General features: G+C 37.6%; 1 protein-coding gene and 1 pseudogene across 1 annotated transcript; both read right to left on the bottom strand.

The window, feature by feature from the left end:
• Positions 1-16,611: 16,611 nt before the first annotated feature.
• LOC149237803 (uncharacterized) lies at positions 16,612-20,076 on the bottom strand. The gene has a single exon (XM_089369395.1). It carries the CDS (start codon positions 20,074-20,076, stop codon positions 16,612-16,614), a length of 3,465 nt encoding a protein of 1,154 aa, XP_089225521.1.
• Positions 20,077-33,453: 13,377 nt separating this feature from the next.
• LOC149237802 (1,4-alpha-glucan-branching enzyme pseudogene) lies at positions 33,454-34,761 on the bottom strand (annotated as a pseudogene).
• Between the last annotated feature and the right edge of the window lie 37,328 nt (positions 34,762-72,089).

The raw sequence follows: 72,089 nt of genomic DNA, 5'->3' as shown, positions 1-72,089 counted from the left end.
AGCGATATTCACTTATTGTGAGCTTAATATATATTAAGAATATTAATAATGTAATTGCCATTGAAAAGACATTAGGGATACAAGAGATTTCTAGGGGAAATCCCCACATTTGTATTGAGAGCTTAATATTTATTAAGAATATTTATAATTAAGAGATTTCCAATGGAAATCCCCACATTGTGGCGACAGCTTAATATATATTAAGAATATTAATAATGTATTTGTTATTGAGAAGACATTAGGGATAGAACAGATTTCTAGATATGTGTGGAAATCACCCTATTTGTTCAAATGGAATGCAAGGAAAAAAACTAAAAAAACAAAAGTTTAATTCATAGGTATAATTGATTTATATAAGTGATGTTAAGGGTTGTTCTTTCATGTAGAAGAAAATGTATTTTCCAAATGAATTAAAAGAAAATTTAAGGGGAAATTATATTTGCAATGACATTAAATGAAAAATGATGTGAAGAAGTTTTAGAAGTTAATATTTCAATTTTAGTAATGTATAGTTAAAGAGTTGATAAAAAATTAAGATAATATTATATTTTAGAGAAAGTTTTATAGGTTAACATTTCAATTTTAGCAATGTATAGTTGATGAGTTAATGAAAAAATGGAAATAATATTATATATTATTAGAGTAAACTGTATTAAATGTGTTGGCAAGATTAAAAAAATTTAAAAAATCCCCACTAGGAATCTTATTTGTGAAAAAAGTGAGATGTTTGAGATCATAAGGAATATTTGAGAAAATTCTTAAAAGCCAAGAAATTGGACAATTTTGTATAATAAGGAAAATATAATCATTGATGTGAACTCTAAAATATGTAGGAAACAGAGTCATTAACATAGAATTTTACTTAGGGCCAATTATTGGTATGGCATTCTACATTATTACAAAATTCAATTTGATACTTTAGAAGTTGGTCATGCGATACGTTAGAAGACCAATTATTGGTATGACATTGTACACTATTACAAAATTCAATTTGATACTTTAGTAGTTGGTCATGTGATATGTTACAGTTTTTTATTTACATGGTAGGGTTACTATTATGGCCTTGCTTGCAATAATTTGATTTTTTTTTAAATATAATTTTATTTAACGAAGAAATGGGGGAATTCTCATATTCAACAAGAGCTACCTGCAATGGTAGTCCATGCCGATAAAGTTTGATAAAGACATGTCAAGGTTTGGCAAACTAAAAACCAGGAAGATGAATTGTGACTATGGAGATGGCGTAAACCTTGGGAAATTTGCCTTTCCCAACCCTTCACAACCTTCATGTCAATATGCTTGTGCTTCTTCCGATATCTGCTCATAGATGAAATCCAAACTCAATAAAGTTCAAAACTAAATTAATGCAACATAAAAAGAAAGACCGGATTTAGGGGAACAAAGAAGAACTAAATGTCTCAAAGTCTCTTAGGATATGAGAAAGTTTGTTGCTCCTGCACATGTTAAACTTCATATAAGTAGTCACTTTGTAAAATCAGACTGCAAAATGGATCAAATGTAGCGAGAAGATATGAATCCAAGTACTTTTGAGCTTGTAATTTGCAAATCAAGATTTTGTTTGTTTTTTACATTACATGTTTTTTACAGTATAAGGACCACTACATAAGCTCGTCTCAACAATGCATAATACCATTACAATACAAAATTATCGAGTATGAATGTAAATTTCCATAGGAATTTTATATAGACTGAAAAGTGTTGATTTCATTGTAAAATAAAAAGGAAGGAAAAAATAATTGAATGCATGATAGAATATAATTTTTTGAAAAAAGTAAAAAACCAAAACCAATCAAAATTCTAAGAATACACAGTAAATAATACCTTGAAGTGATGTTGCTTCTTTAAAACAAGATAAATGAGAAAACGGTTACGGTGCGTTTTTGTCCATTCCAACTGGAATAGGAAACCATAATGGTGGACACTGCTTTGACAATGGTATCAAAATAGGGGGTCATGTGTATGTTGACTAATTTCCAAACTACATTGTAACTTGTAAGTAAAGAGGAGCCTGATACCCTATCCAAATATTGTACCAATATCTACACATCATCTTTGGCAATCAACTACAACCAATGCAGTTATGCTCGATTATGCCACAAACATCAAGATATTATTGAAATAACAATGCTCATTTCACCACTGATTATTCAAACTAGTGATAAGCTTGTTGGGCCTCAAGCCCCAACCAATATTGATTCAGCCATGCTAGGAGGTCAATTAGTAAATTTGCAAGGATGCAAGGGAATACTCAACTGTACAAGTTATCTTGGACTGGTGGAAAATGGAAGGAAGTCGATTCTACTCTTTGAAATTGGTGACAAGGTGGAAATAGACCTTATTGTGGGTATTTTTGGGGTTGGGTCCGCTTCTCTGGTTGATGGGTTCCCCTACATGGGCTTCAGATTAAAGCCTAATAGTTACAGGATGACAGACTGGACTTGGCTCCCAGACAAATTTAGGAGACAATTAAATGGTTGGACTCACAGGTGGCTATCTATAGGGGGGAGATACACTCTCATCCAGTCTGTTCTTCAACAAATTTCTATAGACTTGACACACCTATTTGCACTACCTCCATCTATCATTTTGAAGATTCAATCTATATTATCTTGTTTCCTCTGGTCAGGAATGGGCGAGGCTCATAAATATCATATGATTACGTGGGAAGCGTTAACCATACCGAAGGTGTATGGAGGGTGGGTCTTATTGGATACGAAAGTGTTTAGATGGGATTTATTGATTAAGTCTCTATGGAGGTCTACGCACGGAGAAGGAATCTGGCAGGAAATCTTCAAGAAAAAGTATCTGAAGGGGAAGAACATCACTGAATGGTACAAATATGGAAATATTACTAACATAAGTGGTTCATATATATGGTTGAGTTTCAACAAAGTAATACACTGGTTTTTTACATAAACTAACACGGGATTTTGGCAAAGGAAATCACATATTAATTGGGATTGATCAAGTGATGAGCATTAGTAATAATTTCCGACTATTGGAGCACACATTAGAGGTTCTTCATACCAGGGGTTACTTCTTTATGGAACAAGCTATTTTATCATGGAGCAGAGGATGCCCAATATGGAAAGAGGCCACATAAATGGGTCTAGAAGGTAGTGTGCGAATGATTGGAATGTGTTCATAAGGGAACTTAGATGTGCGAGCCTTTTTTGTACTAAACAAGGGGATCATCTTGCCTCGAACGGAAAACTTCATTAGGGATTTTTGGTGGTTGCGAACATATACAATCATATTATATGCACTAAATTCAATTTGAAAAATACATCTTGGTTTAAAAAGGTATGGAGGTGGAGGGTACCCTTGAAGATTATCCTCTTCCCCTAGTTGGTTTGGTAAGACAAAATATTGACATGGGATAACTTACACAAGAGGGGTCACAATAGTCTTGGATGGTGCCCACTCTGTTGAATGCCATGGAAACAAGCCTACATCTTTTCCTCCAGTGTCTGACTACACGTTTGGTATAAGGTTTTACAGGCACTTAATCTTCTATATTGACCATCTCCTTTAGTTGAGCTTTGTCTTAGAGAGTGGGCTTTGAGGGGGGACAATACAAGTCATTTACTTTATACTTGTTTTGGGAAATATGGAAAGCACAAAACCTCTTCATTTTAGAGGGAATACCTGTGAGTATTTTTATAGTATGTTCCAACACCGAGACCGGGATGAGATCACAAACGGTCAACACAATGTCGAATAAAGACTTTCACATATGACATTTCTCACCACACATTCATTTCTCGACTGGATTTTTTGATGGCGATGCTCAAAATGGATCTTGTGGTTATGGGGCTTGGCTCATTACAAACTCTCATGGAACGATGGACCTGATACCAATTCTAGAGGTTAAACATTGGCACTCTGGGGAATGCTATGGTTTTCACAAGGGAGACTTGTGAACGAAATACACATATATGGGGACTCAAAGTCCCTCATTGAGGGAATTATGGGGCACACAAAATTTCCCCCCCAAACTTAAGTGGATGGCCAGATCACATGAAAATGCTAATGCACTCTTATTCAGGTATCACTCTACAACATATATACTATGAAGAAAATACGATGGTTGACGCTCTCTCTAAAGGTGGACTTAATATTGTTGTCTAGGTCATGAAATACAGGTAGAACGAAGATAATATAACTAGAGACGAGGGTACGATCACCCTCCCATAAATTAGGATGTAGAGTACATATCTAGCATATATACTTGTCTTGGTCTCATTTGAAGTTAGAAGGTTTTTGAATGTACTGTATATGCTAGGAGCTAAACATATGGTCTATTTCATTCTTTAGGTAAAATTTTGGATGAACATATGCATAATTTGAAGTGGTATGTTTTGATCTAATCTCGGATATATGTACTGGATATTATATTTACTAATACAATTCTAGTGATTTTTTCCTTTGAAAAAAAAAGTTATCCTAAAATTTTCTTCATCCAATGGATTGTACTTTAAATTAGTTAATAAATTTTGTTGTTCACTTTACTGTATGTAATTTAGGGATATTATTATAATTTTTTTATGAATGGATTAGGGATACCCCTAACGTCAGCAAGCACCAACTCTTTAGTGAGAGAATTTTTTTCAGTGACAGAGGCATCTTCCATTATCTGTTCATGTCTAACTGTCAAATTGATCCTTCCTTTCCTGTCCCATTTTCAGTAACTCCCAATCAAGAACTACCTTGAATGGGAGTGAGAACTGAGGGACTACACCCTTGAGACTTTGTCAGTAGAAAAGGTTTCCACCGTGTGAAATGGAGTCTCTACTCCAATCCTAAGGATTTGGGAGTATTGGGGATGTTAAGATCCTTTCAGTAGGACCAGGCCTTCTGTGCGAAATGGGTTATTAAACCAAGTAGGTGTAATATTGAATATTTCTGATTTCAATTATTGATATAATATTGAATGATTTCCAATTATTATTTTAAATATTAAATTATATGTTTCAAAACCAAATAAAAAATTCTTATTACTACTCATGGGTTGTGTAAGTAGTGCCATACATTGGTATCAATCCCTTTCAAGATAGTATTCTATTATTTTTACCCCATATATATATATATATATATATATATATATTAAAAGGTTTCTCAATATGATGCCATACATTATGGTTTTGCTTTATTTACAAAATTTTGGAACACTAACTGAGGATCAATTTGAGGTTAGTGTTGTAGCATAGAAATAGAACATATGTAAACATAGAAATTTGGTTGAGTTTACATGTGCTCTATTTCTATGCTACAACACTAACCTCAAATTGATCCTCAGTGAGTGTTCCAAAATTTTGTAAATAAAGCAAAACCAGAATGTATGGTATCATACTGAGAAACCTTTTAATTAATGTGTATATATATATATATATATATATATATATATATATACAAACAACTCACAAATGGATAGATCAATGACTTAAAAAGTAACCTCTTCAAGGGGGAAACCTTCTTTACATTACATAAATGAAAAAATCTTGGATGATACAAATGAAAATACCTCTTTTGTATATATAGGAGTCTAAGGGGTCACAATATAATCAGGCTTACATAACAATAATAATGTAAAGGCACAACAATAACAATAGTGGTATTCTATGGGGCACAACAATAACAATATGGGGGCTACATGGGCACAAAAATAACAATAGGGGGCTACACTAACAATAACAATAAGGGGGATACACTAGTATTATAGGGACCTAACATGCCCCTCTCCTTCAAAAAAGTGTTGTCCTCAACGTTTGAGTAGTTCTGGATGCTTCTGCATGAAATTGTCATGCTCCCACGTGGAACCTTAAGCAGGTAAGTTCTTCCACTTAATAAGATACTCTAAAATTGATCGATTTTGTAGCTATCAGGTTCTTGTTTATGTGACTGATTCAGACTCAAATATGATTTTTCCTTCTTCATAAAGTTTAAGCAACACGGTTTGAACTGGAAGGTTGTCACTAATAACCTTATTTAAGCATGAAACATGGAAAATTGGGTGTACTCGTGAAGATGCAAGTAGCTCCAATTTGTATGACATAATACCAATATTTTGCAACACCTTGTAAGGATCATAGTACTTGGGTGATAATTATCTTTCTTAGCTTGCTTGAGAGACATTTGTTTGTATGGTTGTAGCTGTAAAAATACCCAATCACCTACATCAAAACTTCTTTCACTGCGATGATGATTTTTCTGTTGTTTAATTCGATACTGTGCCATATTGAGGTTATCCTTTAAGAGTTGGAGAACTTGTCGTTGATGCTTGATGTGATCTTCCACTGCTTGAACCTTAGAATTGTCTATTAAATGTGATGTGATGGATGGTGGATGATATCCATAAAGTGCCATAAATGGGTTCATTTTTTTCTGCAATATGGAAGGAAGTGTTATACCACCATTTAGCTAGAGGTAACCACTTCACCCATTGTGAACATTTGTTCACAATGATCTCAGTTTTCCCATCAGATTAAGGACGATAAGATGATCTATGAGCTAATTGAGTACTAAGACAAGAAAATAATTCCGTCCAAAAATTTTCACTCAAAATGGGATCTCTTTCACTTATTATAATCTTTGGGTTTCCATGAAGCTTTTGAATTGTTTCCATAAATGCATTTACAATTGTACTAGCTTTAAAAAGATGAGATAATGCACAAAAGTGTGCATACTTGGTGAGTCTATCAACTACCACCATGATGACACTCTTTCCTTCAAACTTGGGTAAACATGTGATAAAATCCATTGAGACCTCCTCCCAATGCTAACTTGGAATGGCTAATGGTTGTAACAGACCCAAGGTCTTAATTTTCTCAACTTTATTTTCCTGGAAAACCAAACATTCTGCCACAAACTTATGAATATCAGATTTAAGGCCATCCCAAAACGATCCTTCTTGACCCTATGGTAAGTTTTTAAGAATCCTAAGTGCTCAGAGATGTGCAATTCTAAAATAATCTTTTGTTTGGGTTGGGAATTCTTACAAAGATATAGGCGATCTTTGTACCATATTGAATCATTTTTCCAGCTAAATGTATCGAATGTACTGGGATATTGCTAAAAGTTTTGAATGAGTGACCACACCTCTTAATCATTCTTCCATTCATCCATTTCTTTGCTTATCCACTCAGGTTGGATAATAGAAATGACACAAAGCAATGCTTCCACATCCTCATCCTTTCTTGAGAGTCCATCCGCAACAACATTTTGTTTTCCTTTTTTGTAGATGATTTCAAAGTCATAACCCAGCATCTTTGTCACCCATTTTTGTTGCTATTCTGAAGATAATCTTTGTTCCAAAAAATATTTAATACTATCATGATCTATTTTTACCTTGAAGTGTCTTCCCATTAGGTAAGGTCTCCATTGCTTTAGTGCATGTAGTATTTCCAACATTTTCTTCTCATAAATAGGTTTGTGTAGATACTTTCCTTTGATTGGACGACTTTCAAAAGAAATGGGTCTTCATTCTTGCATTAAAACAACACTAGTTCCATTTCCTAAGGCATCACAATCCACAATTTTTTTTTTTTTTTTGTGAAGTATGGTGTAGCTAAGACCGGTTCTTGGCACATTGTGTCTTTAAGATGTTCAAAGGCCTTCGTTGCTTCTGAAGTCTAATAAAATGCATCTTTCTTCAGTAATGATGTTAGAGGTATCAATATTCTCCCATAATTCTTAACAAACTTGCTATAATACCTTGTCAACCCAAGAAATCCTCGAAGATGATTTACGGTTGTGGGGATTTTCCATTCCTTAAAGGCTTTAACTTTGTTAGGGTCTACCTTAACGCCCTCATGAGATACAATATGACCCAAATATTCCACCTCCTATACTCCAAAGAAACATTTGGAGGTTTTTGCATATAATTGTTTCTCCTCCAATAGTTTGAGCACCCTGTTAACATGTTGAACATGATCCTTCCATGAATTGTTGTAGATTAGTATATCATCAAAAAATACTAACACAAATTTTCTAAGGAAGGGTTTGAAAATGGAATTCATCAAACCTTGAAATGTGGAAGGTTCATTAGTAAGGCAAAAATGCATGACCAAAAAATTATAATGACCCTAATGAATTCTAAATGTTGTTTTTAGAATGTCTTCAATATTCATTCTAATTTGATGATATCCTGAATGAAGATCCAACTTGATGAAGTAAATTGCTCCATGTAATTCATCCAACAATTCATCAATGACGGGAATGGGAAATTTATCTTTAATAATGAGCTTGTTGAGCTCCCTATAATCCAGACACATATGCCATGATCCATCCTTCTTGTGCACAAATACTATTGGAGTAGAGAAAGAACTTTAACTAGGTTGAATTATACCAGCCTCTTGCATTTCTGTAACCATATGTTCAATTTCACTCTTTTGGGCATAAGGATATTTGTAAGGCCTGATGTTTGAAGAAATACTTCCTGAAATCAAATGAATAACATGATCATGATCACAAATAGGTGGGATTCATTTGGGAGTCTCAAACACCTTGGAATGATTAGCCAAGACTTTTTGGAGATCTTGAGAAATAGATGATTTCAATGTTTGAACCTTTAGTGAGCATAATATTGTAATTACACCCCATTTTTCTTTCTTCAGAATATTTGTCATGCCATTAGAGCTGATTACCTTTCTTGGTTTCCTTGCGATACCCCTTAATTCAACTTCCTTTCCTTCGCAAATTTCTTTCAAGAAAAGTTCTTGAAAATTGAAAGCTATCATCCCTAAAGATTATAACCATTGGACTCATAGCACAACATCAACACCACCCATTGGAATGGAAAGAATTTGACTATTCAATACATATTCCCCATGGTTAGCTTGATATTATGGCACTTTCCAGAGAAATTTATAGTTCTGCCATTTGCAACCATCACTTGACACTTTGGTGCTGGATATAGGAAGTTATCCAATTCCTTGACTATCTTACAATGAATAAAATTATGGGTTACTACTACCTGAATCAATCAACACTATTACCTTTTTCTTCTTGATATATACTTCTATATTGAGAGTTTGAGGAGTGGTAATTCTTGCCAATGCATTACAAGATATGGTCAGATTCATTTCTTCTTTCTTTGGGGTTGGTTCCTGGTGTATATCCTCCTCTTTTTGTATTTCTTGTTCCTTTTCTTCCTCCTCTTCAAAATCTATGTAGAATAATTTCTTCTTAACCCACTTATGACCATTAGTGTATTTACTATCACAACTGTAACAAATCCATTTTCTCTTTTTTTCTTCCAATTGTTGTGGTGTCAACTTTGTAGGTTGTGGATGACTAGGAGAAACAACACTTCCATCTTTATAGTTGTGAGTGGTAGACTTCCTTGTTGCCATAATTTTTTTTTCAACTTTTCTTGCCACCCTAAATGCCTTCTCCAATGAATCAAGTTCCCAAAGGTGAATCTGATGTTGGATGTTATATTTTAAAGTCCCTATGAAGACATCAATCCTATGCTCCTCTGGAATATCAGTTACCCTTACATTCAATTTTTGAAAGTCTTCAATGTGCTCCACCATTGAACCATTTTGTTTGAGATTTATCAATTGGATAAAGAAGGTGTTTCTCTTTGTATATTCATAATGTGCTATCATTTCCTCTGTAAAAATTGACTAGGTGACAAGTGTTTTACGAGAACAAATCCATCTATACCATACAAAATAATTTGATTCTAAATATAAAGATGCAATACATACCTTTTATGAGGGTTGCACATCTTGTAGATCAAAATATTGCTCCATATGTAGTATACATGTTACCACATCCTTGCCATAAAACTTCCTCATATTTATCTTTGGATTGTTGTGGTTCTTAAACCTCACATTGGAGTCTCTAAAATCATAATTCATATTCATTTTGTCCTCATCATGATTTTCATGGATTACCTTGTCACCACCATAAGTCTTTCTTGCAACAACTTTGTCAACCCTTCCAACTTGACATTCATCGCATCCATGTATACTTTAAAAACCTCCATGTTTCCTTTTACTTCTTCTTTTAAACCATCCATGTCCCCTTTTAGTTCATATTTGGTTGCTCTTTGTGAGAGCATAATTTGTTGCACTTGGTCCCGTAATTTTGATATATCATGTTGCAATTCTTCCTCTTCATGCGTCATAGTAAAGCTTTCTGAGGCTTAATGGGTGTAGATTTTTTTTTTGTTTTGGATGCATTTTAGAACAAAACACTGATATATATGCTTCAATATTCCCTTGGAATCACTTCAAACCGATTATTCAAACAAAAGTTATGCAATGTAAAAGAAAAATACACATATTTTTCTTGCCTTTAGGAGATCGATCTTTAAACAATTGTAACTTTGCAATTTTGGATCTCCAAGGTCTGAAATTTATTCTTGTGGTAGCCCTTTGAGTCTTCTTTCCAATTCCACAAGTCAGACCACAATTGGATTCTTCAAGATAATATTATGTCAAATCTCACACAATGTCTTGATTATGGACTGGTTCAGTAGAGCAAACTTGTATATAATGGCACATGTCACTGCTTCATTCTTTGGCCCTAAAATTGATAAACAAGAAACTAAAATCCATTTTCTTTTTGTCATTGTTTACGAAATTACAGTCCAATTCTTGAAGATAAATTTATGATTATTTTTCCTCAGTCACTTGTTTGAGACTGAATTCTAGAGCATGGAAAAACCCTAAGTTTTTCGGACCATATCTTAGAAAATATAGCAAACCAAGATATGAAATTTCGACAAAAAGTTCACCAATATTTCGGCTCCATGTGGTCACAATTTTAGCTTTTGACGCTTCCTAAAACAAAAATTATAACACAAATTCCATGATGACCTGTTTGAAATAGTGAAACCCTATAATCCAAAGCTCTGATGCCAAATGTTATGAAACCAACTCACAAATAGATAGATCAACGACTTAAAAAGTATCCTCTTCGAGGAGGAAACCTCCTTGACATTACATAAATGAATAATTCTTGGATGATACAAATGACAAGGCCTCCTTTGTATATATAGGATTCTAAGGGGCCACAATATGATCAGAGCCTACATAACAATAATAATGTAAGGGCACAACAATAACAATAAGAGGCTACACTAGTATTATATGGACCTAATATATATATATATATATAATGTCACCACAATTCCTTCGACCATGCGTGGGTATTAAAGATGCTTGGGTATGCATATATGCATACTTTTGAGGTGTGAAATGATTGTGTTGGAGGATCCTTCCCTTCGGTATCATTTAAACATGTTTCTAATGAAATGGGCCTCTACACAGAGACATAGGGTGCAGGTGGAGTGGCCTTTCTTCATCCAAATCATAGTGGTAAGAGTGAAGCACATGTCTGCTTATATAAAATAACACTGGTACAGTTCAATGATTTGCTGCTTCAAGAGAATAATATGAATTGTGGGACAAAGCATCCATTGGTGGACTTATCTTCCATTGATGCAATTAGTAATGGGAATTATATACTTGAGCTTATCAAGTTGGTATGACACTATCATTTACTTTGGCATGGTTGGAGGCACCACAATTTTCACTCTTATATGATTATGCTGATGAGATAAGCATACGAGGAGAAAGAGGCATTGAAGGGATTCTATTTGTGGAGAATGTTGGTCATCATCTCTACAATTTTGATTTGTTGCGTAAGAATGAAGAACATGTGTAGTTGTCGGCTGGGAATTTTTTCAATGCTACAGGTATCTTGGACTGCTTTAGGGTTAATGCCTAGTTGATGTAAGAAGCCATAATGTGAGTAGTCATGAAATGAAATCCATTGCCTTCTTTGGATAGACATTATATTTACATTATTAGAGAACAACCAGGCCATCTATATCATAACTAGGGATAGAAAATATCAACTACCACCAATTTTACAAAATGGGTTAATATTAATGTTATCAGAACCAAAAGGTGACTGAACCAGAAAACCCTCTAAACATGGAATTGGTTGGAACTAGACCGAAATAGGTAAAAAAAATGGACCAAAAAATTGGTTGACCAAAAAGACATAAAATATTCAAATTTTAAAGAAAAACATATATATTCATGTGCATCCATATGAATCCAAATCATTTATGCACAAATAAGAAAAATTTCTCATTTATATGGCATGTGAAGGTGCACATGACCAAAATAACATTGAGTGCAATACGTCTCTAAATTGAAAATACATCAACAAATAGGATCTAGATGGCTTCTAGAATCCCAACAAATTCATGCTACAACAAATGCCTACTAGTCATCAAAATCATTGCCTATATTTGGATTTTCATCATTAATATCGCCCTTTACGCATTAAAATAACATAGAAAATACATAGCATCCTCTGGACACTGATGCATCCTTGCTATTTATTCTTTAGGATTTATTGAATTTTTCACCTATGTCCTGAGGATGAACCACATTAGTTGGTTCAAAATGTTTACCAAATTCTAATGATGTGATTAATCCGAAAGACATTCTCATTGCAATATGGATCACAAAAGTCTAAGATATAACAAAACGTAGCATGTTGAATGAAGATTTTGTTTGAGTGATGGGTACATTGTTCGTAGGGTTGTGATAGAGGAGTTTGAAAACCAATGCCACTAACATGAAGGTACATAGAGGGTTTGGTGCTCTTAATTAAATACTAGTTCCATACCCTCGTACATGACCAAATCTGATGGACACATCACAATCCCCCTAATCGTGAAATCCTAAAAAATTGTTAAGTCTGCTAGATTTTGAGTGAGATTTAAAATTCTACTTTCTCCATATGAAATCCAATGAAGTTAGAACCACTCTCAAATATTTTGAGTAATTTCATGGTAATGTTAAAAATTTAAGTAAAAGGATGAAAATGAAAGATAAAGGAAAATGTCACTTTTACTTTAAGAAGTTAACATTACCATGAATTTCATAGCAATACTAGAGCCACAAGCTTGAATATTAGGTTGCCCCGTTCAAAATTTCCTTTTTTTTTTTTCTAAAAAAAATTGTGTTTCAATAATATTTGATCAACTTATACAGAAAAAAACTGATTTGGTGAAAAAAGGCCAGTTCGGCACCAAACTGGCCATTTCCGGTTCCGAACATCAAACTGGACCGGTTTGGACCCCAAACTGGTCAGAATGGTCGGTTCCACCAGTTCCGGTCTAATTCTGATAACACTCATTAATATGCCTTGCAATTTTCACAACTGGGTACTAGAATTAAAAATCCATCCCAAATTTTTTCTAGGCTATATTTCAAGACTAAATTGTCCCAAATTTTTCTAGGCCATAATTCAAGACTAAATTATTCCATATTTTTCTACGCCTTATTTCGAAACTTCTTAGCAAGGTTGAAAATCATAACTGCTAGAAATTACACCTAGGACTTGTATGTAGGTGAGCTGCTCTACCATTGAACCACTTGTCCCGTACAATAGCTAGCAATCAATCACAAATACCATATTAAGAATTAACTACATTAGGAATCATACCTCCCATTATATTATGTTATATTATATCCAACATGACATCATAGCTAATGCTCACAAAAAACATGAAGTGTTTGTTATTACTATTGAAAGTGAGAATACATTTGAAGCTGCAACATCAATATTTTTAGAAAAAATTGAGAATATGTCTTTGTGTGTTATGGCATCACTCTTTCACCTTACATATTTGCAACTAGAAGCATACCGTTTGTAACTCTGATCCTTCTTTCTATTAAAAACTAGTATATATAACTGGTTTGCTTTCTAGGTTTTTGACAATTTGGATGTTTGAGTAGCCCCTTGAGGAAGTAGCATTACACCAAATTTGCAGGATTTTTTCCTTTGTAGAAAATGACATGCGACTCAATTTTAGAAAAAAGAAACATATATTAGCAATGAAAACTATGTCAAATACCCCACAGTGACTTGAGCCAAGTTAACTAGGTGGCGTTTGTTACGCTGTTGTCTTCAATATAATAGGATATACATACACTAGAGACAACAAGACAAAACATCAGAGCTGTAAAGGAATTAAAGTGACCTAAATACCAGAGTTACAAGCTCATTTCAGTGCCATATAGCTTTCCAAGCATCAATGCATAATGTGAACCAATGTTTGAAAAATTATACATCTCTATAATATATTTTGTGTTTTTATGTTTACTTCTTAGCATTATTTGATACATTCCTAGTCTATAGGACTTCTTCTGTTAAAATTAAAATTGAAAAATGAATTTAGTCAGGGTTTAATCGACTTAATCAAGAGCGTTGGGTTTTAAGATCTTGTTTCTGTGGTTGATTAGCTTGTTTATAAAATTTCCTGTCTCATTTCACTTTTCATATGTTGGAATATGTTGAAGGGGCCAAAATAAAAATATATATAGTTCATACATACCAAGAAGACAATGCCCAAGTAAATAAATGATAAATTGCAATTTTACAGAAAATGACCTTGTACTCATCACCAAAATCTAGTTGGAAAGCAACCTTGATGGCCTCTACTGAAGCACGGTGTCCACCACTTGTGTCACTCATGAGAATTAGAACCTTCTTAGCACTATTTCTACCACTAATCTAGACCTCGTTGGCATCTTCCCCCCTAACAGTAGAATCCCCACCGTGCAACCCATAGGATCTCTGAGAGCCTTGATTTGAAGAAAACCCAATTATGAACCTCTCACAATGCAGGCTTATCACAACTAGTCGAATTCCCTCCAACCACCATGGTTGTTCAGAGAACAAATGATTGCAAGGGACTTAGATATGTTTTTAACATTGTTTTGAGCATTGAATTTGACATCACTAACTGAACTCCTTTGAACTATTCTACAACATAGAGAGAAAACATAGAGAGTTTATGCACTATAGTATACCATGGGCCAAATACTTCACTTCTTTTGTACTTGCATTTATTTTTCATTCAGAGAAAGAGGGTATAACAACCTCATCTTCTAGTTGAATTTTCTCTCGAAGGGTTTCCCATGTTATATCTTGTGTCAATTGTGATTTGTGAGTTTTATTTTGCTGTTCTCTATTTTTTTCATAATTATAATTTGCATGCATATGTAATAAATAGTATTTAAGAAATCTAGCAATCTAAAAAGAAATAAAACCTCGTAGTGTAAAATTCCAAATTTTCTGTTATAATTTAGTAGATTTGTTGGGACAAACTCTCTAGTAGAATATCCATAACAATTTACATCAAATATTGAAAATTTAATGAGTTTTTATTTAATGAAAAAAATAAATAGTTCTTTATTTTATTTATTTTTAACAAAGTCGTCTACTTGTGTATTATAAAACTACAGTTCAGAAATCTATTACAAAAAAGGGAAAGCTCCGAGAGCTGAGGTTCAAAATTGGGTGCGCAGACCCATAGTCCTCAAAGCTTCTCTTGATTACACATAAAACTAAAAACCAACGGCTATATTGCCTGACAAACGATCCTCCTAGCCAACTAAATTTGCAGTGCATAAGTATTATGGAAAGTGCTGTGTGACCGAGTCATCCGGGAGGTGTTCCCTCTTGCTTACTCTAGTTGAGGCTTCTGCTTGCTGGCTTTCGGTGAGGGAGCGGAGATGATCTATTGCAGCTTCCATATGGATGCAGCGATCCTTTAAGTCTTCGATCTCTTTCTTCCTTTTCTCCAGCTTTTTGCGTTTGGAGTTTCTGTCAGCGTGGTAATCCTCAGTCAGCTCCTTCACTTGCTTATTCAGTGCGTTGATCATGACTACATGTGCTTTGCACATATGACACTCCCTGTTGTTAAAAATGTTGCCCATAGGGTTTCGGGGCTGGGGCTGATTGGCAGGCTGGTTGTTCTGCTCAGCCATCTTGTTTGGAACAGTTTCTACCGTGCCTCGTGAAGATACAGGAGTTATGGAAGGCGTGAGCTTGGTGTTGTCGGGCTGCTTGACCGGAGCAATATGAGACTGAAGGCTCTGAAGCTGAGAGCTGAGAACATAAACCCGATTATTAGCACTGATAAAAACACAGAAATGAGGAGAGTTGGTTACCCTGATCAGAAGAATGTCGGCTGAGTCCCAACACGAATAGCGCGTCTTCAGTCGTTGCTTGGTGTTAGAGAGGGCAGTGTGAGCGGAAGGAGTCCGATGATTGCTGCCAACCGAGAGGGGCTCGGAGGGTCCTTTAACTCCGGTACTGGTCTTGCTGCCTTGAAGGGGGCCTTCTGATCGCTTTCCCCGACTCCAAAGAGCTCTTCGCCTCTGTCTCAGGATGCAATGGATTATGGAAGCGCTGAGAGGCTTGCTGTGGTTTATAAGAGCGAATCGGGCTTGCTCACACTTGTGACAAGGGATGGTGAATCTGATCTTGGCTGTCGTGAGGTCCTCTGAGTTGATTTTTACCCGTCCTTGAGATCTGAAGCCGGCATGGGCGTGATCGCGCCATCTGATATTATCTGAGATGTGCAATGATGAGTCCCTGCTTATTCCTGTATTCCTCGATTCCTGAGGCCGATACCTTGTCCTATTTCCCCAGCTTCGGCAGTCGAGAAGGATATGGATTATATAGGATCGAGTTTGCGCAGGCCGACAGTATTGAAGTGGATGCCTGAGGTGACTTGTAGTCTGGTGCATAGGGATAGGAAGTTGACTAAGGGATATCTTTATCATAGAACTCATTGTTTTCCTTAACCTTACCCGTGGGTCTTCTTGTGGCCTTGTTGGCCAGCTCATCCGCTGCCGAATTGAAGCTTCTGAGGACGTGCTTGTAGGTCACTTTGTTGATGCCCCTGGTTTGTTCCATTATTCTTTCTTTTATTCTGTTTAAGGCAATTTGGTTGAAGTTTTTCCCAGTATTCATGGCTGCTATGAGAATTGCAGAGTCCCCTAACACTAGGAGATCATGAATGCCCAGCTTCAGGGCAATGGAGGTCCCCAATAGGAGGCTGTATGCTTCGGCCTTATTGTTCGACATAGTACCCAAACTCCATTCATAGGTGACGATCGTTCTCCCTTGAGGGTCCCTGATTACTCCCCCTGCTCCAGCTCTGCCTGGGTTGTTTTTTGAGGCCCCGTCAAAGTGGAGCGTGAACCTCTTTTGCTTTTGAATCCAACTATTGACTTCCTCCTTTGTCCCTCTGAGTTTCCATTCCTTCTGCCCTGTTCCGTTTATTGGTTTGCTTTTTGTTTTTAACTTGTGGTTGAATTTTCGGACCCATTCCTTAGCCCTCTTATCTGAGTAATCCGGGTCAGCATGTTGGATCCCGTTAGCTTCAATAGTTTCTGTTATGAGCGCAATTGTTTTGGCCAGGATACCTGAAACACTGGGCTTTTTGTCTTTGAATATACTTTCGTTCCTTGCTAACCAAATTTGCCAGCAGAGATTAGAAGGGATGCTGGTCCATAGTCTCTTGGCGAGGATCATGTTCTTGCTTGCATAGGGGAAGAGTTTCCCCCAGCCTTTCTGAAGAAGAGAGACCTGATTGGGTAGATCTCCTGTTTCAAGAGGTCTGATTATGAGTTTCCAGCAGGACGATGCTATTGGACACTCAATGAAGAGATGATTGATGTTTTCTTCCGCCTTCCTGCACATAAAACAAATTGAAGGACCCTGAATACCCTTTTTTCTAAGATTTTCTGCTGTTAGGATTTTGCCATGAAGCAAGGTCCAATTAAAGAGTTTAATCTTCGGAAGGCTTTCAATTTTCCAAGCTGCCTTATAATATTGCCAATTGTTGGGTGCTGCTTGGTTTTGTAGCGCCTTGTATCCTTCCTTGACTGAGTAGTTGCCTCCAGTTGGATCCCATGTGTAACTGTCCTCTTTCACTCTGCTTGAAGGGGCTGCCCCTGCCAGTGATAGCTTAAGGTCTTTCCATAGTTCATCTAAATCATCAGGGAGGTGGATAATTTTCCATCCTTTCCAGCTGTTTTGTTCCCAAAGAGAGATGTCGAAGAGGGTTTTAAGGTTAGCTTCAGACATCCACTGCTGCAGTGGCCTCAGATTGATGGACTTTTCCTTGGCTTCCAAACCCATTATTCTATCCCTCCATATGCTGATATGTTTCCCATTACCTGGGACTTTAGAGATATGAGACTTGAGGAGAGGCAAGGTTTTTTTGATCAATTTCCAAACAGGGGTGCATTGCCGTTCTGTGATTACATCAGAGAGGATGTTGCTATTGCTCCCACTCAGATATTTCTTTTTGAGCACCTCTGCCCACCAGGATCCCTTCTCATTTAAGATTCTCCAGGTTAGTTTAAATCCCATTGCCAAATTTGCCCATCTGGGAACTCTAATTCCTAGACCACCTTTTTCTATGGGGAGGATGACCTTTTCCCATTTTACTAAACTGAATTTTTTCGTATCTTGCTTTCCTCCCTTCCAGAGGAAGCTTCGAAGGATCAGCTCCATATGCTTGTGAATGCTTGATGGGGCGAGGGTAATGGCAAATTGGTAGATAGGGAGAGCTGAAAGGATTGCTTTGATGAGGATTGTTCTCCCCGCCAGATTGAGCCAATGCATCCCCCAACCCTGAAGTTTCCCTCTCAGCTTCTCAATGAGTTTGACCCAAACTTCGCTTTTGATTGTCTCTTTGGCCAGAGGCAGTCCTAAATACATAAAGTGTGACCAGCTTGATTGAGCTGGGATTTCCATAATTATAGAGATCCTTTGGGTTATGTATCTAGGAACGTTCCAGGTATATATCATACATTTGTTGTTGTTTAATTTGCCCCCCGAGGCTTGGAGGAAGAGATCCAGGATGGCCTTGAATCTCCTGGCCATAAGGCTTGAAGCACCGCCTATTAGAAGAGTGTCATCTGCAAATAGGGAATGATTGATCCCTTTGGCTCCTCGGATGATGTCCACTCCTGTTATTTCCTTTAACCTTCGCTTATTTTCCAAGTGCAAACTTAATGTTTCTGCCATGATAATATAGAGGAAGGGGGAAAGAGGACAGCCTTGCCTCAATCCTCTTGTGCTCTTGAAGGCTCTGCATGGTCTACCGTTGATTAAAGGAGCTGTCCAATTTTGGGAAACGCATTCCATAACCCTGTTGATGAAATGCTCTGAAACCCCGAAGTTTGCAAGCACAGTCCTCAGGAATGTGTGGTTTACCCTGTCAAAGGCGTTCGCCATATCCAACTTAATTATCATGCCTCTCTCATTTCTAGCTATACTGCTGTGTATCGCCTCTTGAACCAGAATTACATTATCTGTTATGTGTCTCTTGGGGAGAAATCCTCCTTGGTTGTCCGAGATGATTGAGGGAAGGATTTTTTTCAGCCTATTTGCCAGAATCTTTGAGATGATTTTATATGAGACATTGCATAATGAAATAGGTCTGAACCTGTCAAAGGATTGAGGGTTGGGCTCTTTTGGGATTAAAGCAAGATGCGAAGATTTGATGCTGCTGCCCATTTTACTTTTTGAGTGGAAATTTCTTACCATTCTAAGGAAGTCTTTCTTGATGATATCCCAGTGTGTTTTGTAGAAGCTCACCGTGAAGCCATCCGGCCCGGGTGCTTTGTCAAGAGACATGCTATTGATTGACCACTCAACCTCTTCTATGGAGATTTCTTTGTCCAATTCGCTGTTTTGGGCTTCTGTGACCTTCCTCTCAATGATGTTGGCGAAATCTGTGTTTTCCTGATAATGGGGATCAGCTGTGAGCAGAGATTGAAAGTGGTTTGAGGCAGCCTCCTTGATTTCCTCTTTCTCCGTTATCTCTTTCCCTTCAAACATTATCTTTTCAATGTTGTTTCCCGCTCTCCTTACTTTGAGACAGTTATGGAAGAACGAGGTGTTTTTATCCCCAGAATTGAGCCAGAGGCATCTTGACTTTTGCCTTAGCTCTTCCTCTTCTTTGCGATGCTGGATGTACAGTGCTTTGTACATCTCCCCTTCTTTCCTTTGGTCTTCTTCCGTTTCTTGGACTTCCTCTTTTTCCTTATTCCATTGCTCCAATTTTACTTGCAATTCGTTTTTTGCAATCCTTTCCTCCTTCACGTGGTTCCTCGCCCAATTTTTTATGGCAATCCTTAGTAATTTGATCTTCGTTTCCCAAACGAAGTGCGGGGAGCCTGTTATCTCTGACCTCCAGATTTCTTTTATCATGGCTTTAAAGTCCTCGCTGGCGTCCCAGGCTTTGTTGTATTTGAATGGCAGCGGACCCGAGTCTTCCTCTTTGTGTAGATACAGCGCCACGGGTTTGTGATCAGAAATGAATCCCTGAATGATTGTGCTGCGAATCCTTGGAAAGTTGGCAGCTGCTCACTCCTGAACGAGAATTCTATCAAGTCTTTCTTTGATATTGTTCCTGCCTGTCCTTTTATTTGACCATGTATAACGGCCATTTTGGGGAGGAATGTCTATGAACTTGTGAGTTTGTATGATATCCTCGAGTTTTTCTCTGTATGGGTCCATGTAAAACTTCCCTCCAAGCTTTTCCTCTGCATTCCTTATTAAGTTCAGATCTCCTCCAAGAAAGATCTTCCTCCCTTGGGTATTCTCAATATCTGCTATCAAAGATTCCCAACAAGTAGCTTTGTCTCTGAAGTGAGGTGGTGCATACACATTATAGATTGTGTATTCCTCCTTCAGATCTGTGCTTTGCATGTCAATTCTAATCCACCATCTGTTTTGTTTGTTGTTTGTGAGATTCCAATTACTTTTTTTCCATATTACTCCTATACCTCCTGAGGCTCCTATTGCGCTCATGGCTATTCCTTCATACTTTCTATTTTTTATCATGCTGTTTTGAAATTCTTGGTCACTGATTTTGGTCTCCTGGAGTAGGAGGAAGTCTGGTTGTTCTGCTTTGATAAGGTCTCGGACTGCATTTGCTTTCAGGGAGGAGCCCAACCCCCTACAGTTCCAAGAGACCAAAATCATCATTTACCTGATTTGTTGTGGATCCCGCTTTTCTCCTTCATTTTCTCGCCACTTCCCTTGTTCCTGTCCAGGTATGTGTCTATTGGTTGCTGAGTCCCTGTAGTCATTTCTTTGGCTGCATTCTCATCTCTTATTTCCTTGTTTGATTTTCTTCCTACTTTTCTTGGTGGATCCGTGGCTGCAATGTTCTCCTTTGTTTTATTTCTTGTTAGGATCCTTTCCACTGTTTGAGGAGGGGAGGCCTGGGGGGGGGAAGAGGGGGAGGATCTGAGGCCCTTGGGGGATGGAGGGGGGGATGAGGGTTCCTCTGAAGCTAAGGATTCGAAGGGATTGGAGGATGAGGGGATGGGGTGGCCCGAGCTTGAAGGATGGGTGGAGAGGGTTGGAGTTTCAGAGGGGGGCACAGCTGATTCGGGGGGAGGGTTTGACTTCTTTTTTTTTCTGACTATTTCCCATGCTTCCTCAGGGGATTCATTATTGCTATTATCTTCAGATCTAGATTTAGAGCACCTATTAGCGAAATGACCGTACTCATGACATACCTTACACTTGAAGGGGAGCTGCTCATAATCCACCTGCTGAATGTGCGTCCACTGGTCCACTCTGAGCTTGATTGCCTCTGGTAAGCCTTTGCCCAAATCTACTTCTACACAGATCCTTGCGCATGCGTGCATATTCTCCTTTGGCTCCGATCTATCAACGTATTTCCCTATTGCGTTTCCGATGGCCCGGACGGATTCATCAGCCCAACAGTGAAGCGGAAGATGCGGGAGGCGTACCCAGACAGGGATTGCATTGGGAACGTCCATTTCTGGATCGAAGTCAGGAGTCCAGCGGTTGAGATAAAGGCCTCTGGTGTCCATGAAGTATGGTCCATTCCTGAAGATGAGGTTGCGATCCTCCACAGATTCAAAGAGGAAGGTAAAGAAACCCCTTCCACAAAACCTTATTGCGATTTTTCCCTGGACCATAGCGTTCCAGTTTCTTTCAACCCAGCGCTGAACCGTTCGAGGGGAAGGCCATAACCCCGTGAACTGACCAACCAGGCCGCGTTCAGCCAGGGCCACGGCGGATCTCCTTGGGAGTGCTGGGGGAAGAGGGACTTCCGGGATTTCATCAAGCTTCTTGACAAACTTTGAGGCTGAAGGCCGAATCCTTTCCGAATTATTCTCTGGGATGAGAGTTGCGAAGGCTTTCTCCAGTTCAGCCTGCTCCAGAGAAGGAGGATCCATCAAGCCAGGGGCGCTAATCGACAGGCGAGGAAAAGGAAGGAAGGGCAGGAGGCCCTGAGAAGAGGGGCGTAGCGTTGAGCTGCCAACGGCTGCAGCGCTATCAAGCGCGATCAAAGACAGGGCAGGAGGCCCGAAAGGGAGGAGGCAGGAGGACACAGGAGGAGGGGCCCGCAGCAGGGTGCAGCAGCCTAGCAGCAGAGCTGCCAAGCTCGAGCAGGAGGGTCAGGGCCGCGTCCAGGAGCGGGAGCTCATTTTCGCCCTTGTCATTTCTAATAGTTCTTTATTATTAAGAGAAAACAATGAAAATTCATTAAACCAATTTATTTAATGAAAAAAAAATATAATTCTTTACTATTAAAAGATAGAACAATAGCATTGGAGTAGTCTTTAAGTGCAAATTTTTGGAGTTCTCAACGGGTTTCTTGCCCGGATTTGTGGACAAACCTTGATTTGTGTTGTTTAAACTGGGTTTTTGACTGCATATATGGATTCAACACCCTCAAAAACCCATGTGGCATTTTGATTGTAAAAAATTCACTTGTAAAACTTATGATTTTAATGAATCCTTGCCGACAAATTAAATAAAAAAATAAATCGGAAAACTTTCCAAAAAATCACACTTAAAAACTACTCAAATAAAAATTCATTACACCATAATTTTGTATAATAAAAAAAAAATTGAAAATAATTATTTTATATATTAAAGAGAAAAAAGACAAATTAATTGGTTAAAAAATTTGATATTACTCCGGTCAAATTAATTATCCTCAAGAATGTTGTATGACCAAACATAGCAATGAATAACCTAATCAAGGCTTTTTATTTTACCTACTAAAGAAATCAAGTTCAAAAGAAATGTGATTTCACATCAATTTAATTTACAATGAATTCAAAAGAAATGTGATTTCACATCAATTTAATTTACAATGAGAAAAACTAAGGTTAATTCTTTTTTTCTATGCTATGATAAAAACAAGAAAAGAAAATAAAAAGTTGAAAAAAAAAATTACGTACAACGCCCAAACATAGAATTTTAGATAAATGTTTACATAAAGTATCCTAACATAGTTTTAGATAAATGTTTACACAGTTATTTTATAAATTCAGTTTAGAATTTAACATAAATTTAAATTTCACATTTTATGAAACATAATCATGATTTTTCATTTTTGTGAATTAAGATTACACTATTTAAAATTAAGAATTGGTTGACGTTTGAAATCAATTAATATGGCTCATCCTTAGGATAATGTGAGAAAATCATACAATCTTAAAGAATAAATAGCAAGGATACATCTCCAATGGCTAGTTTTCAACGGCTTGTTTTTCAACCACTGACCTTGGGCTATGATGCATCCCTGCTATGTATTCTTTAAGGTTGTATGATTTTCTCACCTTGTCCCGAGGATGAACAACATTAGTTGGTTCTGTTAGCTCTGCTATAGGTTACTGATGTTCAAGGGTCCTAAGCAAGCTCATTTCCTCAGTTTCTGCTCAGAAAAGGTCTACACCGGTCACCTTCCTTATTCCCCTTCACCCCCGCTTATATTTTCAAACCTGCTACCTCCATTTTACCTCTGAAACTCTGTGTAATTTCGTGGTTCCTCTGACCCCCGAGCGCTAAGTTTTAGCCATCATATGACTAAGTTCACATGACTGCATGCTTTCTCCAGCTTTTCCTATCACATCAGTCAAAAACGTGCGTATTCAAATCCTGCCTTCCGATCGTTTACCGCACGATCCAACAACGATCGCATCCCCCGATCCCACGAACTGCCAGCGCATTAACCCGCGGGGAAAGCGGTTTGCCGCCAGTCCCATCTGCCACGCGTCATCACCTGAATGGAATCGCTGGCCTCTGTACAATTACCACTCACCTCCGAAAGCGGTGCGATATATACCGCTCACCGCCAAAACTGCCCTCCCCGCGCGCTATCTCTTGTGCATCTTTTCTGCTCTATCACCGTCAGATCTGTCCACCCACGATCCGACAGCTCATGTTCATCCATTCCCGTTTCTGCCCAATACCTCCTGTAAACCGATCTCCGCCGTCCATCTGCGAGATCCGACGGCTCATAATCACTCTGCCCCGCTTCCTCCCGATGCCTCCCGCCGAGAGATCCCTGCCGTTCATTCGTTTAATCCAACGGCCGATTTTCTTCCTCCGCCTGTCCCGACTATCCACGTCCATAACCATTATGTGCTCCCGAAGGACGAAGGTGGCCAGCTACTTGTACCCGAGCAGTTACTTCTCAACGAATGTATTTAACAGGAAGAATGGCCGAGAAGAAAAAGGAAAGCCTCGAGGAGATTACAACATTTACCAGTTATGGAACTTCTTCCATACGGCACTCCACCTGCTCAAGAAGGAAAACAGAGTATCTCAAAAGGCTAATTTTGTTCATTAAAGCATGCAGTTTGCAGCAGAGACCCATATTAGATAGTTAAAATGGTTGGTGGTCCATTATGACCCCTCCACACGTAGAATAGCAGAGCACTTTTGTAAACAAACTCTATATATACCCAGAACTCAGATGTAATGAGGGTTGATGGTTGTTGTTTTGATGTAAGGTTCAACTTCTGGAGACTGTAACTACTATGATACTTGCAGCGTCTAGTCTTCATTTTCAGCTAATACAAGCTTCTTTTGCTGTTAATTGCTCACTTTCCATTTCTGCTCTGTTCTAGGTTGTGCCTGTTATGCATTTGTTCATGTGCTCTTGATTTTTAGCATTAGAGGGGCTATCATCCCACCTCTATGTTGAAGTCTAGTGTGTATCATTGAATTTGTTATGCAGGTTTCTATTTACTTAGTGCCAGAGAGTTGTCATCCTGTCTGTGCATTAGGAAATAGATTTGCAGACCTCTTTACTAGTTGCAGCTAGCCATCACATGGTCTTGTGCATCTGCTGGTGTGGTCAGTATTCTCCATGTTCACTTAATCCTCAAACTATGAGTAATTGGTGGTCTAAAGCCTTGTAGTCTGGGGTTGTTCACCCATGTCTGGAGTTAAGCATAGTAGAAGTGGTTATCTGGCTTGAATATGCATCATTCCTTCCATTCATCCATTTCCAACATTTTGTTGAGTTTGTAATGTTCCTGAGCATCTCCGAGATACAACCTAGGAGAGTTTCTTGGGGTGATAACAGGTTTGAAACGTCGACCAAATCCTAATGATGTGATTAATCTGAAAGACATTTATCTACAATATGAATCACAAAAGTCTCAGATTTAACAATATTTAAAATTGTAAAATTACAATAAAGCGAATGGGCATTGAGATACAAACCCTATCTATTTATATGTTAACATTTAATTATCGGTTGCATTTGGGTTCTTTTTCTTCCATGCAGCCGACAAGACACTCGGAGCAATGAGGGGTTCTTCTTCTTCCATGGTAGCTTTAAAATGTGCCAAAACAAGTATTTGCGAGTTTTCTTTTTGTGGGTACAAAATTTTGAGATTAATGAAAGGTTTTAGAGTAAAAGAAAAATTATAAAGAATTTTGTGTAAGCATGAGTACAGGCTAAAGAATAGATTATGTATGTATTTTCTCAATAATATATAATTTTTTCTTTCAAAGAAAAATAGCAAAAGTACAGGGTTTTGTATAATGGTCGTACCTTATAATTAAAATGAAGCTTTTATTGTTATAAATATGAGTAAAATATTATAATTATATATATGTATAGATATTTTGAATTTTTTTTTATTTTATATGTTTTAGTTATTGTTCTAGGGAGGTCAAGTTAGGATCGTTGAAGATGGGAGGGGTTATTTGTTGGTTGTCAACATTTCTGTTAAACCTTGGGGATTTGTTTCTTTTACAACTTTTCACACATATATTTTATCTTATCATGTGGATGAGGGGATTGTGAAGGACCGAACATAAAACTTTACCATTATAGTACTTAAGCACATTACATTGTGATTAGAACATCACAATGCATGATAACGAATCAACAATGAATTTGATACTTTAATTATAATGTTCAACCCATAGGGTCCTTTGCCTATAGTCTCCAAATCTAACTAACTTCCTTGAATTATGAAAGATTTGGTCCACAAGTGAGTGTCAACAGTTCCAATCATTTTCGTGAAGTCTATGTTGTTTCATTAGCTTTTTAGTATTTTGGTAAACACATTCCTCATCAGTTAATCAACTATCTGAGTCGACCTTAATGTTTAGTCAGTTCCTCTAATCACTCGGTTGACATCCCTGCTAGTTTATCGCACGACTGACTCTCAGCTAGTCCATTACTTGTCCAACCAATCAACCACTCAATCAACTACTCCACTAATCATACACTCAATTGATTGTCTCTTGTTAGTCTATCCTTTAATTGACTATCTCCAGAAACTCTAAAGATGTGATGAACCACCATAACCTTAGATTCCAACAACCCCTTGTCCATACAACATTTTGGAGGTTAAGGAGATGAAATTATGTTAGCATTACAACCCCTCACTGTAACTGCAACTTATTGAATCTTGAGCATGTCAAATAGCTTAATAAACTTGGCTGGATTTTTAAAGATATTGAAAATTTGGTCATTTACCCTGCAATAGGCAAGAATAACAACCTTCTCTTGTACCAACTCTTATAAGTAGTGAGCATGAAGCTTGACATGCTTAATCTTACTATGCACAACAAGATATTTAGTAAGTTGAATTTCACTCTAGTTGCCACAATATTTTGTAGTTAAGCCTTTGACAAGAAACCAAACCTCTCATAGGAGTTGAAAAATCCAAATGACCTATGTCCCTCAATTAATGGCTCCATGGTATTTGAATTCTATATTCAAGAGAGAAACTACACATTGTTTATTACACAACCAAATCAAGGGTCCAACACTAAAGAAAAACACATAGCCATAAGTGGATATTCTGTCATCATTGTTTCCTATACAACCGGAGTCAGTGAATCCAACCATCGAATCTGAACTTCGAAAGTATTTGATAACAAAATAAGAAGTACCCTTAACATAATGAAAAATTCACTTTGCATCCTTCTAGTGTCTTTCTTGTGGATTGTTCATAAACTGACATACCAAACTAAGAAAAAAGGAAATATCAAGCCAATGTGAGTTAAATAAATAAGGTTACCGACTAGTTGTTGATAAAGGGTAGCATCGACTTTTGAAGATAAATACTCTTTAGTCAATTTGATCCTCAATTGAAAGGGTGTAGCACATGGCTTTCAATATCCCATCTTAAAACATTTCAATAACTCTAATAAATATTTACATTAAGAGAGGAAAAGACAATAAGGATAATAATAATTATGCCTAACCACCCAGGATAACCCCAATTGACTCTAATTTATCATATATGTAATTTATATGATTTTTATTTTTTTCAAAATATTTGATTGTCACAAGAAAGAGAGGGCTAGCGCCTTCTCAATCTAGGACTAATGGAGTCCTAGAATAGATAAAATTAGAGAAATTGAGAGGAGATACACGACTAAAAAAGGCTAGGATAAGTTAACCTACGTATCCTATGGATTTGAATCAAGGCTCTCAATTTCAAAAGATGAATTAAGGGAAGGATCTAACATGCTACTTCCTCAAATACTTTGAAGAAGGGTTTGTTTAAGAAAAATAATGAAACAAATACTATGCTAACATGCTTAATACTTGATCATATTCATATAATAAAACACTAACCAAGATAAAAGAAGTTAACTTACTAGATTTATTATGCATTCATCTAGGCTTCAACATAACCGTCCATGAAAAGAGATTAAGTCTACATCAACAAAGTCCCTAAAAAAGTTGTTCAACTACTGCTACACAGTGAACAAAAGAACATATTAATAATACAAGAGATTAATGGCTCTGAAGTTATGCAATGATAAAAATGAACTAAGCGATTCCCTTTATATACCAGGGACACCAGGTGCTTTAGTTCGAATTGGGATAAAATCCATGTAACAAGGTGTATAGGTGATAAAGCCAACCCCCAAAATTGCCTCAAATAATAAAGATATAGTGATAAATCATGAAAAATTCCCTCAAAAAGGCCACACATGTGAGTTTAGTGGCCTTAAAAGGTGATGTCATACTCAAAGTACATGTCTCTCCATTAAATGGTGTAATCAATAGTCCAAGGGGAATTTCTCCTCATCAAAAGTCATGTTTCATCATCAAAAGGTGACCTCTCAAGAACAACATCATCCTCTTCAAGCACCATGTCATATAATAGGATATCACATCATCATGTAGGATCAAAGTTCTAGCTCTAATGGTCAATGCCCAAGATACTAGGGCTAGAGGAGTGTCTCTAGATGTATGTCAAGCCATAATAAAGTTCATTACTCATAATCAAATGTGCAATGTCCTTCATGAAGTTGAAGGACCTCAAAATGGTGTGAAATCATCATCCATGAAGCGTAGGAAAAACATCATTAATGTACTCCAAATGACATTGAATATGTTTAAATCATCATCAATTTCAAGCTAACGGAATTAAGTCAAATAGCATGGATACAGGAGTCATTGAAGCATCAAAATTGGACCATATTCAATGTTCAAGTCATGCAAATATATTACACAAAGTATCTTCTTCATCTTCACACTAGCTTAAGATGTTATACAAGATGCTAGATTTAGGTATGAGTGGATCATCAAATTTCCCTATCAGGTGCTATCAACCTTGGGGGAGAAACAATTCCTAGGTTGACCCTTGAATCAATATGTGTGAGTGATAATTGATATGGTCTAAGTTGTACTTCATACAAGGTGTCATAATCTTATACATGGGTTATGCAAGATCACCATCCATGAATTCCTTTGTGGAGGAACAACTTGCATTATTTGAGTTTCCTTTTCCTTGGCATTACTTCTTCCACCCTTTACTTATCCTTTTTATTTTCTTTGATTTGATTGCTTAGTAAGATTTCATTGATTTCATTTAATTCACATTTCAAGATGTCCAATTCATTGCTCATAGGGGTTTGTATGGTTTATTTAAGTCCATTTTACTTTGATAGGCATGATATGAATAGGCCCGGAGTGATGGCCTCACATGAAGGGCTACATCTCAAGTTATTCTTGGTTTTTTATTTTGTATTCATCCCTTATCACTTTTTTTTTTTCATTTTAACAATCGATACACACTTCTTTTTTTCTCTTTGTAGCTACGTCAACCTCTGGGCATCTCCAATCCCATCTTTTTATAAGAGGAGGCAAATAAGTAACTGGTACAAGTGATTGGAAACAACCTAACAAAATAAATATGGATAAGGGATAGATGGAAAGTGTTAAATTTTGGAAGGATGTGGACATGCTACCTCTATCAAGGCTTCTATTCATGCTCCTCCTGGATGGTGAAAGAAAACCCCCAAGATGCTTGCACATTAATAGAAATAAGAGATGACCACCAAGGTGAAGTAAGAAAATAAGTATAAATTCCAAAAATCACAATCCATTATTTAATTTCAACCCATGATGCTTATGTAAATTCCCTAAAAATTAATTGTAAACATTGCATATGGAAAATGGATAATGTATCTGATGGTTTCTAACCTGCCTTCGTCAAAATATAATTCCAATAACGTGGATGAGTGGATCAATGTGTGTGTGAGAATCATCTAATAATTTGCTATCTAAGAATCATGTGAGGTTACTAGTTGGAAATCTACATCATGGGAGAAAAATTATCTCCTATGATTACTCGTGTAAATATATGGTTGATAGTGTAATGCCCTACTTAATCTTATCATGCAAATTTTATTAGTGTTTAAATTACTTGAAAATATTGACTGATAATTATCAAGAAATATTGGTACATACCCACATTTGTGAAATTGTAAATTTATTTACTGATATAAATTTTATAATTGTTATTATTCAATTCCCAACTTGTCTTCTCAAATTTAATTTTGGATGGGAAATGGTCTCCTTCCATTATTCCAATTTAAATATCTTATCCCCAAAATGTCCTCTCAAATCTACTTGGGAGAAGATATGGTCTTCCCCAATTAATTTCCAAATTAAATATCCATATCTTATCCCCAAAATGTCCTCTCAAAGTTACTTGGGAGAAGATATGGTCTTCCTCCAATTAATTTCCAAATTAAATATCCATATCTTATCCCCAAAATGTCCCCTCAAATTTACTTGGGAGAAGATATGATATTCTCCAATTAATTTCCAAATTAAATATCCATATCTTATCCCCAAAATGTCCTTTCAAATCTACTTGGGAGAAGATATGGTTTTCCCCAATTAATTTCCAAATTAAATATCCATATCTTATCCCCAAAATGTCCTCTCAAATTTACATGGGAGAAGATATGATAAGAAAAGTCAAATGAAAGGATGAGGGGGTAGTTATGACGTTAATGATAAGTGGTTGAGGTGGAGGGGAGGAAGAGGTATAAAAAGGCAAGGATGATGAGAGGAGAGGGGGATCCTTAGTCTTGGTTTTGGTTTCGGTTGTGGTTTTGGAGGATTTTGTTTTGGGAGGAATGTGGAGAAAAATAGAAAACAAGAGAAGGAGAGTGTTTGTTTAACTTGGACACACTACATCTGGTTTGACTTAGGCTCAGAGGGCTAGGGAACCTATGGAGGTTCTCTGGGCTAGGAAATACTTCCTAGTTGGCTAGGAGGCAAATCCAATTGGATAGTCAAGAGGAGCATCTCAACAGAGACAGGAGTTCAACGACATCTCAACTAAGCTATTGGAACAGGCATTCCTCCGTTTATTGATTACTTATGTAAATGGTTGCAATGAAATTCTTACTTATTTAAATTTTGTTGTAAATAAATTTTAATGGTATATTATCATCAAATAAATGTTTATATATAAATAAGTTATTTCCTATCTTATTATGTTTAAAATTAGAGAAATTTAGTTTTTAGTTAGAGGAACTTAGGAGGGAGCCTCACACATGGTATCAGAGCCAAGGTTCAAAATCTGAGGCCTAAATCCCACCAACCCAACAAAGCCCTAGATCAAATTATGAATCCTAAGGCAACTAAGAACAACTCCCACAAAAAAAAAGAGTCAATTTTTTTCATGCAACTCATCTTACGAGATTCTAGAAATATTTTCTCATGGTTAACTCCATATTTTCAACTCTTCCATGTTTCTTGAAATGCTCAATGGTCTTGATGACAGAGTCTATGGGGATAGAAAAGCTAACTCCATCAGCGGTAAGAGCCTTCATTGTGTTAATACCTATTACTTCTCCATCAAGATTGACTAACGGTCCACCAGAGCTTCCCTCATTGATTACACAATCTGTTTGTAAATAGTAATATTCTCTGCGCATTCCGGCAAGACCCAAATCACTGCTCTTGTGATCTACATAGCTCACAATTCCAGCAATGACTGTATTTTGGAGAGATTGAGGGCATCCCAAAGCTATTACCCAATCCCCTAGTTGAAGTTTGCTAGAAGAACCCAATTTTTCTACTGGCAATGGAACCTTGCGTAAATTCTAACAACAACAATATCAGTATGAAAATCAGCATTGATAACTTCTCCATCAAAAGTCTTTCCATCTTGCAACGTAACAACAACCAGCTCCCAAACCGCCTTCTTCTTGTTAATACTTATGCCAAAAATCGGCGGAAATAGGACCGTCAAGGTATGTCCAAAACAAATTAGTCTCATATCTCTGTCCAAAAAAAAAATCAGTCTCATATCTCTGTCCAAAAGAAGGTATGGCTGCCCACCAAACCTGCCAAAAGGCAGTCCAAAAAAAAAAATCAGTCTCATATCTCTGTCCAAAAGAAGGTATGGCTGCCCACCAAACCTACCAAAAGGCAGTCCAAAGATGTCTGCAAATTTCCTTTAGCAAACAGTCCCCAAAGCGTGATCTTTGCTGCCTTCTAGTCAGCCCAAGGGATAGTCCAAAAGATGGTACCAACTGTCCTCTAAGTCTGTTCAAGAAAACTTTCCTTTGTAAAGCACTCCTGCACTTCTAAACTCTGCTACTACATGCACATTTGTTAAAATTGTGCCATTTGAATCACAATAGATGTAGATGTAGATGCAACGAGTATTAGATTTGCATCTGGCACATTGAGTCCTTTCTGCTGTGAATTGTTGTGGATTTCTAATCTTTTATTGGAACTGTCTGAAACAAGAAGATCTCAGACTTGTTCATTGTATATTTCAATCATTTGAACAACAACCTCATATATAATGTATCCTTTCTCTGTTCTGATATCTGGAATAAGTCATTCAAGACTTGATAGTTCACACCCCAACTCTCTTCTGTAATCACCTTAGGACCAGTCATTATGTATGTCTTTCTAGAACATGTTTGCCCATATGCAAAAATGCAAACATTGTAACCATCCAGAACAGATCTGATCAATGGCATGGTATCCAAAAACACTTCCTCTTGAGTAGAAGATGCTCCAAACACCTTGTTGAATGTGATTGAATTACATATATCCTTTCCTTGCTTTGCAAGATTTGCAATCATAATTTGATTTATTTCCCTTTGAAAATTAATTGCCAATTATCTGTGGATTCTGCATGATTGGTTAATTTTCTTCAATTCGCTGAGGTCGAATTCATGATGGCCACAGTAAAATATTTGTTCTCCTTGGTCAGATTTGGTTCACTTGCAACATAAAAAATTCAATCAAAATCTAAATATTGTGGTTGTAAATGAATTTTATGTGTTTTAATACCATAAAAATTCAGAAATTTAACATTTTCGAGAGAATTCTAGTGATATTTTTCATGAAGGCCGATTTTTAGATTCGTATATGGTCTGTCTTCGGTGATTTAAGACTGAAAGTGAGGATCTTCGTAAGATCAAATTTGCTATGATAATTGAAAAATATTGTTATTATCCTTAATCTTTGGCTGCTCTGGCAAATATTGTTATTCTCCTTGATCTTTGGCAACGCTCTGGCATATATCCATGGTGAACTTGTGATTATGTCTTTGTGAGGATATGGTTCATTGAACTGTTTATGGATTGGAGGTGTGGAACTGTGGCTGGCGTGGATGCTAGGGATATGAGTGAGAAAAGACATGCCAATAAATGAAATAATCTGCGATGATGAAGGTCTCCAAATCCCACGTTTGTTTCGCAACTAGATATGATGAGGTTGTTATAAATGCCAAGCTTATTCTGTATTAAAAATTAAACTCTTTTTCCAGATATATTTGACTCAAATTCTGCTCTAACTATCTGGGCATGGAGCTGTTTAGCCTATTCCAGGCCCAAAAATCTCCCAATTGCCCTTAATATACTGGAGAAGCTGAATTTGTCAGGCTTTATTCCTTCCCTATACATATGGAAAAACAATTTCAACGCTGCCTCACCATTTCCACTCTGTGCATATCCTGCGAGCATGACAGTCCAGGAGACCACATTTCGTTCAGACATTTTGTCAAACATGTGGCGTGCATCCTCCAAACTCCCACACTTGGCATACATGTGGACAAATCTGTTTTGAAGGAAAACATCGAGCTCCCTTCCAGTACTCACCAAGTGGGCATGGACCAGCTTGCCTTCTGTTAGCACTCTCGAATCAGTGTAGAACTGCAAGAAATGAATATGGGTATTACACTCCACCCAAATTCCTTGTGCTAAAATATCCTTCAGCCGCTTTTGTGTATCAAATAAACTTAGATCTATGCCCATTGTAACAGAAACCATCAAACTGGAATTCTTCTAGCCACCACCGTAAATTAGAAATTAGAAAACATTGAACTTCCCAGTTTCCATTGTTAAATAGCCGACTATCCCACAACTTGTGGCATCCCCTCTCTCCAGAGTGGAAGTATGATTCTTCTATCCTCTGACCAATATCATAACCATTGAGACCATCTGTGACATTGCTGCTAGCATGACTGTGAACCATGTCCATTAACAACTGTAAACCTAAACTGTGAGCTTTATCAATCAAGAATTTCAGGTCCTCTGGTGTGCCCGACCGACTATTGGGAGCAAAAAGGTTTGTGACATGATGTCCAAATGATCCGTAATAAGAATGCTCTGTCACAGCCATCAATTGAACCGTGTTGTAGTTGTTCACTTTTATGTGAGCAAGAACATTTTCCGCAAACTCCATATATGATGTTACACATGGTTCTATGCCACCCATTCCTACATGAGCTTCATAAATTCGTGGCCTCAGGGTTTGGTGGCTGAGGATATTTGAATTATTACCTTTTAGTGTGGGGAGGGGGGGGGGGGTGTCCCAATAAACACCATCGAAAGCTGCACCGAATTTTCTAAGGTCCACAACGGCATACCTAATCCAGGCTGGTATACTATCAATCCATGTTCCATTAGAAACCTTCATTCGAATTTTAACATTTGAACCATGTGGGATAGTAGGATTACCATCTTTAGTATCCGGTATGTAGACTGTCCAAACACCAAACTGATATCTTTCCATTTGGTGACCCAATCCATTCCAAGCATTGAAATCCCTAATAAGCTGTGCCTCTTTTGCAGTAGGTGCCCACTCCCGCTATACAATTTTATTTCCTTCTTGATTGAAACCAAACTTAAAATAACCTTGTGAAAAGTCCTCAAGACTCCCTTCATACTTCTCTCTTGCTTTCTTTTGTAGTAAATACTTTGTATATCTATACTGGAAATGAGCTTTATGTGAAGCCAAGGATGGATCCACAGTCAAGACAACCAAAATTTCCAGTTCATCCTCAATAGTTCTATCCATCGTTGACTTGTTATTTTCATAGTAGAATGCACTATGAAAACTGTCCTCCTAGCAGGAAACTTGGAGATCACTCTTCCATTCAACAGTGTGTGCAAATTCCAAGGTAGATCCTTTCTAAGCAAACATTTGGAACTATTAGATTGCCATGTTGAATCTTGTTTGAAGAAATCTTGTTTTAAATACATTTTGAAATTATGATCTATGTGTTTGGTCTAATGTAAGTATATAAATGATATTAATTTTCATTCGCCATTCTATTAATATCACAAAAATGGCATTCTTTCATCCCACAATATTTTAGACTTTGTCGATGAAGCTCATAAGAATTCACATTTATTTTAGCAATGTTATTTTTCTTCTTTAATCTAATTATTGCAAATATATATATATATATATATATATATATATATATATATATATGCATTCAGGAATAATTGCTTAGAAACCTTGCTTCAAGGACACTACCTCTTCAAGAGGTGAGACCAATTATTTATATGTCCTATAGGAGATCCCAAGATTCATAAAATGGACATAAATGATTTTAAAACATAATATAAAGGATGGGAAGGAAAAACGAATGGCCATAGAAGGAAGACATGATTAAAAAGGGTATTATTCACATTATTATTTAACTTAATTATTTGAATATATTAAACCAAGTTATTAATTAGCTTAATATTAAATTATAAATATGGTACTAAAGAAAACAATTTTGTGATAAAGCATGACTTACAAGTACATTGCACCAGTACCCTAGTAAGTATCAAGAGAAAACTTGTAAGTTATAGAACTCACACATGAGAAGATTTGGTAGATCCTTGGGAATCTTCTCAGCACTAATAATGCTTGTTTACGAGCATAGTAAAGGAAAAGCTTATGACTATCGTTATACACATGTATGTGAGTCAACTAAGAGGGGCAAGTCCTAAGATGGATTAATGAGTCTTGCGTATCATACAAATATTTGAACAATACAAAATGGTGAGGACACGAAGAAATCAATGACAATGAGGGTCATCACAAGGACCTCCTACAAATAACCCATTACCTTCACCAGAGTTGACTCTCATCTTACGTTCCCTAGAAGCAATTATTGAGACTTTAAAAGGGCGCCAAAAAATTGAAGTGGAAGTAGAGCACCCTCCATCAGGGTTAGGAAATCTCGAGGGATCAAGGGAATCTAATAGAGGACCTCCAATCAAGGACATTACTACTGATCTTCAAAATATTAAGCTCCTAGAGTTTGCTAGAGGTCATGCCAGTGAACATGCAGAAGCCTGGTTAGAGGGAATGAGAAGGTGATTCGCACTAAGAGATTATACATCCAATTCAAAAGCTAAAATAGCGATATTCCAACTCAGAGATAGTGCTCTGAATTGGTGGGGTAACCTAGAGCATCAAATACACCTCACTCTGGACATAGTTACTTGGGAGTTATTTGAGGAGAGATTTAGGAAAAAGTACCTACCATCATATTATGAAGAACAACGGGTAGGAGCCTTCCATGCCTTGGTATAGCAAAATCGTACGGTAGAAGAATATGAGATTAGATTCAAGGAATTGGTCAACTATGTCTCCTACATGGATACTGACCAGCACCAAGCGGATTGTTTCATTTATGGATTGAAACCTAAGATTAGGGCAATGGTGTAGATGTGGAAACCATCCTTAGTTGCAGAAGTTGTGGAACATGCTCGTTATGTTGAAGAACACTTAGAATTAAAGGGTGGAAACAGAACCATTTTTCCACAACAACCAAAGTTTATGAGGAAGGCCCCTCATACCTTCCCCAGGGGAGGAATTTTGAGGCCACCTCCATATGGAAATATGGCTGTACGCAGAGCACCGACAGTGGGGATTTCAATGGTTACTAGTGCATCTTCAAGGGCACGTGCAAATCAAGGTCATACGCGAGGAGCAACAACTAGGGGCAGGGGTCCCAAGGGAAGGAAATATTTCCAAAGAACTCCACAACATTTTGTTCAAAGTATACCATGCATCACTTGTTGGGGATGCAGGGGACCTCATTACAAGCGTGACTGTCCTGATTTACAAACTGGTAACAATCGTAGAGAAGGGAAAGCACCAATGGGGGGAGAAAATATCCACCATCAAATCTATGCAGTAGTTGATAACCAACAAGTTGAACACCAGTCTGCCATAGTAGAAACCTCAGATATGATAAACAAAGTAAAAGTTAGAATTTTGTTTGATTCAGGTGCTATAGATAGTTTCATTTCACTAGTTGCATTAGAAAAATGTGGGTTGGCAGCCTATGAGCACGATGCCTTTAAGCAAGTTGAGATGGCTTCTTGGATAAAACAAGAAGTAGGACCTAGTGTTGACCAATGTCAAGTAAACCTCGAGGTGTGTATAACTAAGTTGAAGGCATACATCACAACATTGGGGACGTATGATGTAATTATTGGAATGGATTGGCTAGAAGCTCATCGAGCTTTGGTAGACTGTTTCAAGAACAAGGTGATTTTTTTAGATGATGAAGGTAGGCCAATTGAGATTTTTGGGATCAAGAGAGGAGTGTCGCTATGATTCATATCCATGATGAAGGTAAAACATTGTCTCTGACAAGGTTGCAAGCTATATGTGGTCGAGGCTATAAGTGACCAGAAAGGACCCTCCCTAGATCAACACCCAATTTTGTCAGAATTAAAGGATGTTTTTCCTAAGGAATTTCCTGGATTACGTCTTGTAAGGGAGATTGATTTCACAATTGACCTAAAATCGGGTGTAAAACCAATATCTAAGACACCCTGTAGGATGACAACTCCATAACTTTGTGAGTTGCAGATGCAGTTAAAAGAGATCTTATATTTGGGATTTATCAGACCTAGTATTTCACCTTGGGGTGCACCAGTGATTTTTTTCAAGAAGAAGGATGGTTCCTTAAGGCTATGCATAGATTATAGGGACTTGAATAGAGCCACAATAAATAATAGGTACCCGATACCTAGAATAGATGACCTATTTGATCAAATGAAGGGAGCATCGGTTTTCTCAAAGATCGATCTATGATCTGGATACCACCAATTGAGGATTAAGGAAGGTGACATCTCAAAAACTGCATTTCAAACTCGGTTTGGGCACTACGAATTCGTAGTTGTTCCATTTGGTTTGACCAATGCACCAGCGGTATTCGTGAGCCTCATGATGAGCCTCATAAATGGGTAATTATATGGGCTCATTTCACCTCCTAACCTAGTCAAATCAACCATTCTCTTAGCTTATTGTATGATTTTCTGATTATATTTATGCTTATAGAGTGAGGTGAGTTAGTTATGATGCCATGCGGTCTAACATGTGTTTAATGCAGATTATTGATGATTTTGGAGATAAAAGTCAAGGATCCAGTGGAAAAATGGAAGCAATAAATCGAAGTGGACAAAGGAGAGGAATTATAGGAGGGAATCCCCTCATTTATTACTCCTCACTTTGAATTCCCCTTCATTCAACTCGGAGTACAAGAAGCCAAGTCATGCACTAGAAGGCAACCGAGCAAGTGAAGGATGACTGATGATTATCTCGAGTTTTGGGAGCCAAGCCTCCCTAATTTTTAGGAAGTTGTTGGTAGCTTCAATTGTATAAGTAGAGAGGTCTATGGCCTCACTAGGGTCGGATTTTTTGTCGGATTTTTGGTTGTACTTTGCTTATGTAAACTTTGCTCAACTTTGAGCTTATTATTTTTGTGACAGTTTCATGTAATCTTGTTATTGTTTTGAAATAAAGATGGAATCCTTTTTGAGTTAGCACTGAGTTACCTTATAGGGTTGAAGCTCTTGGGTTAGGGCCCAATCCAAGCAGCCAAGATCCTCTTTACATGTATTTGTATGTTTTATTTCAGTTTGTAGATTAGGTTGCTGTTAGATGTATTTCTTTTATGGTTAAGAATAGGTTGCTTTTGATAATTCAGTAGTTTGCTTTCATTTGTGCTTTCTATAGCAGGTTAAGCAATGATAAAGAAAAGATTCAAAAGGCTAGCAATAGTGCCTTGGCCTCTCTTCCTCCCTTTGGGACCATGATTTGAGGCAAAGACCCTCTTGCTGCCCCAAAAACATAGATTTTCCTCATTCATAGGACTTCTAGTGTTTGCAGCTTTTTAGTTGGTTAATAGTCTAGTTTTCTTTGCTTCAAAAATTCTTCATCATGCTCACTTCTTTATTTATAATAGTCTTCTTTCATGCTTTCCTTTCTTGCAGCATTTCTCAGCATTTCCTTTCATAGATCATAGTTTAGACTAGTTTGATGCAAAACTCTGTTTTCCTAGATGCACTTATTTCATTGCTTGCTTGATCTTATTGGTTGACTGTCAGTTGTTTATGCAGCAAATCTCTTCTAGCAGTAGTCCAGCCTAGCAGCCATTCCATCCTCCATCTGATCCAAGCCCTACAGGTCGCCCAAGTCTCCCCTCAATTCTGCCTTAGTTTCTTGCATTTTCCATAGAATTTCTTCCTCTCTCTTTGAGCAAATACAATCATATTTCTCTCTACTGATGATTCTTGGTAGACCCTAGGCACCCTAACACCTCATTCCAACCCTCATACACCTTTTCCACTCACTCTTACACCCTCAAAATAGCCAAAATTTCTCTCAGCCTCCTCCTGTAGGCCTCCTGTAGAACGTTGTTTTTCCTCCTGTAGATTTCTTGTGTCCTCTAGTAGATTTTCTTGTAGGCTTTCTTTTGAAGGCCAAGTGTGGAAAAAGCCTCCATAAGGCCACCTGAGACATCCTAGGACCCAACCACACCATCCTACATCCTCTCAAGTCCCAAATCCACCCTCCAACGCCACCTATTCGCTGTCACATTCACAAACAATAAATTACATGCATGTCAAATTCACATAAAAATCCAAAAAGATGTTTTTTGCTCATTTACTTCCAGGAATAACTTAGTTATATGTTGTTTACTTCCTTGAGTAGGTAATAACATTCTTTTCATGGTTTTCATAATGCTTTCTGCAGAAGTAGGATTAGTTGGTTAATTAGGATTTACTTGGTTCGCTTTACATTTCAGTCTTTCTCCTTTCTGCAATTAGAGTAGCATCTGTAGAGTAATCTTTCTTTTCTTTCATCACATATAGAGCTTCTTCTAGAATCCATAGGAGTTGGCTTGAGCTCCTAGTGATCTTGCGCCAGCTGACCAAGTGACAACCTATAGTAAGAACTAGTACTTGTGCATACAGCACTGATGCTTCCAAGTTTGTTACGAACTACTGGGTTGATAATAGTAAAGTAGGCAGCCCAGGAGTTGCACCATTATCGCTGTAATACTGGTGCTCACCACTTTTTGGTGCCGTTGTCGGGGAAGCATCAGAGTATTATGTGATTACTGCTTTCTTCTATTTTCTATTGCAACATTCTGCTAATAGTTTATTTAAGCAAAAGTAGACTAGTCCTTTCTTTTCCTTCAATTCTGCATTTCCTTGCTTTCCTTTTCAATTATGCAAATTTCATTTTAATAAAAGTAGACTAGTCATTCCTTTCCCTTCAGTTCTACATTTCCTTGCTTTCCTCTTCAATTCTGCAAATTTCATTTCAACAATTTCATTTTAGTTAGTTGCAATTTTTTTTATTCAATCAATTTCAGTTTTGCAGGTACTATCAGTGTGGGGAAAAAAGAAACAAAAACCAACCAAAAATATTTCCTTTCATGCCTCGTAGGAATAGAGATAACTCAGGAAAAATTTTTCCCAATGCCCCCACTACTTCACACAGCCAACCTTCTCTCTTCTTCGGTGGATGTGATCAAGAAGAACCCTTAGGTGAACAACAAGACATATTTGAAGAACCTATAGGGGAAGAAGAAGAAGAAAACATTCCTCTGGAGCCAATGGATGAAAACAGAAATGCTAGGGGCAGTGCCTCTTCTTCCAATTCATCCATTAAAGGTAAAATTGGAAACATGCTGGAAGACTTCAAGAGTGAGATGCTGCAGATTCTTTCTATGCAAATGGATACCTTACATATCAAAAGAAAACAAGAGGAAGCAGAGAGGGCTTTGGCCATTTTTTTCCCTAGATGCACGGGGAGGCATCCTATGAATGAATGCCCATTGAACCCTATAGGGGTTTGTTCAGTCTGCGAAGAAGATCATTCTACAGATAAGTGCCCTTCCTTGCCCAAACTTAAAGCTGTATACCAAGGGGCTGAAGGAGTCACTGAACAGATCTATTACATAAACCAAAGGAGGCTGAACTTAAAGCTGTATACCAAGGGGCTGAAGGAGTCACTGAACAGATAAGTGCCCTTCCTTGCCCAAACTTAAAGCTGTATACCCAGGGGCTGAAGGAGTCACTGAACATATCTATTACATAAACCAAAGGAGGTCTAATGGACGTAGACCATACCAACAGGGGATGCAAGGGACATCTCAGGCATACTACAACACCAACCAAGTCACCTCTATACCTTCTTGGGGCCCCTCTGCTCATCCTTCCTGGTCCACGCCTCCTCCTTAGCCCTTCACATCTCAATATCATGCCCAACCAGCCACCCATTCATTTCAATCATATGCTCAGTCGTAACCTCAGTTGAATGCATTGCATCAGGGGTGGAGGCCCCAATAAAATTCTCTTCCTGATCTTCTACCTCCACCACCTACCCAACCACAACCCCATCCACATCCATCTCAAATATATACTCCCACTCAACTACCTATACCACCATTTCCAAACCCACACATTGAAGTAGCTCAACCCATTTACAATGCTGAGGTACAACACTTCGAAACAACTCCTCTTGAGCTCAATGGTATTCACCATAGCTCAGAAAGAGTATTGTAAAAAAGAGATTATATTGATGCCATTGAAGTACCACATACAAAAGAAGAAGATTCAAAAGAGAAGATCAATGTACCATGGGCTGCACTTGATGAAGAGAAGACATCAAAATCAGAGATCGAGAGAGCTTCCTCATGGTTACCATCAAATCCTCCATGTATTCAAGAGAAAAATCAGCAAAAAGAGGAAGATGTGAAGGTCATGGTAGAAGAAGACATGAAGAATGATCCAGATCAACAAAAGGACCAAGGACATCACAACTATATTGAAACATGGTTCCAGACAGTCACTAAGTTGCAGCATCACTCTCTTCCTCAACTATGCTTGATCCTTTCAAATTCAAATCATTTGGTCTTTGAAATCTAAGTACATGTCAAATCATACATTTCAAGCCTCCACATCATTTTGTTTATCATCTTGATGTGCCCGTGGCTCCATTGTAAGTATTCTTATACTTGACAATGATTTTGTTTTTCAAGTAGGGTAAGGTAGGAAAAAAAATGAAAAATAAGAGAAAAAATAAAAATCTAAGGTGAAAACCTCCTTGAAGGTGCCTCAAATTGGCTCATTGATTGAAAACCTCCATGAGGCGGTCAATGGGTTGGAAAGAAGGAAAAAAAAAGAGAAAAAAAAAATATCCTAGGTGAAAACCTCCTTTGAGGCACCTAGGCAGACCTATTAGTTGAAAACCTCATTGAGGCAGCTAATAGGCCTAAAAAAAAAACGAAAAAATAAAAATCCTTACTCCATGCATGCATGTACTCTCCAACATCTGCACACAACAAGAAAAAGTTGGTACCAAAAGGAAAATTGGTCAAGCCTAGTCAAAAGAAGTCAAATTTTGACCTTCTCCTACTTCGCTCAAATGCTCCAACAAGGCCAAGGCCATGCCAATCCATCACCGCCATCTATTTTCACCATCCACCCATCATTCTCGAACTTCTACCACTCATTTTCCTTGATGTCCTAAAAAAAAAACTACAGGATGCTCTATTTTCCTATAGGATACAAAAATACATAGAGTAGAAATTTGTTTTTTTCCCTAACTTGAAAACCGTGCATCCATTTAAAAAACTATTTCATGGGGAGTTGCATATGGATGATGGTAACATGCTCAAGCAATTTCAGCAAATTTTAGTGCACGGTTTCCAGGAAATCGACCTCCATCACCTTCAGCCATTTTTGGTTTTTATCAAAATTCGTGCATCCATTGACCAAAATTTTTCTATGGGAAGGTTCATAATGATGATGGAAACATGCTCAGAAATTTTTAGGTCAATCCAGTCTACTGTTTGGGAGATATGGACAAAACAAGTCACTATCCTGCAAACCCACAGCAGCTGATTCCATAGAAGTCCAGCACCAGCAGCAAGGGACAACACATCTGAAGGATGAAAAGGCACATGCAGCTCAACTCCAACAAAAGAAGAACCTGCAAAAACACACAACAACACAACATGCATAAAGGGAAATGAAGGCATGCAACAGAGAAAGCCACAGCACCTCACAACAAATACACTCGGATCATAGGTAAGTAACTAAGTCACTCCTCTGTTTGCATTGGTGTAATTAGAAGTCATGCAAAAGCAACGAGATGGTTGAGGTTGAACGAGGGAAAGGTGGCTAGTTAACTTGGCCACCTTTAGTTAGTTGACTCCACTTAACCGAGATGTCACCCACACATGCACACAGTCAACTCCAGCAAAGGATGCCAAGGACAAGTAGTGGGAGGAAGAGTTAACTCCGATGCAATAATGAGGGATGATTATGAGGAGGGACCATGATGACCAAGCAGGTAGGGACCAACGGTCCTAATATAGGCAATGTACACCTTGCCAGCTCAGCACTCATAATCGAAAATAGCCATAAATGGTAATAAGTACTCCTCCCCGAGCATTCTCACCAGCTTTTCCTTCATTCTCTCCTCATAACTTAGCTACAACAGTCTCCTTGTGCCCCCACAGCCTCATAACCACCGTCTTCCATTGATCTCTCCCATATTCTTGCTCTCGGCGTTTTCTACAGGAGCACCTATAGGAAATCTACAGGAGGGATAGCAGGCTTCTACAAGAGGGGCAGTGAGTCGTTTTGAACGGAGAAAACTCGATTTTTTGCACGATTTTCAGTCTGAAGAGGTAGGTTTCATGCATGCCCCCTATTGAATATCAACATATGCAAGAAGTGGTTTCAATTTGAGGAGGAAATAAAGTCTTTAGGAGAGGAGAAAATACAAAAAAAATTCCGTTTAAAAAAAAACACAGTCTCCTCTGTTTCTCTGTTTTTCTCAAAATTTGTTATCTCCATCTCCACATTTGGTTTTCAAAAAAAAAGTATAAACAAAATGACAGAAGGGTTTATGAGAAAGGAGCCCACTAACTCCACAAGGCTCCATGCACATCCCCAAGTAGTGGACATATTCACAAGAGCAAATTGGATGAACTTTTTTGAGAAATTCTGAGGTTTCGATGAGGAGATTGCCCAAGAATTTGCCCACTCTTTGGTCCCTCACACAAGAACTCATGCCACTATCATTGAGGATGTTGGCCATATGGAAAACAAACTCAGGGAAATGGGCAGAGAGTTGAGTGCTCTCAGGGACAGGGAAGCCATTACAAGAAGCCACCTTGAAATTGAAAATGAATCGCTAAGGAGGCAGCTGCAAGAGAAAGAGACTCAATTGGCATGCATGGCCAGCTTATCCATGGAGGCATTGCAATGTAGAACACCAGCAAAATCCTATGGCCTGTATCTCAAGGACCAATGGTTGCAATTTCAGATAAATACTTTGCCACAAAGAGGCACAATGCCTTTCTAAGATTACAGGCAGTTTATGGACCTATGTGACCAAAGAACATCAGAAGATAAGGCAAAGATGGCAGAATTCTACCTACATAACATGGCCCTCACAGACATGAATGTGTGGGACCCCAATTCCAGGCTAGGGGACCTGCAACTAATGGCCATGGCCTCATGGATGAAACATGAAGAGTTAAGGGCAACTGAAATAAGAAGATTGATGATAAAAGAGCGGAATGAGCCATTAATGATCACAGCAGAGCCATCAGATCCCATGGAAATCATCAGCACACATAACCTGCTTGCCAATAATCCTCAAATTTCCCCTAGATATATAAGTGATTAGGCACAAGCCATTGCACACTTTGAGGATATGGAAAGGCTACTTGGGGATGATTGTGTGCATGCATGTATGAGGATATGGAACACCTTACCACACAGTGTGCAGATCAAGGAATATCATTTCCCCATGAGGATGAAAGAGGCATTAAGGAGAGTGCCAATGTACAAGATCTACATGCAGAGGCTGAAGGTCAACTGGATTGGCCTCAAACTAAGTCCCCCACTATTGCTAGGCATGCTGGAAGGAAGAGGAGAAGAAGAAGAGTAGGAGCAGTGGGAAGAAATAGACAAGAAGGCATGATTCTATGACAAGGAAGAGGAGACCACATCAGAAGCATGGAATGCTAGGGCGGTCACCAAGGCCATAAAAGATGAAGAGATGGACTAAGTTTCTTAGAGGATGAGCAACACTTTCAGTAGGGGGTGATGATGAGCCTCATAAATGGGTAATTATATGGGTTCATTTTACCTCCTAACCTAGTCAAATCAATCATTCTCTTAGCTTATTGTATGATTTTTTGATTATATTTATGCTTATAGAGTGAGTTGAGTTAGTTATGATGCCATGCGGTCTAACATGTGTTTAATGCAGATTATTGATGATTTTTGAGGTCAAAGTCAAAGATCCAGTGGACAAATGGAAAAAACAACTCGAAGTGGACAAAGGAGAGGACTTATAGGAGGGAATCCCCCTCATTTATTACTCCTCACTTCGAATTCCCCTTCATTCAGCTCAGAGTACAAGCAACCAAGTCATGCACTAGAAGGCAAACGAGCAAGTGGAGGATGACTGATGATTATCTCGAGTTTTGGGAGCCAAGCCTCCCTGATTTTTATGAAGCTGTTGGTAGCTTCAATTGTATAAGTAGAGAGGCCTAGGGCCTCACTAGGGTCAGATTTTTTGTTGGATTTTTGGTTTTATTTTTGCTTATGTAAACTCTTCTCAACTTCGAGCTTATTATTTTTGTGATAGTTTCATGTAATCTTGTTATTGTTTTGAAATAAATGTGGAATCCTTTTTGAGTTAGCACTGAGTTACCTCAGAGGGCTGAAGCTCTTGGGTTAGGGCCCAATCCAAGCAGCCAAGCTCCTCTTTACTTATATTTGTATGTTTTATTTCAGTTTGTAGATTAGGTTGCTGTTAGATGTATTTCTTTTATGGTTAAGAATAGGTTGCTTTTGATGATTCAGTAGTTTGCTTCCATTTGTGCTTTCTATAGCAGGTTAAGCAGTGATAAAGAAAAGATTCAAAAGGCTAGAAACAGTGCCTTGGCCTCTCTTCCTCCCTTTGGGACCATGATTTGAGGCAAAGACCCTCTTGTTGCCCCAAAAACACAGATTTTCCTCATTCATAGGACTTCTAGTGTTTGCAGCTTTTTAGTTGGTTAATAGTCTAGTTTGCTTTGCTTCAGAACTTATTCATCATGCTCACTTCTTTATTTACAATAGTATTCTTTCATGCTTTCCTTTCTTGCAACATTTCTCAGCATTTCCTTTCATAGATCATAGTTTAGACTAGTTTGATGCAAAACTCTGTTTTCCTAGATGCACTTATTTCATTGCTTGCTTGATCTTATTGGTTGACTGTCAGTTGTTTATGCAGTAGATCTATTCTAGCAGTAGGCTAGCCTAGCAGCCATTCCATCCTCCATCTGATCCATGCCCTACAGGTCGCCCAAGTCTCCCCTCAATTCTACCTTAGTTTCCTGCATTTTCCATAGAATTTCTTCCTCTCTCCTTGAGCAAATCCAATCATCTTTCTCTCTCCTAATGATTCTTGGTAGACCCTATGCACCCTAACACCTCATTCCAACCCTCATCCACCTTTTCCACCCACTCTCACACCCTCAAAACTGCTCTCGGCCTCCTCCTGTAGGCCTCCTGTAGAACCTTGTTTTTTCTCTTGTAGATTTCCTGTGTCCTCCTATAGATTTTCCTATAGGATTTATTTTGAAGGCCGAGTGTGGGAAAAGCCTCCAGAGGGCCACCTGAGACCTCCTAGCACCTAACCACACCATCCTACATCCTATCAAGTCCCAAATCCACCCTCCAATGCCACCTATTCGCTATCACATTCACAAACAACAAATTATATGCATGTCAAATTCACATAAAAATACATAAAAATCCAAAAAGATGTTTTTTTCTCATTTAATTCCAGAAATAGCTTAGTTAGATGTTGTTTACTTCCTTGAGTAGGTAATAACATTCTTTTCATGGTTTTCATAGTGATTTCTGCAAAAGTAGGATTAGTTGGTTAATTAGGATTTACTTGGTTTGCTTTACATTTCAGTCTTTCTCCTTTCTGCAATTAGAGTAGCATCTGTAGAGTAATTTTTCTTTTCTTTCATCACATATAGAGCTTCTTCTGGAATCCATAGAATTTGACTTGAGCTCCTAGTGATCTTGCGCCGGCTGACCAAGTGACAACCTGTAGTAAGAACTAGTACTTGTGCATACAGCATTGATGCTTCCAAGTTTGTTACGAACTACCAGGTTGATAATAGTAAAGTAGGCAACCCAGGAGTTGCAGCATTATTGCTACAATACTGGTGCTCACCACCTCATGAATGGTGTGTTCAGGAAGTATTTGGACCAATTCGTGCAAGTCTTTTTGGACGACATTCTTCTATATTCCAAGAATGAAAAGGAGCATGAAAATCACCTAAGGGTTGTATTGACTTGCTTAAAGGAAAATAAATTGTATGGAAAATTGTCAAAATGTTCCTTCTTTTAGAAGAAAGTTCATTACCTTGGGCACATCATTTTAGGAGAAGAGATTTCAATTGACCCGGAAAGGTAAAGGCCATAATGGATTGGCCAGTACCGAAAAATTCTCATGAGGTGCGTAGTTTTATGGGGCTAGCAGAGTATTATCACAGGTTTGTGGAAGGGTTTTCAAGGATTGCAAAACCCATCACCACATTACAGCGAAAGCGGGTTAGGTATGAATGGACATATGAATGTGACACTGCATTCACAGAAATAAAGAGGTTACTAACTAGTGCATCGATCCTTCGAGTACCGGACATGGAAAAAGACTTCATTGTCTACACTGATGCTTCGAAGCAAGGATTGGGAGCAGTATTGATGCAAGAAGGCAGAGTAATAGCTTACGCATCTAGAAAATTGAAGAAACATGAAGAGTTGTATGCTACCCATGACTTAGAGTTAGCAACAGTGATGTTAGCGTTGAAACTGTGGAGACACTACCTCATTGGGAGAAGATTTGAGTTAAGAACATGTCATCAAAGGCTGAAGCACCTCTTCACTCAAAGAGATTTGAATGCTAGACAAAGGCAGTGGAGCGAATTCATGAGTGAGTATGATTTTGAGATCTCATACATTAAGGGAAAGGATAATGTGGTGGCCGATGCACTAAGTAGGAGGCCACGAACCTTCTCCCTAGTAGCCTTAAAGGTAAATTTGAGGGAATGTGTGTTGGAGAAATTCTTTGAAGATAGTTGGTATCTAAAGGTTATCTCAACACTCTAGAGTGGGAAGCAGATAGAACCAAAGTTTGAGGGATATATCCTTGAACCAGATGGACTATTGAGATTTCAAGGGAGAATATACATACCTAAAGAAGGGGGTATAAGAAGATCTATCCTTGAAGAGTCACATAGAGCACTTTATTGTGCACATCCTAGAGTGAAGAAGATGTATGCGGACATGAAGAAACTCTTCTTTTGGGAAGGCATGAAGCACGACATAGTCCAGTTTGTCACCAAATGTCTCGAATGTCAACAAGTGAAGGCCGATCATCACCATCTAGTAGGACTCCTACAACCACGTGACATCCCTATGTCTAAATGGGAGGTAATTTCTATGGATTTTTTTATGGGTTTTACACTCACGTCACAGAGGCACAATGATATATTGGTTGTAGTTGATAAATTGACCAAAAGTGCCCATTTCATCCCAGTAAGAGACACTTACGATGTTACTGATGTGGCGCAAGTATTTATAAGTGAAGTTATTCAACTACATGGGTTACCCACAAAGATCATTTTTGATAGAGACTCTCGATTTACATCTAGGTTTTGGACAAGTTTGCAGTTAGCACTAGGGACTCAGTTGAACCTGAGCACTACATATCATCCAAAAATAGATGGGAAGATTGAAAGAGTAAATCAGGTTATGGAAGACATGCTTAGAATGTACGTCATGGATAATCAGACTCAGTGGGAAAGGTACTTACCATTGGTAGAGTTTGCCTATAATAACAGTTACCACAGTTCAATTGGGATGCCTCCTTATCAAGCTCTATATGGGAGGCCATGTAGGACGCCATTGAGTTGGGAAAAGTTGGAGGACCAAGTAATAGTTGGGCCAGAATTAGTTCAAGAAATGGAGGAATGAGTAAGACAGATTCGACAAAGGTTAAAGGAAGCACAAGATAGATAGAAGAGTTATGCTAATTCACATAGGATTGATCGTAGTTATGAAGTAGGGGACCAAGTTTTTATTCGTATCTGACCCAACAAAAGCACCATTCGGTTTGGGAAAGGGACGAAGTTGTCACCTCGGTTTGTAGGACCTTTTAGGATCAAGGAGAAAATTGGACCAGTTGCCTATCGTCTTGTACTACGACCCCATCTTCATAAAACTCATGATGTTTTTCATGTATCTAGTTTATGACATTATGTTTTTGATGAATCTCACAAACTAGATTGGAGGGAATTGCAGGTCTCGGACATGGGAACCATATTGGTCGAACCATTACGCATATTGGATCGTAGGGTTTGACAGCTCAAACATTGCATGGTGGACCAAGTTAAGGTCCAGTCGAACAAGTATAGCCCAGGATCTGCTACCTGGGAGGATGCAGAGACTATATGTCATGACTACCCCTCACTTTTTGAGCATCTGTGATTCCAATTTTGACTTAGATAGCTACCTATGCTAAGGCTCTATTTTGCAGTTTCATGTTATTTATTTATGAACGCTATGTAATATTGATGCAATTATTTGCACATGTGAAACTACTTATATAAATCATTAGATGGATTAGGTATTGATGATGGAAATGTTTGATGTATGACCTAATGTATGACTTACTTGGTGATGATTTATCTAGTGCATGAATTATCAGAGTTATTGTCATTTCATGTATGGCTTAAGTGGATATGATTTATCTAATGAATGACTTAGTGAAATTATGATGAACTACAAAATTGACACGTGGATACTAGACTTAATAACATGATGTTTAAGATCACTTATCTATATATATCTTGTTGTTATATATATGCATGAATGAGAACTAACCTGCAGATTGGAAAGAACTATATGATAGCCAAGATCTACTCTTCCATTGGGGAAGGTCGAGACATCTAATGAGGAAAGGTATGATATACATTATTCTATTACATTTTGTATCTACTGGATATTCACTCTTATGACATGGGTAAAATGTAAATGGCAGGTGACAAGACTACCTGACTAGATTATTTGATGACAAGTATCCAACCAGCACTGTAGTGTGGTCCATAGTAGGGTGTTGACCCTAGTTTTAAAGAGGGGTTGAGGTATTTCCCACCATGTAACCTCCAACCTAGAATCGTGGGAGGGCAGTGATGGACACGCTCCCCTAGACATGTGATGACGATTGCCAGTTGCCTACTGGGGAAGTTAGGTCGATATACTCGATGCTTACGCCATGTTGGTTTTATCAGTGGTTAGATTGGTATAAACAATGCCATAGTATATAGCAGCAGAGGATGGATAGGGTGGGAACGTAAGTAGGTTAGGAAGGATAGGAAGATATAGATTAGTTAGAGACTCTCGATGGGAAGTGGTGTCATTGTCTGACTTATCAAATTTTACTACTATAACTCTCTCTCTAATTTGTTATGCCTTATTGTCAAATTGCTTTCGAAATCCTTGTATCTTTTGCACTCTAACTTCATGACGAAGTTTTCTAAAGGAGGGGTGTATGTAATGCCCTACTTAATCTTATCATGCAAATTTTATTAGTGTTTAAATTACCTAAAAATATTGACTAATAATTATCAAGAAATATTGGTACATACCTACATTTGTGAAACTGTAAATTTATTTACTGATATAAATTTTATAATTGTTATTATTCAATTCTTAGCTTGTCTTCTCAAATTTAATTTTGGATGGGAAATGGTCTCCTTCCGTTATTCCAATTTAAATATCTTATCCCCAAAACGTCCTCTCAAATTTACTTGGGAGAAGATATGGTCTTCCCCAATTAATTTCCAAATTAAATATCCATATCTTATCCTCAAAATGTCCTCTCAAATTTACTTGGGAGAAGATATGGTCTTCCCCCAATTAATTTCCAAATTAAATATCCATATCTTATCCCCAAAATGTCCTCTCAAATTTACTTGGGAGAAGATATGGTCTTCCCCAATTAATTTCCAAATTCAATATCCATATCTTATCCCCAAAATGTCCTCTCAAATCTACTTGGGAGAAGATATGGTCTTCCCCAATTAATTTCCAAATTAAATATCCATATCTTATCCCCAAAATGTCCTCTCAAATTTACGTGGGAGAAGATATGGTAAGAAAAGTCAAATGAAAGGATGACAGGGTAGTTATGACATTAATGATAGGTGGTTGAGGTGGAGGGGAGGAAGAGGCATAAAAGGGGAAGGATGATGAGAGGAGAGGGGGATCCTTGTTCTTGGTTTTGGTTGTGGTTTTAGGGTTGGGAGGAATGTGGAGAAAAAGAGAAAACAAGAGAAGGAGAGTGTTTTTTTAACTTGGACACACTACATTTGGTTGGACTTGGGCTCCGAGGGCTAGGGAACTTGTGGAGGTTCCCTGGGCTAGGAAATACTTCTTACTTGGCTGTGAGGCAAATCCAGTTGGGTAGTCAAGAGGAGCATCCCAACAGAGTCAGGAGCTCAAGAGCATCTCAACTAAGCTATTGGAACATATATTCCTCCGTTTATTGATTACTTATGTAAATGGTTGCAATGAAATTCTTACTTATTTAATTTGCGGAAAATAAATTTTAATGGTAGATTATCATCAAATAAATGTTTAGATATAAATAAGTTATTTCCTATCTTATTGTGTTTGAAATTAGAGAAATTTATTTTTTAGTTAGAGGAACTTAGGAGGGAGCCTCACAGATAGGGCTTGGATTCAAATTAGTCAAAACTTATTGAAATATTGTTTTAATCATAATACAATAATAAACACATCATCCATATAAATGACCATAATAAATATGTATGCAAAACCTCCAAACATATCAATTAGATTAGCAATTAAAAACCGATACAACAAGATCCATAGCTATAATAGAATAATGGTTACAAGCTTACAACATGTATACTTTCACCAAGATAAATTATCCACATCATCAACACAAGTAGAACAAAACAACAATAAAACTTAACATAATGGAAAAGAACATAACAACACTAAACAAAATACTCATAAAAGGACAAATTTACATATATATATAATTCATATGGTAGTAGACAAAGGTTCTACAAGAAAAAAAAACAAATAGTTGTAATCCACTAAAGACACAAGTACTTGGTCGCATGCCTTTTTATTTCATAGGTATTTAGTTAAGGGTCTAGGATCAATGCCTTTGTGAGTGAGTCTCACACATACCTTGAATTCCACATTTCAAATTATGTATATAACTACACATTTAGGCTTATGTAAGTCATCTCATGTTTGAGGTCCTAGATAAGGCTACTTTGGTCCATCTCCATGAACACTTTAAAAAGATCACAAAATCTCTTCCCCTCTTTTCTATGCTATAGGGATTTATGCTACCTCTTTCATCCTCGTTTTAGCTAGCCCCTTTTGTGGTTTCTCAATTTATTCATAATGTTCTATTGATCCCTCTTAAGGCTTTGTTATCTCTTTTTGAAACTTTGTCTATGGGACTACCAATTTAGCCTGGGATTCTTCCAACTATGTCTCTGCCAATTCTAACTTAGCCAATTCTGTCTTAGCCAACTCTTTCAGTGGCTCTGCTAATTCATCTTAGGCCTATAAGAAGGTTTTTCTATCCATGTCAACAATTTTTCCCAAGGGGTATGGTACTGAATATGTTCCAATGCATCCATGACTATTAATCTGATTATACCGTGATGGGCGATGTAATTTTTTTTCCATCCATTACCTTTGTGCTCATCTCTTTCAGAGATTGGAGGAGAAAACGTGGGATACTAAGCCTCTCATGAATATGTGGGTTAGATTGGAATATTAATTGATAAATGAGACTAGATTGATAAGCATATACTATGCTTAATCTTCCTTCACAAGAAATGCATTTGAGGATATGATATGCTATTTCATCTCAATGGTGTGGTAGGCCTTCCCTTATTATCCCATTTTTGTCTTCATTTGGCTGATCATCAGGGAGGAAAAATCCTCCTTTTTCATTGATGGATTCATGTATCTCCTCTTTACTCCATTGAATCCCCTTTCGAAGGGCAATGACTTTGTTGATTATGTCTTCATCAATGTATATGATCAACCCTTTAACTATAACTACTACTTCATGGCCCTCAAGATGTTGTAGGTTTAAAGAAAAATCTAGAACAATTTCATCATCATATCCTATCAGTTTCTCAAATAACCCTAGCTAATGATAATAAACTAAGATATCATTAAACTTAAGATTCTGATGAATCCAAGTGGTATCCGTGGGTTCTGTCCTATTGAATTCCCCTCCCATTGTATGACACAACTCTCGTAGTTATGGTAAAAAAATTGTTTTTGCAAGGAAATGTCGGTTTTGTGCTACTACAAGAATTATGTTTTTTCTATGGCTACAGGGGATCCTATAGCTATGATAAATGCACCATCTTCAAACCATATTTTTAAAAGAAACTTATCACTCCATTCTCTAAATCATTATGCCATTTTGAACTTTGAATGTGAAAACTATCTAATTTCCCCTCTATTTAATTTAGACTATTTAACATAAAAAACCTATTAGCTGATAAATTTAAGCAATTGAGCATCAAACCTTATGCCCTGTTGGTCTTGTCACCGAAAATAAAAACTTGAGACTCCATTGGAAACTGTTGGGGTCAATTTTTCGGGGTGATGTTTCCTTGGTGGACTGACACCATCCTTCCTAATATTTTTCCACTAGTCCATGCTTGCGTGCGCTAGACAACAACTAGAACCATGTGCCACATCATCCCAACAATATTTTCCCCAAAGAAAACCACTTGCGCATCCTTTGGATACCACCAGGATCAATCTGTCAGGGTGATATATCCCTGGTGGAACTGCATTATCCCTCATGAGATTTTTCCATTGATCTATTTTTCTAGCTCATATGGGTCCATTTTCTAGCTCATCCTGGTAGTCCTATCCCCAGAACTTAATGCTTGTACCACCTTTGGAAAATGTCAAGAAAATATTCGTTGAGGTTACGTGTCCCGAGAAAGACTTGCACGTTATACTTCTTGAGCTTATGATTTGTCCACCCTGTACCAATGTGGTTGTACTTGCCACTTGTATGCTGACAATGCTGCGGCCCATGGCCAAGTCACCAAGTTTGATTTTTGGTCTGCTAGCTATGACAGGCGATATCTTTCAATCTAGGAAGTATTTTTCAGACTTCAGCATAGCGTTGGAAATCTCTATCTAATCATTATCAAATTATTTCATTTCTAGGAGAATCCAAGCTAATCTTCTCAGAAAAAATTCCTTCAAAGCATTGGCCACCTAACCACCATAACTATAAGATTTATAGCTTCTTTACTTAAATTTCTACTATGATGCTTCTCTACCAAAAACTATAGCTACCAGAGCACTGATCATCTCCCTTGGCACAATCATATTTCAATGCACATCAATGCCAACCTAGTTGACATCACTGCCAACACACTTGATGCCATCCGCCATCCTATCAATGGAAATTGCCCAAAAGACAAATTTATCCAACAAAATTTTACATATTTTGTTAGAAGTGAAAATAAAGGAGAAGACATCTTGCTAAAATCTTTGGTAAATCTTCGATAATATCTAACAAAGCTTAGAAAACTTATAATATACTTCTATTTTTTAGGAACAATAACCTTTTCAATGATGACTATTTTGTTAGGATCCATCTGGATTCCTTTTTCAGAGAGAAAGTATCCTAAGAAAATCCCCTCATTCATAAAAAATAGGCATTTCTCATGGCTTACAGAGAGGTTCAATTCTTTACATGTTCTAAAACCAGCTCACAAAACAGAAGAAGAGATAGATAAACGACTTCAGAATCAACCTCTTCGAGGGGGCAACCTCCTTTACATTACACAAATGAACAATTCTTGGATGATATAAATGACAGGACCTCCTTTCTATATATAGGATTCTAAGGCGTTACAATATAATTAGAGACGACATAAAAATAATATTGTAAGGGTGCAATAATAACAATAGTGGGCTTCTATGGGGCACAATAGTAACAATATGGGGACTACATGGGCACAACAATACAATAAGGGGGTTTCCCTAATAACAATAAGGGGCTACACTAGTAGTATAGTGACCTAACATGTCCGTCTCCTCCAAAAAAGTGTTGTCCTCAATGCTTGAGTAGTTCTGGATGCTTCTGTATAAAATTATCATCCTCCCATGTAGAATCTTCAGCAGGTAAGTTCTTCCATTTGATGAGATACTCTGAAATTGATTGATTTCATAGTTGTCGGGTTCTCATTTCCGTGACTACTTTAGGTTCCAATATGATTTTTCCTTCCTCATCAAGTTCTGGCAATATTGTTTGAATTGGGAGCTTGTCACCTATAACCTTCTTTAAGCATGAAACATGGAGAACTGGGTGCACTCAGGAAGATGCAGGAAGCTCCAATTTGTATGCCATAGTAACAATATTTTGCAAAAGCTTCTAAGGACCATAGTACTTTGGTGATAATTTGTTATCCTTCTTAGCTTGCTTTAGGGACATTTCTTTATATGGTTATAGTCGTAAAAATACCAGTCACCTACATCAAAACTTCTTTCCCTGCAATGTTGATATGCCTGTTGTTTCATTTGATTTTGCACCAAAGTGAGGTGATCCTTTAAGAGTTGGAGAAATTGATGTCGATGCTTGATGTAATCTTCCACTGCTTGAACCTTAGAATGACTGTCCAAGACTTTTTGGAGATCTGTAGAAATAGATGATTTCACTGTTTGAACCTCTAGTGAACATAATTGTGCAATTACTTTAGAAGATTTTTCATGCCATTAGAGCTGATTATCTTTCCTGGTTTCCCTATGATACCCCTTAATTCAACTTCCTTTCCTTCCCAAAAATATTTCAAGAAAATTTCTTGAAAATTAAAAGCTGATGTGCCCAAGATTATAACCATTGGACTCCTAGTACAACATCAACACTACCCATTGGGATGGAAATAATTGGACTATTCAATACATATTATCCCATGGATATCTTGATATTATGGAACTTTCCAGAGCAATTTATGATTCCTCCATTTGCAACCATCACTTGACACTCTTGTGTTGGATATAGGAAGAAATTTCATTCCTTGGCTATCTTACAATGAATAAAATTATGGGTACTACCTGAATCATGTTGAAAATGCAACAAGATGATGGAGCTTAGTGGAAAGGATTCGCCTTCACTAAGTGGGCCCGCAGGCTATTTTTGGCGCAAAGTCTATTTTTAGAATATGTCTATTTTTAGACATATGGATCATGGTCTATGAGTTGCAGGATGCTATTTGTGGATGATTGGTCATGTTGGTAAAAGTAGATGGACTTCTATTTTTAGACATATGGGCAGAGTCTATTTTTAGACTGCCAGGCTAAAAATAGAACAGTCAAATATTATTAGCTCTTAATAATATTTGGACTATAAACATTATCTTATCCTCTTGGAGCACTTCAGTTCAAGCTACGGATGTGGCACATGCAACTGTCAGAAGGAAATACGCTTTTCTTATGGGTCAGTTGAGCTATTGCATGATGGACTTCAGTTAGAACTCAAGTGATTGAGTTTGGTGGAGTTGATGGAGTTGCGTTCAGTTTGACTTAGTTGAACTAGTTGTATTTAGTCTAACTGCATAATACACTAGTGATGAGTGATGTGAATTAATTATTAATTAATTCACTAATTATTAAATCATAAATTAACTCAAGAATACATCAGTTAACTCAGTGCATGGACAGTTCAGTGGAGACAAGTGTTAGAGGTGAGTGAAAGGGCAAGAGAGCTGTCAGTTGTGACTATAGTTGTGCATGAGATTTGCACAATCAATGGATTGAGTATTGCCAATGAGGATTGTGTGGTTCAGCCAAGGGAAATACGATTTTGGATCAGCCATTCTCATCTATTCTCATGCAGGATTGTGCAGTGGAGGTAGGCAAGCAGTGGAGGAGATTTGAATCTGTGATTGATTCAGATCTGAGCTAGTTTTGTGTGTAACAGGTGGAGATAGTACTGAGTACTTGTGAGGAGTATTGTATTATTTATTGTTACATGTTCTCAATCATTATAATATATAGATAGTGTGGGGTTTTCAGCTGTATGCTTTCCCCGGATTACATATTGTGTTAATGTGCACATGCGATTGATGTTTCATTGTTTTTAATTCTGCAAAATTGATGATCAACGTAGAGGAGGTTATGTATTATGCATGCATTCCACAATAGTGTATAATCGGGATAATCTCTATGAATAAGTGTTATATTATTAAAAATTTCTACATGGTATCAGAGCAGAGTTGATCATCAGATCTATTATTCAGAAAGTGTTTACATTTTATTTCTTCAGGCAGAGTCTGTAATTAGGCCAGGTAGCCTCTGGATTCATCCTTCCTTTGGAAGGTGAGATATCCGGTAAAAGCCCATATAGTCAATCTCTATACAAGAAGTACTTTGTTCTCACGAATTTTAGATCGGAAGCGGTTGAGTTTTGAGTTGGTGGAATTCGAATTTGCAACAGTGTTTTCTTGGTGTCAAAGTTGAAATGTCTTTCAACGGATTGCGATTGGAGTATGCCCTTGAAGGCAGCTCGAATTATATTGCATGGAAAGATAGGATGGAGGCGGTGTTAGATGACAATGGGTTGAAGGATTTCATAGAGGCTAAGGTCCCAAAGCCTACTAATGCTGCTCACGTTGAGGTTTGGCAAAAGAAGACAGCAAAGTGTCGAAGGATTCTGTTGGAGGGCGTGAAGGATCACATTGTATCCAGCCTGCATGGAAAGGCTTCTCCATACTTGATGTGGAAAGCGTTGACAGATCTATTCCAAAGCAAGAGTGACCAGAGGAAGTTGGCGCTCAAGGATAAACTCAGAAACATTAAGTGTGAGAATGGAGACAGTATGCCCAGGTATCTCACGAAGTTCACCCAATGCCGGGATGAGCTAGGAAGTGTGGGGGTGACTGTCGATGATGAGGACTTGGTGAGCTTGGCTCTCCATGGTCTTCCGAAGAGTTGGCATTCTTATCAGGACTCTGTCAATGGTCAGGCGAAATTGCCAGGATGGGAGAGACTTTGGTCAGATCTTATGCAAGAGGAGATCAAGCGGAATACCAGGGACAGATCTCATCAAAGGCATCTGATGAAGAAAATTGCGCTTTGGCTGCCAAAGCAAAGAAGGGGAAGGAGAAGGGTTCTCTTTCCAAATCCAGTTCTTCCAATGATGGGAAGAAGGTTGACAAATCGAAAGTGCGATGCTTTCGTTGTCATGAGGTGGGCCATTATGCTATAAATTGTCCACGGAGGAAATCCAAGAAGGGATCCAGGGAAGGATCTGAAGGTGAGGCACTTGCTTCACAGTTTGAGTTGGATTTCACACTTTTTGCATGCATGGTTTCATCCATGGTGGGAAGTGGTTTGTTTCTTGACAGTGGAGCTTCTTTCCACATGACCGGTGACAAGAGTTTGTTCAATACTTTGGAGGAGAAAGATCTCCAGATACTCATAGCGATGGGTAATGATGAGAAGTATAGTGTCTCAGGTGTAGGCACGGTTATTTTTTAGAGGGAGCATGGAGCTCGCCTTACCTTGACCGATGTCAAGTATGTACCAGGACTGAAGAGAAACTTGGTGTCGATCGCGATGCTGGAAGATGGAGGCTATGATGTAGTCTTCAGTAAGGGAAAGGTTTTCCTTAGACACATCATCACTAGACAGGTGAAGCAGATTCGTTCACGGGTCAAGAACCTATATGCTCTTGAGGTTCAAGATGCATGCAAAGCCTTGAGCAGCGAGGCAACTGATGGAGACTTGGTGGTTGAGAGCGAGAGTATATTACCTCTCAACATGCAGAGCCAAAAGAAGTCTCAGATGATTGTGGAGGAGCCACGATTGGTGCAGCAGCTTCAGGAGGTTGTGGAGCAGCCACAACAAGGGAAGTTGAGAGGAGATCGAGTAGAGACATCTACTCATGCAGAGACCTCCAGTAGGGGGAAACTTCGAGCCACGTGGGTTGAAGGATCACATGCAGCCATACCTCCAGGTAGGAGGTGGGGCGATATAGAGTGATCGTCCCAAGGAGGAGGGGCAAGATCCTTGAGGTACCCAACCTCTTGGATGAGACCTTGCTACGGGAGCCCTGATGTGGAGTAGCAGGAACTGACTGATTGGGTAGAGACAGATGCGGATGGAGCGGTAGAGAGAGCGACAGTGTAGGGAATCCCAGGACAATGCATAGCTAGCAGGCTGCAGAAATGCGAGAGGCACAAGTGTTTTGCACAGTGCTAGGTGGCACAGAGAAGTGTGCAATGGTGCGAGATGCATGGAGATGTTGCAGTAGCGCAGATGTCAGAGAGGGAGCACTTGTCAGCAGCAGGTAGAGCTTCAGCATCAGAGTATGTTCCTAGCCCAACAGAGTGGTCAGTTGGGAGTGTTTTTGTTTCAAGTGTTGTTGGAGCAAGTGGACCGGGCAAATGTGTTGCATGCAGAACATTCCAGAGTTGCAGGATAGGGGTTGCAGATAATCCATATCTTGTTGAGAGGGAGTGTTGAAAATTCAACAAGATGATGGAGCTTAGTGGAAAGGAGTCGCCTTCACTAAGTGGGCCCGCAGGCTATTTTTGGCACAAAGTCTATTTTTAGACTATGTCTATTTTTAGACATATGGATCATGGTCTATGAGTTGCAGGATGCTATTTGTGGATGATTGGTCATGTTGGTAAAAATAGATGGACTTCTATTTTTAGACATATGGGCGGAGTCTATTTTTAGACTACCACGCTAAAAATAGAACAGTCGAATATTATTAGCTCTTAATAATATTTGGACTATAAACATTATCTTATCCTCTTGGAGCACTTCAGTTCGAGCTACGGATGTGTCACATGCAACTGTCAGAAGGAAATACGCTTTTATTATGGGTCAGTTGAGCTATTTCATGATGCACTTCAGTTAGAACTCAAGTGATTGAGTTTGGTGGAGTTGATTGAGGAGTTGATGGAGTTGTGTTCAGTTTGACTTAGTTGAACTAGTTATATTTAGTCTAACTGCAGAATACACTAGTGATGAGTGATGTGAATTAATTATTAATTAATTCACTAATTATTAACTCATAAATTAACTCAAGAATACATCAGTTAACTCAGTGCATGGACAGTTCAGTGGAGACAAGTGTTAGAGGTGAGTGAAAGGGCAAGACAGCTGTCAGTTGTGACTATAGTTGTGCATGAGATTTGCACAATCAATGGATTGAGTATTGCCAATGAGGATTGTGTGGTTCAGCCAAGGGAAATATGAGTTTGGATCATCCATTCTCATCTATTCTCATGCAGGATTGCGCAGTGGAGGCAGGCAAGCAGTGGAGGAGATTTGAACCTGTGATTGATTCAGATCTGAGCTAGTTTTGTGTGTAACAGGTGGAGATAGTACTGAGTACTTGTGAGGAGTATTGTACTATGTATTGTTACATGTTCTCAATCATTATAATATACAGATAGTGTGGGGTTTTCAGCTGTATGCTTTCCCCGGATTACATACTGTGTTAATGTGCGCATGCGATTGATGTTTCATTGTTTTTAATTCTGCAAAATTGATGATCAACATAGAGGAGGTTATGTATTATTCATGCATTCCGCAATAGTGTATAATTGGGATAATCTCTGTGAATAAGTGTTATATTATTCAAAATTTTTACAAATCAATCAACACTATTAACTTTTTCTTCTTGATATGCCCTTTTATATTGAGAGTTTGAGGAGTGGTAATTCTTGTCAATGCATTACAAGATATGGTCAACTTCATTTCTTCTTTCTCTGGGGTTGGTTCCTCGTGTATATCCTCTTCTTTTGACGTTTCTTGTTCCTTTTCTTCCTCCTCTTCACAATCTATGTAAAATAATTTCTTCTCAACACACTTATGACCTTTAGTGTATTTTCTATCACAACTGTAACAAATCCCTTTTTATATTTTTTCATCTAGCTGTTGTGATGTCAATCTTGTAGTTTGTGGAAGGCTAGGAGCAACAACACTTTCGTCTTTAGAGTTGTGAGTGGTAAACTTCCTTGTTTCCATGATTTTGCTTTCCACTTTTCTGGCCACCCTGAATTCCTTCTCCAACGAATCAGGTTCCCAAAGGTGAACTTCATGTTGGATGTTATCCTTTAAAGTCCCTACAAATACATCAATCCTATGCTCCTCTAGAATATCATTTACCCTTATATTCAATTTTTGGAAGTCCTCAATGTGCTTTGCCATTGAACCCTTTTTTTTGAGATTTATCAATTGGCTAAAGAAGGTGTTTCTCTTTGTATCCTCATAATGTGCTATCATTTCCTCCATAAAAATGGACCAAGTGACAATTTTTTTACGAGAGCAAAGCCATCAATACCATACAAATTGATTGGGTTCTAAATATAAAGTGGAAATACATACCTTTTGTGTGTTTTGCACATTATGGAGATCAAAATATTGCTCCATCTATAGTATCAATGTTACAGGATCCTTTCCATCAAACTTCTTCGTATCGGTCTTTGGAATATGGTGGGTCTTCAATCCAACGTTAGGTTCTATGAAATCATGATTAACATTTCTTTTGTTCTCATCATGAGTTTCCTTTACTACCTTTTTGCCATTAGGAAGCCTTTCTTGTAGCGACTTTGTCCCACCTTCCTTCAAACCTTCCATGTATTTATTCAAATCTTCCATGTTTCCATTCAATTTTTATTCTATACCATTTATCTTATTGATCATATCTTCGATCACATTCTTCAAATCATCCCTCCAATTTTTCTTACTAGGTGTTTCTATTTTCTTGATTCGAGTCATTCTTTTTCTTTCTTTTAGGAGCTCGAACTTGAATATGTTATATCTCTATAATTTTGAATCTCCAAGTTCTGCAATTTCATCCTGTGGTAGCTCTCTGAGTCCTCTTTCCAACCCCAAAAGTCTGATCGAGGTTGTATTCGCCAAGAAAGAGCTACGCCCAATCTCCTGCGAACTTGTACGACATGCCACGTGGTCCTAAAAATGATATCCAACAAAATACCTTTTGTCCTATTTCAGTCACTTTTTATGAAATTTGAATCCGATGTTCAGAGAGAAAGTTATGACGATTTTCCCAAGGTCACCTATTTGAGATCGAATTCGGGAGCCTACAAAAACCCTAACTTCCTCAATTCATATCTCAAAAACTATAGCGACACAAGATCTGAAATTTAGTCATGGGGTTCATCACGAGTTGAGCTCAAATGGGTTTTAATTTCAACTTTTGAAGCTTCGTAGAAAAAAATTTATAGTGAAAATTCCACGATGACCTGTTTGAAGCAACGAAAACCCTAGAATCCAAAGCTCTGACACCAAATGTTATGAAACCAACTCACAAAATAGAAGAAGAGATAGATCAACGACTTCAGAATCAACCTCTTCGAGGGGGCAACCTCCTTTACATTACAAAATGAACAATTCTTGGATGATACAAATGACAAGACCTCCTTTCTATATATAGGAGTATAAGGGGTCACAATATAATCAGAGCCGACATAACAATAATATTGTAAGGGCACAACAATAACAATAGTGGGCTTCTATAGGGCACAATAATAAAAATATGGGGACTACATGGGCACAAAAATACAATAAGGGGGTTTCACTAATAGCAATAAGGGGCTACACTAGTAGTATAGGGACCTAACATTACACCTCTATAAAGATTTGCATAGGTTGGAGAGAGTGTCTTGGAAATCATCCCCATAGGGTGTAAAATCACCGATGTAGATTTCCATTTAATCATGCACAAGGTAAAAACATATACTCAACATAACCCTTTGGAAGGTGGCAGGGGCATTGCATAGACAAAATGAAAGAAATATGTAAGCAAAGGTTCCTCATGGACATGTGAAGGTGGTTTTATCTTGATCTTCAGGGTTGACCTGGATTTTACTGTACCCATTGAACACATCCATAAAGGAGAATATTTTTTTCCTTGCAAGGACATCAAGAAATTGATCAATAAAGGGAAAGGGAAATGATCCTTTCTAGTGGATTTGTTGATTTCTATGCAATCAACATAGATTCTCCAGTTTCCATTCTTTTTAGTGACAATGACTAGGGGAGACACCCATTCACTATTCAAGATTGGATGGATGAATCCCACATCCAAATGATTTTGCAATTCATCTTTGACAATGTCTTTTAATGCAAGGTTCATTTGCCTTTGCAGTTGGCGAATAGGTTTATGACCTTCCTTGATATATAAATGAAGAGTGCATATAGAAGGTGTATCAACCCTGGGTTAAAATCCATGTAATAAAGTTAATAAAGGAAAAATATAACCAAGGTCACGAGACACTTATTCCAAGCTAAATGATGGGAAAAACATCCTAGTGGGTGTTAATTTGGTTTAATATGGTAAGGGAAATTGGCAAAGGCAATGACAAATACATTGAAAAGGAAAAGTGGCATTAATTAGATTTTATTTATGAAAATAAAGGAATTAGGAGAAAAGGAAGGTGAAAGGTCACAAGTTGCACGTGAGGAGGAAAATGGAGGAAAAATAATGGAAATTGATGAAAATAGAGGCCTCATTAATAAAAAGGCTTCTGAGGATCAGTTCACAACCTTTTTTCAGTTTGGTTTTGGAGCTCTCTCTCTATTCTCTCTACTCTCTCATACACTTAGAGTATTCTTGGAGCACTTTAGAATTAGAGGAAGGAAGACAAAGGAAGGACAAGAAAGCAAAGGGAAGAAAATATCAAGGAAGGAAGAGTGGGATCAAGCAGCTATAGCTGGATTACTTGTAGGTATCAACTTGCATGTATGATTTCCTTGCTAGTTTTGGCATGCATCATACATGCATGTGTGTATTTGGGATCTCTTGATGTCGTTGGCATGGGTTTTTCCAAGTGTGAAAGTGGTTTGCAACCTTTCCTTGCCATTTCCAGATAGCCATGGTGTGATGGGGTTTCTCTTATTTGGTTGAGATGGATTGTCGAATGCTTTTGAAACTGAGTGGGGTGGTCTTAGGGGAGAAACACGAGGCCTAGGAACCCCTAGACCGGTGAAGGTGGTATTGCAGTAAAGCATGATTGTGTATACCCTTGGTGGGCCTAGGAATCCTCGACTAGTGAATGGCGGGATATACGGTAAATCCTATAGAGTGGAGACAGACAAATTCCTCATGTTTTAGTGGATAAATCCAAAGACATCCATGCTTGTATAAGCCTAGTGATCCCTAGACCAGTATATGGTGGGATTGTGGTAAATCCTGGTAGTATATGTTTCTTGTTTTGGCCTAGGAATCCCTTGGCGAGATTGCACTAAATCCTGGTTGTATAAATGAGGGCTTGTGCCTAGGAATCCCTTGGTTGATTGTGGTAAAGCCTTAGGAAGCCCTAGTTTTTTTGTTGTAAGTCCCACATTCATGCTTGGAATATGGCACGATGGTGATTGGCTTAAAGAAAGATTTGGTTCAACCCAATCTATGGTCGGGTGGTATGTGGAAGTCCCCGGCCTCGTTGGATTTTTCATATGTTAATAAAAGATCTTTTCCTCTTGTGTTTTATGTGCAAATGCACTTGCTATTATGTGGTTTTAATGGTTGTTCTGTCATTGTTATTTTGTTGGTAATATGATGGTTATAAGCATGTTTTATGACAAACTTTTGTCATGTCTACCATCATGTCTTGATTAGTAAATGAATGAATAGTGAATGTATTACCTAATAGATGATAATGCATCTATTGTGAGAGGGAATTAGTCCTTCTTGATGAATCTTAGATAAGTATGAAGTCCCTATGCTCATATGTGTTTATATGACCTGTAGATTACATGTTCATGATGTGTTTGATGTAATGTCTGTCATGGCTAGGCCTTGTCACGTCAAGTACTTGTTCAAGTCGTGCATCAAAGACCTTGTCATCATGTTATTTATCATTTTTGGAAGTTTCATGAAGTTCTAGGAAGAGGCCTGGGTGCTAGCCCTTAAAAATTGGCTCAAAAATTGGGGTTGTTGGCACATAACTACCTGAAAAAGGCCACAGTCGCGTGGAGGCATTGTTATGGGAGATACTGGAGTGTCTCAGTCGCATGGAAAGATTTTCATGGGAGCAACTGGGGGTCTAGTTCAAAAAAGCATCAAGTTCTCTCAGGGGTTGGACACCTAGAGGGTTTTGTTGGCTCCTAAAGGTTTTGTAGCTCTTGAGGAAGGTAAATTTGGTTTTGTTTTGTTGATTCCACTTCCTTGATTGTACTTGGGGAGTTGAATGATATCATATTACCTCTTCATCACATGTTTACCTCGGTGGACTGGTTATCTTGGGTAAATGTGGGAGGAGGGTGTTACAAAATGATTAACTCCCTTCATTCCCTTATAATCCCATGCAAATGCATCAACATGCCATTTCAAGATAGAGAGCAGTTGGTCCTCTTGATCGGTTGAAAGAAGGGGGATGATTTCTATCATTTTCACATTATTTTTCTCAGGACTAGATGTTATTAGGTCTTCCCATGAATTGTCTTAGGAACAACTAGGCTCTCCTATAGATTCATCTTTTAAGCCATCAATATTCATGGTAGCATGGTATTATTTTGCAGAAATTTGTCAATCGAATTATCTTCATCCATTTATCCACTCCCAATGGTGATTTCTAATGAACATATATGATAGGGTGATGATAGAAAAAGGGTCTTCTTCTTCTTATTTTTCTTCTACCCAGTTGGGAAATTCATGCTCAATGACAGGTTGAGCAAGTGGATATAATAAAAGCTATTTTTTAGATCTCCCTTTGGTGATAGTCATATTTCCAACCCTATAGTTGATGTAGGCATCAACAATGGCCAAATAAGGTCTTCCTAAGATAAGAGGGTATCCATTAAACTTGGATTGAAGGACAAGGAAATTTGTGGGATACTGCCAAGAATCAATGGAGATAATAACATCTTCAATGATTCCTTTAGGTGCTACTATGGATCTATCAACAAGTTGTAGCACTGTGGTAGTCTTCCTTAGGGATCCTTAGAGGTTGAGTTTGAGCATATTATCCTTAGTCATGAATTTTTTTGTAGCTCTAAAGTCAATGAGAGTGTTAGGAACTACAATATCGTTGATGTAGACATCTATTACCAAGCTCCCATGATCTAAGTACTTTGGGATGATGAATTTTCCAAGCATGAGATTAGGCAGCAGCCCTATGACATTGATAGTAGGGGCATCTCTTTTCCTCTTCCCATGCCTTATAATACATTCCTCTTTTATTAACTTATTATAGATAGGAACATCCTTGATGGCTTGAAGGAGAGGGACCTTAACACACATTTTTCAATTCTCCCAGAAATTTAGCTTCTTTTTGGGTGTGTGCTTTGTGAGTGGCCAACCTTCAGGATAGGGAGGCTCAGCTTGGGTGACTTGAGGTGTGGAATATTCCTTCTTTTCTTCCATATTTTTTGTTTGATAAAGTGGGTGAGCATTCAGAAGGACCCTCACAGACCTAAGGTTGATCTCTTGAACCTCTAAAACATAAGTTGGATATAAGATTTCTCCATTGTGGGTTTGGTTGGGTAGGCATATGTGGTTGTTTTGGAGGATTATTTTTGGGTACTTGTGGTTGAGGGGGAGCAAGAGGCATCAAGGAAAGTGGTTGGCCTACCTGAGGCCTCCATACTGAAGATGGATTACCCCATTAAGGAGGTTGGCGTGGACATGGTTGGAAAAGAGGAATGGAATTTCAGGGGTGATAAGTCCATGGAGTGGGCTAGACCAGGGTGAAGTGTTATGAGGGAAACAAGGTTGAAAATGTGCATTATATTTTGTATTGAAAGGAGAGGAGTAGATCATACCTTGTTGAAACTACCTAGGGGCTCATGTGCTCTTTTGATTGACAAAGTAGAGCTGCTCCATGCTCCCTTTTACTCCTTGGTATACAACTTTCAAACCCAAAAAAGATAAAAAAAAATATTCAATGGAGTGTTTTTCTTCACATACATAACATATTCCTATGACATCTAAGGACACTCATTTTTAGCATGCCATTTAGTGCATTTAGGCAAAGATATAGCTAATTCCCTTTCTGCTTCTTCTTGTTTTCTCTTGATCTATAATGTATCCATATCCATAGAAAAGGTGTGTAATATCTCTAATTTTAGGTCCTGTAGCATACATCCTATATTATTAGTAGTAATTGTGGAGGAGGAAGAGGGAGTTACCAAACTTTTGTTTTCTCTACCTCTTTTTCTAACAACTTTGGAATGATTTTTGTATACATTTTTTATATCATCATAGTTTAGATGATATATGTCTCCATTGGTCAACAAGGTTAAGTGTTTACATCAATTTTTATTTGAATCCTTGTAATAAGACTAAATTCAAGGAATATGGGTCTAAAATGAAGTTGTGTGTTGTTTTGTAACTCAACTGAAATATTTCCTCAAAATATTCCAAATATTTGTATACTTCTTCAGTCATTCTGAATATCTCATCTTTGGTGTCTTTTTCTCTGCAATAATCATGGTACTTTGTATTGAAAGATTGCTGCACATGCTCCCATAAATTGATTACATCCCTTTATAGGTTCATGAAAAAATGAAGGGTTGCATCCTTAAGAGTGGAAGGGAACAATTTGAGCTTCTTCTCATCTACTGTGCAGTCATAAGGCTTGCAAACTACAACAAACTCATACATAAAAGTGTCAGGATCTTCAGTAGCCAATCCATAGAAGCGTGGATGGAGAGATGGATTGATGTTCTTCATTTTGACTTCTCCATATTTTTCTCTAATACGAAATGTGAACACTTCAGGTTTCCTATTTTTAGCCATGGTATTGGTGGGTTGTGTAGGGCTTTCTAGTTCTGCAAACTCCTCAGATATCCTCACTTGCTCACCTAAAAGGGCCTCAATATTCCTTGTGGATAGGGTAGGAGGCTCACATTCAGTAAAAATAGGTTGGTTGCTTGTAGAATTGGGGATTTTTGGTGAGAAATTTTCTATGTTATCCCTAATTTTTCAAGGCATAAATAAAGAAATATATTTTTATGTTTTTGCAAAATTTTTGAAATGAAAATGTTCATGCAATGCAATTTGTATGTTTTTGAAATGAAGCATACCTAAAATAATTTTTTTTGTTTTTGTAGGAAGTGAAATGAGAGAAAGAGTAAATCAAATAGGGAAGAAGACATTGCATGCTTTGACACCTCCCTAGAAATGGCACCAAAAAGTGATGGCCCTCATTATTGCAACAATAATGTTTCAACTCCCAAGGGTCTTAACTTTATTTGTCAATTGAGGTTCATACGCAATTATGTGTGCATAATGTACTTACCCTTTTCCTTTGATGACTTTTATATGGGTGAAAACACTAATATGGGATCTAGTTGCTCATAGACCATTTTAACTATTCTATGCTACAACAAAATTCAAAATTATAGGAAATGAAAGGGAATAATTAAACCTATGCTAACTACAATGAAAGGAGGAAAACCATATTAACTATGATGAAATGAAAGAATATATATTATATTGTGCAAAGAAAGAAAACTCACAACTGGAATAAAGTATGTAAATAACAAACCCTAATTATGCAAGAAAAATACAATTTCTACAACAAACTAGGTCAAAGAATCTACTTGGTATATTTGCTTCTAAATTCCATATTTAGGGTTCAATGGACATTTTCACACATCAAAGAACATTAATCATGAGTTGGATGCAAGTTTGGATGACTTTTGGAAGCAAAATGCAAACCATTGGGGCTTCACTAGGGGAGAAATACCATACCACGTGCGTTCATATTGGGGGATATATATTGTGGAAAAAATGACATAATATATTGAGCATATAATAGGGGGTAAAGGGGTTTTATATTGGCAGGTATAAAAAATGGAGCTCAAAGTTAATGAAAAAATATAAAGGGGTATAAAAAATGTTAATGAAAAAATGGATACCTATAATATCTAGTGAAAGTAGGGGTCTTTTTTAAGTGGGAAGGTGTATTTGGTTCATATTAGTAGGGGGTTAAAGAATGTGATTTTTAGAGGTATTTTTCAATATGTAGTCAAATTAAGGGTATTGTTTAGTATGCGATGAACACGTGTGATATATCATAGGTTCATTGAGTAAATCCCCCGTGATGAAAACTGCTACAAGAGTCCTTATTTTTCTATAGTAGATAGTCCAACGAGAAATAAAATGTGACAAGGACACAATTTGAAAGCATAAAGAGCTAAGGGGAGGATAAGATATGACATATTATTCATGTTCACGTCATCATATTAGTGGTAGAAGTATTTTTTTTCAGGAAGTGGGTGGTTGTAGAGTCCCTTGCAGTAATTAAATTGACCTCAGATGCATGAAAAGAGATTCTAAATAAAAAATATGATTGTTGCTAAAACTACCATCTAGTGCTCAGATATTGTGCAAGAAAATATTGTTAAGAAACAAACCAGTTAACCCTCCATAAAAACAATTCTTAGAAATAACTTGCAAAAATGATAAGTGCATAAATAATAATGATATGGAAGGGGTCTTGATAACCTAGAGTGGACCCTAACCCAAGGACGCTCAGATACATGAAAGAGAAACAATATAAGAACCAAATATTTCTTTCATTAATTTGAAAATTGTTTGTATATAAAAAATTCGCATAACTAAAACTCCTAAATCTCTCTACTGCCATGTTTCTACTACTTCCACTAACTTTGACTAGCTTCCTAAAGGGATGCTCGAGCCCTCTATTTATAAAAAATGAATGAGGGGAAACCTCCTTCAAAGGAGAAATTCTTTCCCTCCAAAACAAACATAAGGATGACGCTCCTTGAGTGGTCTCACAACTATATGGAGGAGTATTTAGTGCTCCAAGCTAGTTGAGTTTGATCTTTATGTAGCAGGGGATGGGTCCCATGATTCTCTTTGACTGGATATCCTTGTAATATGTGCCAAATATTCTCAATATCATGCATCATAATCACACTAGGCACATAAAGTAAGATAAATCTAGTTAACCTCCCTAAGAACTCATTTAACCTAAGAAAATGTTGCTAAGTGCAAAAGGGAAGGTCTAATACAACCTTTATGTGCCTAGGAAAGGTTAGACAGGCCTTATATTTTACCTAATTGGGAGACCCATCAACTTTCTCCTTTTTTACATATCAATTAATTAATTAAACAATCAATTTCCTCTTTTATTTCACTTTTCCAAATACCATGGGATTTTTAAACCATGGGTTTGAAACCACCACTTAACTTTTTATTTTGACTTCACATTTTTTCATAAGCACCCTCATTTTAATATATATATATATATATATATATATATATATATATATATATATATATATATATATATATATATATATATATATATATATATAATCATTTTGACATCAATGGCAATACTTTGTTCAACAATCTCCCTTTTTTCCATCGATGGCAATCCTACAATGAAACACATAATCCACTAGGAATAGAAAGAATTCTCCCTACTTCGGATTGTTATTTGAGATATTCAAATATCTCTTTGGTAAGAGGTTTTGTAAAAATATTGACAATTTGGTCTTCGGTGGCAAGATATTCCAATTTGACATTATATTTTTCTACTTGTTCTCTTAATAAGTGATACTTGATTGGAATATGCTTTTTTTCCAAGTGCATAACAATATTTAATGAAATAGTTATTGCACTTGTGTTGTAACAAAGTATTGAGATTGGACGATCATATTCTACTTTAATATCTCTCAATATTTTCTTTATCCAAAGAGTTTGTGTGCAACATGATGTTGTTAATATATACTTATCCAAGACACTAGACTTTTGCCTAGAAAGAATGCTCCTCCACTTTTTCCTATCGTCAACACTACCTATCAAATTTGCACCTGTATATGATGTTAGTGTTGGAAATTAGGTTTATATTGAGAGGTTGAGGGAATCAAGATAAAACACTTTTTAACAATTTAAATAATTATATAGCACAACCACACAATAATTAAGATGCACAAAATATGAACATAGGATATATGTGGAAACCCATATGCGAGAAAACACAAAAATTATTTTGATTATATGTATTTGCAAACACCAACTTAAATTACATTTATCTTTGTAGGAACCAACCTATAAGAGACACCAATCCCATTTTCTTTGTAGGCACCAACCTACACGAGACACGATTCTCCCTAATATTTATGGGCGCCAACCTAAAGGAGACACCAAACCCCTATTTTACATGAACAAAACCTCTCGTACTAAGATCCCTTTTTGGTACATTTTTAGACTCAGATCTAATGGCACTTCGTTTGAATTTCTCTCAAACATCAATCTTGAATTTTAGATCTACTTTCTCTCTCTTATCTTTCTCAACAACATAATATTTTTCTATGGTTTTTTGATCCAATTGATCTTCCATCAAATCTCTAATGCTCCTTCTCATATATTCTCTAGACACAATACTCTTCCTAAGATAACTCCTCAATTACTACCTCAAATATTTTGATTTGCAATTTCTTTTCACACAATAGTTCTTTTCTCAGTTTAATTAAATTAGCCTTCTAAGTTGATTTATCTCTTTGGTATTCTACACCTTTAACCTATGTTAAATGCTCCTGATGATACTTTATCTCATCCCCAGTAAATATGGCTCTCGACTCTTTTTAATTGTCTACAACATTGCTCCCTCTCACGAATTTCCACTACTCTCCTTTTACACAATAGTCTTACACTATCACTGCATGATAATTCTCACAATTTTTCATGTTATTTAGTTTATGTTTTATACCCACATACTTCAAGATTTGACCCAAATTTGGACATATTTTTATTTTTAACGATCTAAATATTTTCATGCCTGAACCATCAAATTTTTGGCCTTAACATTCAATCTATGAAACACTTAGAGTCATATGACTTGGGTGTTATGACATAGGTCTTAACACAACATCTCCATAGTGTATCTAGTATCTGATCCTTTTGGCCATTGACCAGAATGATTGCATGGCCAAACCCCCATATTCTGGATTTCCCTTGTCATATG

The sequence above is a fragment of the Pinus tabuliformis genome, chromosome 8 (assembly GCF_031772625.1).
Source record: "Pinus tabuliformis cultivar Carrire ecotype Pingquan chromosome 8, CPIR1, whole genome shotgun sequence".
NCBI lineage: Eukaryota > Viridiplantae > Streptophyta > Pinopsida > Pinales > Pinaceae > Pinus > Pinus tabuliformis.
The sequence above is the reverse complement of the archived record's forward strand: the minus strand, read 5'-3'. Positions and strand labels throughout refer to the sequence as shown.

Coding starts and splice junctions, on each gene's coding strand:
- LOC149237803 (XM_089369395.1), bottom strand. CDS start 20,076: ATGATAAAAGAAATCTGGAGGTCAGAGATAACAGGCTCCCCGCACTTC.